The sequence below is a fragment of the Littorina saxatilis genome, unplaced genomic scaffold (assembly GCF_037325665.1).
Source record: "Littorina saxatilis isolate snail1 unplaced genomic scaffold, US_GU_Lsax_2.0 scaffold_621, whole genome shotgun sequence".
In the NCBI taxonomy this organism is placed as follows: domain Eukaryota; kingdom Metazoa; phylum Mollusca; class Gastropoda; order Littorinimorpha; family Littorinidae; genus Littorina; species Littorina saxatilis.
In genome coordinates this window covers 3,240-75,328 of record NW_027128368.1, presented here as the reverse complement: position 1 = coordinate 75,328, position 72,089 = coordinate 3,240, and the positions used below count along the sequence as shown (strand labels likewise).

Below are 72,089 nucleotides of genomic sequence, written 5' to 3'. Positions count from 1 at the left end.
GAGCACTTTACTGTTTATAGCATTGTGCTAAAAACGTCACCAACACCACCCCAAAAATGACTTCTTTTTTTTTTTTTTCGTTTGAAATTCTGTGAAGCGAGTTAAAAAGAAGTTCCTTTTGAGCACTTTACTGTTTATAGCATTGTGCTAAAAACGTCACCAACACCACCCCAAAAATGACTTCTTTGTTTTGAAATTCTGTGAAGCGAGTCGGGCCGAATAAAAAGAAGTTCTTCTCCTTTTTGGTCAGAATCATGTATATATACATGTCTAACAATATCGTGGTGGCACAACACCTTTTCTTAGCAGCATGCTAAAAAGTCACCAACACCACCAAAGGACTTTTTTGTTTTGAAATTATTTGAAGTGACTTCTTCTTTTTAAAACTTTTGTTTGAGATGACTGATGGTTGTATTGGGTGAGAAGTTACCCCCTCCAAGTATATACATTAATATCCTGACGCAAGACATCGACACAAAAAATGACGGGAAAAGGGTCCTCTTGGTTTTCTTTTTCAACTTCTTTAATTTTGTTTCAAACGTTGTGGGTTTTTCCCCCTTTCATTCTCGTTTTTCGTTTCGAGTCTAAATCAAAAGTTGTTGTAAATTTCTTGAGTGTAGAGTTGCTCTGACACAAGACATCGACACAAATAATGACGGGTAAAGGGTCCTCTTGGTTTTCTTTTTCAACTTCTTTAATTTTGTTTCAAACGTTGTGGGTTTTTCCCCCTTTCATTCTCGTTTTTAGTTTGGACTCTAAAACAAAAGTTGTTGTAAATTTCTTGAGTGTAGAGTTGCTCTGACACAAGACATCGACACAAATAATGACGGGTAAAGGGTCCTCTTGGTTTTCTTTTTCAACTTCTTTAATTTTGTTTCAAACGTTGTGGGTTTTCCCCCCTTTCATTCTCGTTTTTAGTTTGGACTCTAAAACAAAAGTTGTTGTAAATTTCTTGAGTGTAGAGTTGCTCTGACACAAGACATCGACACAAATAATGACGGGTAAAGGGTCCTCTTGGTTTTCTTTTTCAACTTCTTTAATTTTGTTTCAAACGTTGTGGGTTTTCCCCCCTTTCATTCTCGTTTTTAGTTTGGACTCTAAAACAAAAGTTGTTGTAAATTTCTTGAGTGTAGAGTTACTCTGACACAAGACATCAACACAAATAATGACGGGAAAAGGGTCCTCTTGGTTTTCTTTTTCACTTCTTTAATTTTGTTTCAAACGTTGTGGGTTTTTCCCCCTTTCATTCTCGTTTTTAGTTTGGACTCTAAAACAAAAGTTGTTGTAAATTTCTTGAGTGTAGAGTTGCTCTGACACAAGACATCGACACAAATAATGACGGGTAAAGGGTCCTCTTGGTTTTCTTTTTCAACTTCTTTAATTTTGTTTCAAACGTTGTGGGTTTTTCCCCCTTTCATTCTCGTTTTTAGTTTGGACTCTAAAACAAAAGTTGTTGTAAATTTCTTGAGTGTAGAGTTGCTCTGACACAAGACATCGACACAAATAATGACGGGTAAAGGGTCCTCTTGGTTTTCTTTTTCAACTTCTTTAATTTTGTTTCAAACGTTGTGGGTTTTTCCCCCTTTCATTCTCGTTTTTAGTTTGGACTCTAAAACAAAAGTTGTTGTAAATTTCTTGAGTGTAGAGTTGCTCTGACACAAGACATCGACACAAATAATGACGGGTAAAGGGTCCTCTTGGTTTTCTTTTTCAACTTCTTTAATTTTGTTTCAAACGTTGTGGGTTTTTCCCCCTTTCATTCTCGTTTTTAGTTTGGACTCTAAAACAAAAGTTGTTGTAAATTTCTTGAGTGTAGAGTTGCTCTGACACAAGACATCGACACAAATAATGACGGGTAAAGGGTCCTCTTGGTTTTCTTTTTCAACTTCTTTAATTTTGTTTCAAACGTTGTGGGTTTTTCCCCCTTTCATTCTCGTTTTTAGTTTGGACTCTAAAACAAAAGTTGTTGTAAATTTCTTGAGTGTAGAGTTGCTCTGACACAAGACATCGACACAAATAATGACGGGTAAAGGGTCCTCTTGGTTTTCTTTTTCAACTTCTTTAATTTTGTTTCAAACGTTGTGGGTTTTTCCCCCTTTCATTCTCGTTTTTAGTTTGGACTCTAAAACAAAAGTTGTTGTAAATTTCTTGAGTGTAGAGTTGCTCTGACACAAGACATCGACACAAATAATGACGGGAAAAGGGTCCTCTTGGTTTTCCCTTTTCATTTCTTTAATTTCAAATTTGTTTCAAACGTTGTGGGTTTTTCCCCACTTTCATTCTTGTTTGCGAGTTTTTGGTTTGGAGTCTAAAACAAACACTCATATTTTCTTGAGTGTAGAGTTGCTCTGACTTGGTTTTCTTTAATTTTGTTTCAAACGTTGTGGGTTTTTCCCCACTTTCATTCTTGTTTGCGAGTTTTTGGTTTGGAGTCTAAAACAAACACTCAGATTTTCTTGAGTGTAGAGTTGCTCTTCTTCATCTTTTTTCTTCTTCTCCAGTTTCAAACTTTTGTTTGAGATGACTGATGGTTGTATTGGGTGAGAAGTTACCCCCTCCAAGTATATACATTAATATCCTGTCGCAAGACATCAACACAAAAAATGACGGGAAAAGGGTCCTCTTGGTTTCCTTTTTCAACTTCTTTAATTTTGTTTCAAACGTTGTGGGTTTTTCCCCCTTTTATTCTCGTTTTTAGTTTGGACTCTAAAACAAAAGTTGTTGTAAATTTCTTGAGTGTAGAGTTGCTCTGACACAAGACATCGACACAAATAATGACGGGTAAAGGGTCCTCTTGGTTTTCTTTTTCAACTTCTTTAATTTTGTTTCAAACGTTGTGGGTTTTTCCCCCTTTCATTCTCGTTTTTAGTTTGGACTCTAAAACAAAAGTTGTTGTAAATTTCTTGAGTGTAGAGTTGCTCTGACACAAGACATCGACACAAATAATGACGGGTAAAGGGTCCTCTTGGTTTTCTTTTTCAACTTCTTTAATTTTGTTTCAAACGTTGTGGGTTTTTCCCCCTTTCATTCTCGTTTTTAGTTTGGACTCTAAAACAAAAGTTGTTGTAAATTTCTTGAGTGTAGAGTTGCTCTGACACAAGACATCGACACAAATAATGACGGGTAAAGGGTCCTCTTGGTTTTCCTTTTCACTTCTTTAATTTAGTTTCAAATGTTGTGGGTTTTTCCCACTTTCATTCTTGTTTTTCGTTTGGACTCTAAAACAAAAGTTGTTGTAAATTTCTTGAGTGTAGAGTTGCTCTGACACAAGACATCGACACAAATAATGACGGGTAAAGGGTCCTCTTGGTTTTCTTTTTCAACTTCTTTAATTTTGTTTCAAACGTTGTGGGTTTTTCCCCCTTTCATTCTCGTTTTTAGTTTGGACTCTAAAACAAAAGTTGTTGTAAATTTCTTGAGTGTAGAGTTGCTCTGACACAAGACATCGACACAAATAATGACGGGTAAAGGGTCCTCTTGGTTTTCTTTTTCAACTTCTTTAATTTTGTTTCAAACGTTGTGGGTTTTTCCCCCCTTTCATTCTCGTTTTTCGTTTGGAGTCTAAAACAAAAGTTGTTGTAAATTTCTTGAGTGTAGAGTTGCTCTGACACAAGACATCGACACAAATAATGACGGGTAAAGGGTCCTCTTGGTTTTCTTTTTCAACTTCTTTAATTTTGTTTCAAACGTTGTGGGTTTTTCCCCCTTTCATTCTCGTTTTTAGTTTGGACTCTAAAACAAAAGTTGTTGTAAATTTCTTGAGTGTAGAGTTGCTCTGACACAAGACATCGACACAAATAATGACGGGTAAAGGGTCCTCTTGGTTTTCTTTTTCAACTTCTTTAATTTTGTTTCAAACGTTGTGGGTTTTCCCCCCTTTCATTCTCGTTTTTAGTTTGGACTCTAAAACAAAAGTTGTTGTAAATTTCTTGAGTGTAGAGTTGCTCTGACACAAGACATCGACACAAATAATGACGGGAAAAGGGTCCTCTTGGTTTTCCCTTTTCATTTCTTTAATTTCAAACGTTGTGGGTTTTTCCCCACTTTCATTCTTGTTTGCGAGTTTTTGGTTTGGAGTCTAAAACAAACACTCAGATTTTCTTGAGTGTAGAGTTGCTCTGACTTGGTTTTCTTTAATTTTGTTTCAAACGTTGTGGGTTTTTCCCCACTTTCATTCTTGTTTGCGAGTTTTTGGTTTGGAGTCTAAAACAAACACTCAGATTTTCTTGAGTGTAGAGTTGCTCTTCTTCATCTTTTTTCTTCTTCTCCAGTTTCAAACTTTTGTTTGAGATGACTGATGGTTGTATTGGGTGAGAAGTTACCCCCTCCAAGTATATACATTAATATCCTGTCGCAAGACATCAACACAAAAAATGACGGGAAAAGGGTCCTCTTGGTTTTCCTTTTCAACTTCTTGAATTTTGTTCCAAACGTTGTGGGTTTTTCCCCCTTTCATTCTCGTTTTTCGTTTCGAGTCTAAAACAAAAGTTGTTGTACATTTCTTGAGTGTAGAGTTGCTCTGACACAAGACATCGACACAAAAAATGACGGGAAAAGGGTCCTCTTGGTTTCTCCTTTTTCAACTTCTTTAATTTTGTTTCAAACGTTGTGGGTTTTCCCCACTTCCATTCTCGTTTTTCGTTTCGAGTCTAAAACAAAGTTACACATCATAATTTCTTGAGTGTAGAGTTGCTTTTCCACTTCTTTAATTTTGTTTCAAACGTTGTGGGTTTTTCCCCCCTTTCATTCTCGTTTTTGGTTTGGAGTCTAAAACAAACACTCATATTTTCTTGGGTGTAGAGTTGCTCTTCTTCATCTTTTTCTTCTTCTTCTCCATTTTCAAACTTTTGTTTGAGATGACTGATGGTTGTATTGGGGTGAGAAGTTACCCCCTCCAAGTATATACATTAATATCCTGTCGCAAGACATCAACACAAAAAATGACGGGAAAAGGGTCCTCTTGGTTTTCCTTTTCAACTTCTTGAATTTTGTTCCAAACGTTGTGGGTTTTTCCCCCTTTTATTCTCGTTTTTCGTTTCGAGTCTAAAACAAAGTTGTTGTAAATTTCTTGAGTGTAGAGTTGCTCTGACACAAGACATCAACACAAAAAATGACGGGAAAAGGGTCCTCTTGGTTTCTCCTTTTTCACTTCTTTAATTTTGTTTCAAACGTTGTGGGTTTTTCCCCCCTTTCATTCTCGTTTTTCGTTTGGAGTCTAAAACAAAGTTGCACATCATAATTTCTTGAGTGTAGAGTTGCTTTTCACTTCTTTAATTTTGTTTCAAACGTTGTGGGTTTTTCCCCCCTTTCATTCTCGTTTTTTCGTTTCGAGTCTAAAACAAACACTCATATTTTCTTGAGTGTAGAGTTGCTCTTCTTCATCTTTTTCGTCTTCTCCATTTTCAAACTTTTGTTTGAGATGACTGATGGTTGTATTGGGGTGAGAAGTTACCCCCTCCAAGTCTATACATTAATATCCTGTCGCAAGACATCAACACAAAAAAATGACGGGAAAAGGGTCCTCTTGGTTTCTCCTTTTTCAACTTCTTGAATTTTGTTCCAAACGTTGTGGGTTTTTCCCCCTTTTATTCTCGTTTTTCGTTTCGAGTCTAAAACAAAAGTTGTTGTACATTTCTTGAGTGTAGAGTTGCTCTGACACAAGACATCGACACAAAAAATGACGGGAAAAGGGTCCTCTTGGTTTCTCCTTTTTCACTTCTTTAATTTTGTTTCAAACGTTGTGGGTTTTTCCCCCCTTTCATTCTTGTTTGCGAGTTTTTGGTTTGGAGTCTAAAACTAAAAGTTGTTGCACATCATAATTTCTTGAGTGTAGAGTTGCTTTTCACTTCTTTAATTTTGTTTCAAACGTTGTGGGTTTTTCCCCCTTTCATTCTCGTTTTTCGTTTCGAGTCTAAAACAAACACTCATATTTTCTTGAGTGTAGAGTTGCTCTTCTTCATCTTTTTTCTTCTTCTCCATTTTCAAACTTTTGTTTGAGATGACTGATGGTTGTATTGGGTGAGAAGTTACCCCCTCCAAGTATATACATTAATATCCTGTCGCAAGACATCAACACAAAAAATGACGGGAAAAGGGTCCTCTTGGTTTTCTTTTTCAACTTCTTGAATTTTGTTTCAAACGTTGTGGGTTTTTCCCCCTTCCATTCTCGTTTTTCGTTTCGAGTCTAAAACAAAAGTTGTTGTAAATTTCTTGAGTGTAGAGTTGCTCTTCGTCTTCTTCTTCTTCTTCTTTTTCAAACATTTGTTTGAGATGACTGATGGTTGTATTGGGTGAGAAGTTACCCCCTCCAAGTATACGTTTATATCCTGTCGCAAGACATCGCCACAAATAAAAGTGACGGGGAAAAAGGGATCCTCTTGATTTCTCCTTTTTCATTTCTTTAATTTCAAATGTGTTTCAAATGTTGTGGGTTTTTCCCTTTCATTCTTGTTTGAAGTTTTTCTTTCATATCTTGTTTGTGAGTTTTTGATTTCGAGAAACGCACGCACGGACTTTTTCTGGTAGTGTTGACACCGCCAAATGGTATTGCAAGGCTGCCGCGAAGCCCGTCAGGCAGGGAATGTATACCGATTCGGATGCCCGATTTCGGATCAAAGTTAAGTTATATGCGCATAAAGAATCTTCTAAAAAATGACGCATGAAAATACTTGGGTCAATTTGTCTAAACATCCACGAAAACTCTGAGTTGACGCGATAGTTTTGAAGAACTGCAAATAGGGCGTTTATTCTCTTTCCGTACAGCGGCGAAAGTATGTGCTTGCTTAATGCTTTTTCAAACTGTATGAATTCTATTCGAAGTTTCTTGATGCAGCATAGGTTACACAGTTCACACTCATCCGGCCCCAAAAGAGAAAGTGCCGAATAATGCGGATCCGGTTCTTTTAAACTGTTGAGAACAAAACTTGATGTTCGAATGATCGAGTCGGAGTCACACACACACTTTGAGCAGCCTCTTACTTAAAATTTAAACTGATTGTAAACCGGTCAGAAGCGCATTGTGGAGCGCAACAATTTGATTCTTTGTTCTTTGTATGATGTGTGTCTCGCATTGTGCAGAATGATTTTCTGTTTGAGATGACTGATAAGTGACCGATCGCGTCGCATTGTTTCCACCAAAGAATAAAACGGATTCATTTCCTCTTCTGATGAGCGAGCGGACTGCCAGGGAAAAAATTGAAAGTCTATTCCAACAAACCTTGCACCACGTTTACGATAATGAATCTGAAATGAACGTGAGTAACGCAGAAGAGCGTGCTGACTATATTTCAACGTTTGACGTGTTTGATCATATTAACGATAAGCTGGAAACTGTGGGCACGTATATATAAGTCTCCTGGCCATCACGGAGAAACTTAAAGGTACCCTCGTGGAAAAGACTAAACAGTGGTTAATTGTCAATCAGGAACACCTTAGCTCGGAAACGATCGATAGAATTAATAGAGCAATTGACAGTGCGATAGGGAATAATAGTCTCGCGAACAATCGGGTCAGTAAAGAGTATTGTCAAGTCATGATCGAGAAGCTTAAATCGCGTGCATTTCTGAACGAAGGAAGCAGGCATATCTACTCGTAGATTTTCCCGAGGGATAAAGGGTCCCTCCAAATTACTTACCATCACCTGACACCGGAACGTCTTTTGGGAAAAACGGGCAGTGTAAACAGATTCGTACCAGACACCGTCGATCGTTTTGCCAAGTGACACAGCATATACTCAAAAGTTAGTTTTACATTAAAATGAAACGTAGCATTTCTTTTGTCCAACAAGAAATCATGAACTGGCGACTCTCTTTTGGTCATATAACCGGCTACTTTAAACGAACAACAGTGTATCCACATCTCAAGATGCGCCGGTGATTTTGTAATGTAATCTATCCTATAAAAGCTGGATGGTAAAAGGCAGTAACAGATGTTGCTAGCCTCCTCCTCGTCATAGGATGAGTGGATGTACTTTCCAAAACATTCGTTCTTGGAGTCGCAAGGGTATGTGTATACCAAGTGAAGTCAAGGTGTTTGTATCCGCTTAAAAAAGCAGCCGACAGAATAGTTTCACATACTTTCTTTCTTTTTTTTACAAATAGACGCGTGCAGTTCTTTCCATGTGTAGTTTGAATCTAATCCAAGAGCAGAATGCGAAAATAGTCGACTGATATCGTAGGATGAAACGTTGAACGTGTTGCTGAACCCATGGTGAACGAGCTGGGTTTTGATATTTCTCAACTGCCCTTTATCTTCGAGCGGCGGCGTCGCATGTTGGTGCTCTTCTGCCTCCTCCCCTTTTTTTCTGTGGTGTGTGTTTCGCTCTCTCTCGTCGTCGTACATATAGAATGGTGACGATTCTCCACGAATGATTTCGTCTGTAGAGATCGGCGTGTAGACGTGTTTATTAGTGTTTACTGTAACGTCTTGTTCTGCTTGCTGTAATATTCTTTTTCGAAGACCGTAAGGATTTGCGACCACAAACATACCCTTTTGGTCTGTATGCGGTAGAAAGTAACAGGGCGAACCGAGAGCGCATTCTGAGAGTTTTCTAACTATCGACCCAATTTCCGTCTCCATGGTGGTAGCTCAAGAGTATAAAAGCCGCCTGAACTTGTGTATCCTCTTTATATATATATTTCTCTCCCTCGGTGACGATAGGTGAGCTGCTCGCCGCTCCCCTTCTACCGAGTGAAACTATCGTTACTTCAACTCAGGTGACGATGATGATGGCTGCCGAGAATAATATTTCTGTTTTGACGTCTTGTCACGAGGACGGGCCAGACAAAGACCGACTTGGAGTTGTCGGCAAGCCCATTAGGACTGTGACATCACGGCGTCTACCGGACATATGTATCTTTTTGGGCGACGAGACTATGGTCGGTGGAAGGCTATTTGAAATGTGGCAAGCACTGGCAGAAAATGTGCATGTGATATTAAAATCCAAAATCAAAAGTTTGTGCGGCAGTCTTTTTAGGAAGAAGACGGATCCCGAAGTGGAGCTTGTGGTTGTCAGTTTTTCTACAAAGGGGTGTTCGAACAGAGTGATTCTCGAAGAGCAGTGGCAACGTCTCATTGACCAAGTGAAGAAGACTTACCCATCCGCTACCATACTGATGACCAGCGTCCTACTACAAGCGAGACACGGACGTAAATGGGAAGTTTGCCTGTAGTCTAACGCGAATTTGAGAAAAGCAGTTTGGAAAGTAAACAACAACTCAAGAGATCATAAGACTACTACAGAATACATCAGCTTGAGGGGTGTGGCGCGTCGTTCGAAAGCCGGCTACAGGTACAGAAATTCACACCGTGCTCCGAATCGGGGTTGTGTGCATCGAATCGTGAATCAGTGAAGTGCGTGCCAGATTTACAAGACCGCGTATTTAAAGCCAGTGTGCCAGCGGTCCGTGTCAGTCTCGCTTGTAGTAGGACCTTATTCAGTTGAACGCCACCCTTCGTCGCCAAACGCCTCGTTCTTCCGTCATCTGTACAGTATGACTTCAACGAAGCCTATGCATCGATATTATGATGTGATTGAAAGGTTGGGTGTCGAACCTTTTTTGATGTGGAAAAACCCACCGTCTGACAACTTGTGTCGTTCGTGGTGGATTGAAAAGGTGGAACCAAACAAACAGATCGCGATCGACCTATTAACACCCCTGGCTTCAAAACTAATGGTGTCACTATTCAACTTAAAATGCTCGACTTTCCCGCAACACCTGACGGAAGCTTTCAGACACCACAGAGGCGAATCCGCGAATAAGGACTGCCCATCATCTACAGCGGTTATCATTTATGACGCTATGAGAAACACATTTTGTCAAACTCACGACTGTGCCACATCAAATTCACAGGAACTCTGCGATCTAAAAAGGATCATTTCCTTGATCAAATCGAGCTTGTATATGTTAGCACAATGTTGTGGGGAACATGAGTCACCAGACCTTGCCAGCGCAATTCATGACTTTTGTCCGCACAAAGGCAATTGCGCGCGAAGTTGTAAAGCATGCGTATGGTATTTCTCTTTTGTGGATGCGTACAATATTTTAACCGGCCAGTATACTACTCCACCGGTTCCCGTCATCCTGATGAGAATACTTCAAAACCAGAGCGCCCAACAAACAGTAGAATATTGTAAGTATATGCTTGACATGGTCAAAAAACCCAACTTACAAGACGCTGAGAGAAAGAAAGTAGATTATCTGAACAGTCAACTGACATCTTTGTTGTTTTTCGACAGAGAGAGGGAGGCGAGATTTATTTCTTTCCGGGATCTAAAATACTTATCTTCTCACAGTCAAGTTGGAGAACAACTTCGAGGTCACGAACGGATGGTATTACCTCGGATTGATGATCGCATCGTTTTGGAAGTTCTTTCGACTTGGATCTTACACTTTCAGAGGACTCCCCGTATCGACACCAAATCAGTTCCTAAGGAAGGAGAAGAAGATTTGCTCTGTGCTTTTCTCGTTCTCACGGAAGAAGTGTTAGGGTACAATCTGGTAGACATTCACGATGAGCTCGTTCAATGGATTTTGGATACGAGCAATTTGGGTTTGAAAATGACAGAGCAGCTTTTTGCCTATGACGAGGATTTTTTGCTTGGCCAGATTCGAAATAAAAGGCTGGCAAACAAGGGGACAGCTGATTCCCCGATACTACAACTGAAACACAGAATTGTGAATTTCTTGTTGTACGAGCAATACAAAAAAGATCCTCTACACTGTGTATTGGGAGATCAACTCGACCAAAACACAATTGACAATAATGTTAAATGCACCTTCATCGTGAAAAGCATACTCCAAAACGCACCGAAGAAGAACGTCATGCCCGCCGCTTCTTCCGAAATGAAATCTCTGGAAGCGGCGTCGCGAAGATTTGATTCGTTCGATTCTTCTACGGTGTGGAAAAGAGATTATCCAACATTAACCCCAGAGAAAATGGCGGAAGCTGGTTTGTCTCTTCTATCTGTGGACTTTACCAATAAAAAAAAACACAGAGTCAAATGCCAGTATTGTAACATTGTGTTGACCCAGTGGCGACATCACGATGACCCCTTCTTTGAGCACTGGCGCGAGTCTAAATTCTGTTCATTCATCCGCAGTAACCGCGACAGTTTGTGGCAAGACTATGGCTATGATGAGGTTGATACCCAAGAAGTAAAGGCATAATTTTGTTGTTGTTGGTTTTTTTGTCTCACCAGCATGGGCACCCAGCTATAGTAGCTCTGATTGAAGTATATATATCTATCCTGTTCGTATGCATTTTTGCTTGCGTGGACACACACCTCGAGGGAAGACATGGAACCCGCGTTGTCGTTTAAAATCTAGGGCTCGCTATCACGGACTACAACAGATCCCGTGCAACGATTGGTTCAAAAGTATGTAGTATCAGCCCGAGGTCTGCAACTAGTGAGATAAACTTCGCGGCCGTTACTTTTTACAGGTGGTTTAGGTGGTGAGGAAGAATTCGTTCGGCAGACGAGAAAATCCTACCTCATCATCCAACGCAATCTCTGTGGCTACTACTTCGGGCAAAAAGTCACGGTTGAGTTAAACCTGACCGAGAAGGAAAAAGATTCCATACCAATCGTGGAGTGGAACGATTGATCGATTTTCAACCTCTGTTGTATCCGAACAATCGGGAAGCGGAAGAGTATGGTGAGATTTTCATGGATGAGTTGTTCGTATTGCTTCAGAGTTTTCAAATATTTACTGAAGTAGATCTGATTGAAATACTTGAAAAACGTGTCAATAATTCTGTTGTTGTTGATGATGATGACACGTCATGTCCTCCGCGTAAAACCGACAACGAATTGATAGCGAGAACTGAGGAAAAGAGGACGCATGAATGAGTTAATTGCGTAGGACGGCACGAACGACTATAGGGCTCGCTATCACGGACTACAGCAGATCCCGTGTAACGATTGGTTCAAAAGTATGTAGTATCAGCCCCCGAGGTCTGCACTAGTGAGATAAGCTTCGCGGCCGTTAGAGGTGGTTTGGGTGGGTGAGGAAGAATTCACCCGGCGGGAGAAATCTACCTCATCATCACAACGGCAATCTCTGTGGCTACTTCGGGCAAAGTCACGGTTGAGTTAAACCTGACCGAGAAGGTTGAAAAAGATTCCATACCATTAGCTTTACAAACCTGACAGGGAACTGCATCCCGGCGATTAACCGTGGGGTCGCGGCAGACCGTAGCAAGCGGGAGTACTATTAGCAGCAGAGGAGTATTAGAGCGGAGTCTGTAGTATTAGAGCGAAGTCTGTAGTATTAGAGCGAAGTCTGCACCAGTGAGATAAACTCGGCCGTTGCTTTTTAGAGGTGGTTTGGGTGGATGGGGAATAATTCCTCCGGCGGAAGAAATCTACCTCATCATCACAACGGCAATCTCTGTGGCTACTTCGGGCAAAGTCACGGTTGAGTTAAACCTGACCGAGAAGGTTGAAAAAGATTCCATACCATTAGCTTTACAAACCTGACAGGGAACTGCATCCCGGCGATTAACCGTGGGGTCGCGGCAGACCGTAGCAAGCGGGAGTACTATTAGCAGCAGAGGAGTATTAGAGCGGAGTCTGTAGTATTAGAGCGAAGTCTGTAGTATCAGTCCGAGGTCTGCACCAGTGAGATAAACTCGGCCGTTGCTTTTTAGAGGTGGTTTGGGTGGATGGGGAATAATTCCTCCGGCGGAAGAAATCTACCTCATCATCACAACGGCAATCTCTGTGGCTACTTCGGGCAAAGTCACGGTTGAGTTAAACCTGACCGAGAAGGTTGAAAAAGATTCCATACCATTAGCTTTACAAATCTGACAGGGAGCTGTATCCCTAGCGATTAACCGTGGGGTCGCGGCAGACCGTAGCAAGCGGGAGTACTATTAGCAGCAGAGGAGTATTAGAGCGGAGTCTGTAGTATTAGAGCGAAGTCTGTAGTATTAGAGCGAAGTCTGCACCAGTGAGATAAACTCGGCCGTTGCTTTTTAGAGGTGGTTTGGGTGGATGGGGAATAATTCCTCCGGCGGAAGAAATCTACCTCATCATCACAACGGCAATCTCTGTGGCTACTTCGGGCAAAGTCACGGTTGAGTTAAACCTGATCGAGAAGGTTGAAAAAGATTCCATACCAATCGTGGAGTGGAACGATTGATCGATTTTCAACCTCTGTTGTATCCAAGCAATCGAGAAGCGGAAGAGTATGGTGAGATTTTCATGGATGAGTTGTTCGTATTGCTTCAGGGTTTTCAAATATTTACTGTAGTAGATCTGATTGAAATACTTGAGAAAAAAAACGTGTCAATAATTCTATTGTTGTTGATGATGATGACACGTCATGTCCTCCGCGTAAAAGACAACGAATTGATAGCGAGAACGGAGGAAAAGATGAAGCATGAATGAGTTAATTGCGTAGGACGGCACGAACGACTATAGGGCTCGCTATCACGGACTACAGCAGATCCCGTGTAACGATTGGTCCAAAAAGTATGTAGTATCAGCCCCCGAGGTCTGCACTAGTGAGATAAACTTCGCGGCCGTTAGAGGTGGTTTGGGTGGATGAGGAAGAATTCACCCGGCGGAAGAAATCTACCTCATCATTCAACGGCAACTTCTGTGGCTATTTCGGGCAAAGTTATGTGTGTGTGTGTGTGTGTGTGTGTGACGGTATGGATGTGTATCTAGTGTCCTTTTTGTCAGCGTGGAACTTTGTCAGGTTGCTCTTGCTTCACTTAGACTCTCATTCATGCTACAACAACAACAGCAACAACAAAGAAGAAGCGTGCGTGTGTCAGCTTGAAGTAAAAAGCGTCAACTTGTTTTGCTCTAAACAGTCTGATTCCCGTATAGAGTGTGATCTCTCAGGAGGAAAACCTGTTATCAGGTCCAAAAGGTATGTAGTATCAGCCCCCGAGGTCTGCACTAGTGAGATAAACTTCGCGGCCGTTAGAGGTGGTTTGGGTGGATGAGGAAGAATTCACCCGGCGGGAGAAATCTACCTCATCATTCAACGGCAACTTCTGTGGCTATTTCGGGCAAAGTTATGTGTGTGTGTGTGTGTGTGTGTGTGACGGTATGGATGTGTATCTAGTGTCCTTTTTGTCAGCGTGGAACTTTGTCAGGTTGCTCTTGCTTCACTTAGACTCTCATTCATGCTACAACAACAACAGCAACAACAAAGAAGAAGCGTGCGTGTGTCAGCTTGAAGTAAAAAGCGTCAACTTGTTTTGCTCTAAACAGTCTGATTCCCGTATAGAGTGTGATCTCTCAGGAGGAAAACCTGTTATCAGGTCCAAAAGGTATGTAGTATCAGCCCCCGAGGTCTGCACCAGTGAGATAAGCTTCGCGGCCGTTGCTTTTTAGAGGTGGTTTGGGTGGATGGGGAAGAATTCCTCCGGCGGAAGAAATCTACCTCATCATCACAACGGCAATCTCTGTGGCTACTTCGGGCAAAGTCACGGTTGAGTTAAACCTGACCGAGAAGGTTGAAAAAGATTCCATACCATTAGCTTTACAAACCTGACAGGGAACTGCATCCCAGCGATTAACCGTGGGGTCGCGGCAGACCGTAGCAAGCGGGAGTACTATTAGCAGCAGAGGAGTACTAGAGCGGAGTCTGTAGTATTTGAGCGGAGTCTGTAGTATCAGTCCAAGGTCTGTAGAATCAGCCCGGGGTCTGTTGTAGTCACGTGATATCGAGCCCCCTATATTAGCCAAGGTAAGACCTTCATTTTGTCACTTAGACGATAGCCTCTTCATAAATAGAACTGCTACAATTATTATGGATCGTGTGCAATCAAAAAACATGGAGCTGGCGCGTTTTGCTGGGGTATCTCCTGGAGTGGCTACGTCCGGGCCCAGAAAACGGTTTGATATACGGCCGGGAGGCAAAAGGAAAACCTTCGTGTGCGTACCACCCGAACTGGCACTCGTGGCCGTGCGGGAAGTGATGGATCTATCCCCAAAGATAACCAAGGCATCTCTAACGCCAGATGTCCCAGGGGGCGTCAATATATTTGTTGGAGAACGGTACCAGGTGTATGAAGACGACCTAAAGGGCGCTTTTGGATGGGTTTTGAAATCTGTAGAGGTAAAATCGGCCGTTACTTTTCGAGGTGGTTTGGGTGATGAGGAAGAATTCGCCCGGCGGGAGAAATCTACCTCATTGCCTGACTTAGTATTGGTTATTGTTTAATTAAAACTATATATCAAAATTGTGTATGTGTGTGTGAAGGGAAGGATGTGTATCTAGTGTCCTTTTTGTCAGCGTGGAACTTTGTCAGGTTGCTCTTGCCTCACTTAGACTCTCATTCATGCTACAACAACAACAACAACAACAACAACAACAACAACAACAACGACAACAACAACAACAAAGAAGAAGCGGGCGTGTGTCAGCTTGAAGCAAAAAAGCGTCAACTTGTTTGCTCTAAACAGTCTGATTCCCGTAGAGTGTGATCTCTCAGAAAACCTGTTATCAGAAAAACGGGACTTCTCCAAAAACGGGTTTGTACTTTTTTAATCACTCGGTAGTCACTCGGAAAATGTTCGCACTACCGAAGTGTTGTGACTTCTGTCAGGTTCTGGTTTACAGATGACGAAGGAAAATGAATTGCTTACAATGTCAATTATGGAAGATTTTCAACAGTGCGATTCGCAGAGTATTTATAGAAAGACACAACACGAGTTTATCAAAAACTGTCACAGCCACCAGAGTGTTGAAAGACACCAGCCATATTGTGTATCCCGCAATTGTTTCTACCGCTAGTATACAAAACGCGATGGAACTGCGCAATGTCATACAATATGAGAGCGGGACGATGTTTCATCGTTTACCACCCTTAAAGCAAAACGAAACCGAAGAAGAGAGATGTCAAGCTTTAGCCAGTAAAGCGATAGGATTCCTAGAGGGATTTCTCGCCAATAATACGGCAAGCCACATTCGAAGCGTCCCTGCTTTTACAAACGATCAATCACCCACGCATGCTCCCATGGGGTCGCCTTCACGCGGCGGGAGTGTTTCCACAGAGCTACCCCACCCCTTTACTTCTCTTCTTTTGTCTTATTTCTGCCTTACCAGTCCTTTCACCTATATTTCCTTCCAAGAAAACTCTCCCTACTATTCCCTGCAGATTTCCAATTCTTTTCTTGTTGTCTTATTTCTATCTGACTGGATCCATCACCTTTATTTCATTTACCAAAAGTCTTCTTTTCCACATCCTTATTTCTCTGCCCCCCGCATGTCGTAAGAGGCGACTAACGGATTATGTTTCTCCTTTTACCCTTGTTTAGTGGTTCTTGTATAGAATATAGTCAATGTTTGTAAAGATTTTAGTCAAGCCGAGTATGTAAGAAATGTTTAGTCCTTTGTACTGGAAACTTACATTCTCCCAGTGAGGTCATATATTGTACTACGTTGCAAGCCCCTGGAGCAATTTTTTGATTAGTGCTTTTGTGAACAAGAAACACTTAACAAGTGGCTCTATCCCATCTCCCCCCCTTTCCCTCGTCGTGATATAACCTTCGTGGTTGAAAACGACGTTAAAACACCAAATAAAGAATCACCCACGCAGCAAAATTCTGCTAACTCAAACGAGGAGGAGAAAGCCTCGACCGCCCGGCTAAAAACGGCCAATTATAATCGACTTTACTTCAAGTCAAGGGTTGGTGGTGAAGATTATCCAGAAATGCTGCAGAAAAGACAGTTTTTCTCCAGCATTTTGTTTTTTCTGCAGAATAACTGAATAAAGTCATCATCCGCCAAGGATAGAATGGGGCTTGTGTGCGTCGAATCGTGAATGAAGTGCGTGCCAGATTTACAAGACCGTATATTTAAAGCCAGTGTGCGCTCCGGTACCTTCAGTCTTCGTCGTCACCGCCTCGTTCTTCCGTCATCTGTGCAGTATGACTTCAACAAACCCTATGAAGCGATATTATGAAGTGGTTGAAAGGTTGAGTGTCGAACCTTTCGATCACAAGTCCAGTGCTCTACCACCTGAGCTATCTATAGATGTGTATTTGTTGTGCATTTTAATGGCGTGTCAATAAATAAAAGAAAAAAACCAATAACAAGACTTGTATGTATTTGTGTGTAAGTGTGTTTGTATGCGTGTGTGTGTGTGTATGTGTGTGTTTGCGTGCGTGAGCACATGCGTAGCACATGACGTGTTTGTTATGTATGATCTTCGATGTACCATTTCTAAGATCAATATTTGATACACACACACACACACACACACAACACACACACACACGAACAAACACACACACATACACACACACGAACAAACACACACACATACACACACACACTCACTGTACACACGGCCCGGACACGTATACATAGTAACGTTAAGGGAAGTAATAACTAAACATTTCTACATAACCATTTATGATGAATTACTTCCCATTAATCGCATTTTGAGTCGTTCTAAGTTAGCTAGCTGACTGTACGGGGAATTGATAATTAACGGGTTTTTTTATAACACACACACACTCACACACTCACACACACACACACACACATGCAGAGAGAGGACCGTTGATACAGCATCACCGTTATTAGAGAACGTGTCTGTGGTTGCCCCCCCTTGACCAGTACTTATACATCTAAGACAATGTAACAGCCCGAGGAGGAGGTTACTTCCCTTGGATCACTCGGGGTAGAGAAAGAATGGAGAATCTGTTTGTGTTGCTGTTCATAATCACCGTTATGAGAACGTGTCTGTGGTTGCCCCCCCTTGACCACTACTTATACATCTAAGACAATGTAACAGCTTGACCACTACTTATACATCTAAGACAATGTAACAGCTTGACCACTACTTATACATCTAAGACAATGTAAGAGCTTGACCACTACTTATACATCTAAGACAATGTAACAGCTTGACCACTACTTATACATCTAAGACAATGTAACAGCTTCACCACTACTTATACATCTAAGACAATGTAACAGCTTGACCACTACTTATACATCTAAGACAATGTAACAGCTTGACCACTACTTATACATCTAAGACAATGTAACAGCCCGAGGAGGAGGAGGAGGAGGTTACTTCCCTTGGATCACTCGGGGTAGAGAAAGAATGGAGAATCTGTTTGTGTTGCTGTTCATAGTCCGCTAAGGACTCAAATTTTAAAAACGTATTTTTGGTAGAAGATTTTCTTCTAGACATAAAAAGTCACGCTATAAACCCCGTCATGTCTTAGTTCGAAAGGACCTTTCCCCGCTTAAAACATCATTGTAGTCTACATGGAGGAAGCCGTGTGGGGGTTTCCACATGGCCAAATTCGATCTCAGGCAGTGTAGGGATACTGAAAATATAACAGGAGCATAGAGCAAAGAGTTTTCTACTTGGGCTATAACAGAGTCTTTAAATAAAATTAATGTCTCATCTTTGTTACAGTCAAATCTGACGGGTCCTTAAAAAACAAATCAAGAGAGGGAAAAAACCAACAAAGCCAGAAAAAACAGCTATTGGACGGTAGACACACAAACTTCCGCAAAAACAACAACCCTGGTCACTAAGTGACTCCCGCTGTATTACCTCAATATCACGGATGTTTTGTGATGTGGACATTTTTTTTTTCATGTGAACACTTTTGATTGTGTGAAAGTTTGTTATCGTCATTTCTATGAAAAGAAGAAAGCAGGCCGCCGGTGAGAGTGCTCCCCCAACCAGAGAGAAGAAAGAGAAACGAATGTTGTTGTTGTTGTTGTTGTTGTTGTTGTTGTTGTTGTTGTTGTTTTTTAGAATTGTGTGTGTGTCCTAAAAAAATATGGGCATGAATTTCGGGTAAAAAAGTACATCTTTGAAATAAATATTTAAAAAAAGCTGTGTGTGTAAGTGTGTGTGTAAGTGTGTGTGTAAGTGTGTGTGTAAGTGTGTGTGTAAGTGTGTCTCTCTCTCTCTCTGGATGAGAGTAACTTTCTTTTTATTTTATTGTTTTAATGTGTTGATGTATTACAAGCATTATTATTGTGGTTGAATGTTTTGGGGATGCTTGGATTTACAAATGATATAGTCACACAACACTTTACAAGACGATAAGAAAACACAAGATAAAAGCAAACTCTCACTGCCACACACCCGCCTCACACATCACATCCGTACAATGATATAACTCAAATAGTAGTTGATATGACAAAGGTTTTTTTATTGTTTTAAACGAACATAAAACATAGTGCACAAAATAGACACATATTGCCGCGCCACCGTTGCGTGTGTCTGTGTGTGTTAATGTATGTATCGCACGGGGTGGTTTTTTATTTTTATTTTTTTTTTGGGGGGGGGGTGCTGATACGTTTCGCGTATTGTGGTGCGTATTGTTGATTGTCATGGCTGTTCCGCTGTGCGGTTGAGTTAGTGTGTGAATGTATGGTGCACGAGTTGGTAGGAGTGGTGATGTCGTTGTGGTGTGGTATGTTTAGTTGTCGCGTGGGTTGCTATAGGACTGAGTGTGCCAGTCTTGGCGATCCACCACGGTGGGCGTATACAACGAACACACGCGAACCGAAAGTACACACACATAACTGACAGTACCGACATCACACAGGTTTAGACTAGAGAGAAAATAACATTCCACAAAACCTTTAGAGGAGAAAGGAGCTTCATATACCACACACAATTCGGAAAACAATTTAAGAAGTTACTTTGAGAATAATCACAACAAAATATATTCACATTGTCGTCATACACCGTAGCTAATTTAGGCACAGGTTGGACTGACGTCTTATACTTCTTCAGGTAATCAGGGCAGACAGAGCGATCAATTTAATCATCCTTTATATATCTTTCTCCGTCTTTCCTTATTATAGGCCTATTCTTCCGTCCTGTGACTTTCGGTTTTCTAACCCGTCTTTTCTACTTGGCTATTCAACATCCGGTGATTATTTCCATTTTGTTCTAATTTTACCATAGACAACTGCGAACTTGCTAATAGTCAAACATGTGCTAACTTACGCTCATAATAAACCAGTTCGTTCCTCTTAACTCCTTATCTTAAACAAACTTTGACGGGTCTTCTAAGACAATCAATTGACCGTTAGACACACTTTGGTATTAATGTCTCGTTTCTGCTTACATTATCACTGACTTGAACCCTTGGAACCTAAATAGCTTTACCTACTGACCACTTGGCTGTTACATGATACAATCTCACTATACAACTCGTTACTGTCGTAGAGGTTCGAAAAGTTTCTCTTTTTTTGGTACTCTCTTTTTCTTTGTTATGTGTTCCAGACTCACTCTCGGCCTGGACTCTCTCTCTCTCTCTCTCTCTCTCTCTCATTCCGTCTCTCTCTCCCATTCCGTCTCTCTCTCTCATTCCGTCTCTTTACGCTATAGGTGAAAGGACTGGTAAGGCTGAAATAAGACAAAAGAAGTGAAGTAAAGGGGTGCTCTGTGGAAACACTCCCGCCGCGTGAAGGCGACCCCATGGGAGCACCTATTTTAAATTCTAAAGCTAGCTATATGCGAAAGCAAACCCCCTCTGTTGCCCGCACAAATACATCTCCGCCGTCGTCTTATAATCCCGCTAAATTAAAACCTAGACCTGATGGCTTAATTAAACTACCTATTTTAAATTCTAAACCTAAATGGCCTTTTTTCATACTCAGCTCCGTTGGCCTTGGGGCGGGAAAAATGACCTTAGTGGGCCGCGTCCACCTTCTAACGTTTTAAAACCTAGACCTGACGACTAAAACTTAATTAAACTACCTATTTTAAATTCTAAACCTAAATGGCCTTCTTTTTCATACTCAGCTCCGTTGGCCTTGGGGCGGGAAAAATGGCCTTAGTGGGCCGCGTCCACCTTCTAACGTTTTAAAACCTAGACCTGATGACTAAAACTTAATTAAACTTACCTAATTTACAGTCTAAACCTAAATGGCCTTTTTACCCGTTCTTTCTCAGAACATAATCAGCTCCGTTGGCCTTTGGGGCGGGAAAAATGGCCTCCTGGTGTTGGCCGCGTCCACCTTCTAAACGTTTTAAAACCCTAGACCTGATGACTTAATTATTAAACTAACTACTTATTTTAAATTCTGAAGTGGCCTTTTCCGTTCTCAGCTCCTGTTGTGGCCTTGGTTTTTGGTCCCACACAGAACAAACAGAGCCTTCGTTTTGTGGACCGCGCCTTCTTTAAAACCCTAGACCTGATGACTTAATTATTAAACTAACTACTTATTTTAAATTCTGAAGTGGCCTTTTCCGTTCTCAGCTCCTGTTGTGGCCTTGGTTTTTGGTCCCACACAGAACAAACAGAGCCTTCGTTTTGTGGACCGCGCCTTCTTTAAAACCCTAGACCTGATGACTTAATTATTAAACTAACTACTTATTTTAAATTCTGAAGTGGCCTTTTCCGTTCTCAGCTCCTGTTGTGGCCTTGGTTTTTGGTCCCACACAGAACAAACAGAGCCTTCGTTTTGTGGACCGCGCCTTCTTTAAAACCCTAGACCTGATGACTTAATTATTAAACTACTTATTTTAAATTCTGAAGTGGCCTTTTCCGTTCTCAGCTCCTGTTGTGGCCTTGGTTTTTGGTCCCACACAGAACAAACAGAGCCTTCGTTTTGTGGACCGCGCCTTCTTTAAAACCCTAGACCTGATGACTTAATTATTAAACTAACTACTTATTTTAAATTCTGAAGTGGCCTTTTCCGTTCTCAGCTCCTGTTGTGGCCTTGGTTTTTGGTCCCACACAGAACAAACAGAGCCTTCGTTTTGTGGACCGCGCCTTCTTTAAAACCCTAGACCTGATGACTTAATTATTAAACTAACTACTTATTTTAAATTCTGAAGTGGCCTTTTCCGTTCTCAGCTCCTGTTGTGGCCTTGGTTTTTGGTCCCACACAGAACAAACAGAGCCTTCGTTTTGTGGACCGCGCCTTCTTTAAAACCCTAGACCTGATGACTTAATTATTAAACTACTTATTTTAAATTCTGAAGTGGCCTTTTCCGTTCTCAGCTCCTGTTGTGGCCTTGGTTTTTGGTCCCACACAGAACAAACAGAGCCTTCGTTTTGTGGACCGCGCCTTCTTTAAAACCCTAGACCTGATGACTTAATTATTAAACTAACTACTTATTTTAAATTCTGAAGTGGCCTTTTCCGTTCTCAGCTCCTGTTGTGGCCTTGGTTTTTGGTCCCACACAGAACAAACAGAGCCTTCGTTTTGTGGACCGCGCCTTCTTTAAAACCCTAGACCTGATGACTTAATTATTAAACTAACTACTTATTTTAAATTCTGAAGTGGCCTTTTCCGTTCTCAGCTCCTGTTGTGGCCTTGGTTTTTGGTCCCACACAGAACAAACAGAGCCTTCGTTTTGTGGACCGCGCCTTCTTTAAAACCCTAGACCTGATGACTTAATTATTAAACTACTTATTTTAAATTCTGAAGTGGCCTTTTCCGTTCTCAGCTCCTGTTGTGGCCTTGGTTTTTGGTCCCACACAGAACAAACAGAGCCTTCGTTTTGTGGACCGCGCCTTCTTTAAAACCCTAGACCTGATGACTTAATTATTAAACTAACTACTTATTTTAAATTCTGAAGTGGCCTTTTCCGTTCTCAGCTCCTGTTGTGGCCTTGGTTTTTGGTCCCACACAGAACAAACAGAGCCTTCGTTTTGTGGACCGCGCCTTCTTTAAAACCCTAGACCTGATGACTTAATTATTAAACTACTTATTTTAAATTCTGAAGTGGCCTTTTCCGTTCTCAGCTCCTGTTGTGGCCTTGGTTTTTGGTCCCACACAGAACAAACAGAGCCTTCGTTTTGTGGACTGCGCCTTCTTTATAACCCTAGACCTGATGACTTAATTATTAAACTAACTACTTATTTTAAATTCTGAAGTGGCCTTTTCCGTTCTCAGCTCCTGTTGTGGCCTTGGTTTTTGGTCCCACACAGAACAAACAGAGCCTTCGTTTTGTGGACCGCGCCTTCTTTATAACCCTAGACCTGATGACTTAATTATTAAACTAACTACTTATTTTAAATTCTGAAGTGGCCTTTTCCGTTCTCAGCTCCTGTTGTGGCCTTGGTTTTTGGTCCCACACAGAACAAACAGAGCCTTCGTTTTGTGGACCGCGCCTTCTTTATAACCCTAGACCTGATGACTTAATTATTAAACTAACTACTTATTTTAAATTCTGAAGTGGCCTTTTCCGTTCTCAGCTCCTGTTGTGGCCTTGGTTTTTGGTCCCACACAGAACAAACAGAGCCTTCGTTTTGTGGACCGCGCCTTCTTTAAAACCCTAGACCTGATGACTTAATTATTAAACTACTTATTTTAAATTTTAAACCTAAATGGCCTTTTTTTTCATACTCAGCTCCGTTGGCCTTGGGGCGGGAAAAATGGCCTCATGGGCCGCGTCCACCTTCTAAACGTTTTAAAACCCTAGACCTGATGACTTAATTATTAAACTAACTACTTATTTTAAATTCTGAAGTGGCCTTTTCCGTTCTCAGCTCCTGTTGTGGCCTTGGTTTTTGGTCCCACACAGAACAAACAGAGCCTTCGTTTTGTGGACCGCGCCTTCTTTATAACCCTAGACCTGATGACTTAATTATTAAACTAACTACTTATTTTAAATTCTGAAGTGGCCTTTTCCGTTCTCAGCTCCTGTTGTGGCCTTGGTTTTTGGTCCCACACAGAACAAACAGAGCCTTCGTTTTGTGGACCGCGCCTTCTTTAAAACCCTAGACCTGATGATGTTGTTTTCCCCCTAACTAGTGAAAGACAAATTGTTTTTTTCTCTCTCTCTCTCTCTCTCTCTCTCTCTCTCTCTCTCTCTCTCTCTCTCTCTCTCTCTCTCTCTCTCTCTCTCTCTCTCTCTCTCTCTCTCTTACACACACACACACACATACAAAATAAAGGAGGGGTCAACCACACACATTTACCTTTTTTGTTAAAAATTTGAGACGATCTGGCTAGCTGGCTGGCTGGCTTTGTGGGGTCGGGGTTGCTTTCCTTGTTGTTATTTTTTTAAGTTGAAAGGTCCTTTCTGTGTGTAAAATATAAAACAAAATGTTGTAAACTCGCGAAAGATAAAGAGATATTATGAGGAAATGTCATAATAATACTACATGACACTACATGATATACTCCCTTATAAATTAATGTGGCTAAACTAATCCTAATACTTATGGTCCCAGCATAGAATTCTGAGTTTGTTGGTATTCAGCACCATGCTTTTGCATTATTTGGCAAGAAGAATCGTGGCAGACTGCCTCATCTACATTTCAACTGGTGACCCAAAATATATTCTTTACTTTCAATTACGCGTTTGGCTTAAAACTAACAACATACGCTATAACATCAACCCGACTAATTGCTAACACATTGCGTGGACTGCTGGCACGCCTAGCTTTCTTTGTCTCCGAGTGCAAAACCTACGTGGTCGGTTATCGCAGCCACAGTGGCCTCAGTTTGGTACATAACACTATTTCCTGACTTTCAGCACAGCCCTAAATAGCAAACATGTTTGCCACGAAAATGTCTTATACCATACTGCAGGGATAATTTACAAAAAAAATAATATTGACCCAAACAAAAAGGCTCGGCGATATCAGCTAGTCAACAAAGACACGAAACACTTTATCGACAATCATCTTCGACCGGTCTCTAGCATTCCAATTTACACAACTTCTCATGGTACCTACAGTACAAATATTGTTACTTATACCAACAATCATCAGTATAAAACATCATTAGAACAAAAAAGATACATAATTATATTCAAAAAGCGTTAAACACCTACCGGCTATAGACTCTCAGCCTGCGTTGTCAGACATCACAGAACACAACCTGCTCCTTCCCGAGTTCGAGCGCAAATCATGAAAGAACCGCACGCCAGCCTTGGCGGTACCCCTGCATAACTTGAGATCATCCACACAAACTAGTTCCTACAATAATGGCGCTAAGACTGCCATTCCCTAACTTGCTACAAATATAAAGTTTGTCCTTACCGAAGGGCTTCGTTATTCCGTTAAATTATAAACTTGGTAATATTTCTTGTTGCAATTATTTTCTTCGTAGTTTTGGGAATAAAATTACTACGCCGTTAGCACGCCCCATGAATACACTGTGTGCGTCCGAATCGCGGCCGGCGCCTTGCTCGAGTCCAACAAGGGCCAAGAGCTAGGCGTGGGGAATGTGAGCGTAGGTTAGGTCACACCTAATCCTTTGAGAGCAGGTCACACTTTGATCGCTTCTTGTGTTCATGATTAAATCAAATCAGTTTACTGTTTTCTATGGGATTGACAACAAAAGGGATTGAATCAAACAAAAGTTCAACATCCTTCGTGAAGATTTTTTTTACTGATTGAAAGAAGTGTAAATGACGAAAGAAAGTGATGGACTAAGTACGGCTGGTTTAGGGCATTGCAAGAGTCGAGATGGATATATCATGTGTTACTCTGTGCAAGTGAGAGAAAGACACACAAGTATTAGTCGGTGTAGATTACAATGAAATTTCAAGCCGATGAAGACACACTTTCTACCTAAGACATGACGGGGGTTTACAGCGTGACTTTTTATGTCCAGAAGAAAATCTTCTACCAAAACAACGTTTTTCAAAATGTGAGTGCTTATCGTGACTATCATCTCTTAGATGATAACCCCACGTCCGATAAAGACCCCCCTGCGTGTTGAAGGGGGGGGGGAATTCATTTGTTTTTTGTGTGTTTAGATTGCAGTATACCCACCATATTAACCCAACACGTCTTTCTCCATGTAGACTTCAATGAAGTGCTAAGTGAGAAAAGGCTCTTTCGAGCTAACACATGACGGGGTTCACAGTGTGACTTTTTATGTCTAGAAGAAACCAAGTTTTTCAAAATGTAAGTCCTCATCGGACTGGGGGTGTTATTTCTAACTGTGTTTATAACAACAAACAATACAAATATTAACAAACAATAACAACAAACACAAGCAATTGTGAACACTTTTTATTTGACTGTCCATTGTACACGAATGTTAGAGCAACCACTATTGATACTCTACCAGATAATAATAATATTACTGTTTTGTGTGCTGTGTACGGTAATAGTGACAAGTCCTTGGATGAAAACGCAGCACTGTTTCATCAGATTCAGAAATTTATATTAGACAGCAAACGTTTTTGTTAATACCGTATGTTTAGTCCTTTTGCTATTAGAGCAACGAATTGATCTATTGTGGATGCAATCTCTCTCTCTCTCTCTCTCTCTCTCTCTCTCTCTCTCTCTCTCTCTCTCTCTCTCTCTCTCTCTCTCTCTCTCTCTCTGATTGTCCTCTGTGTCTCTATGTGTGTGTCTCTATGTGTATGTGTGTGTGTGTGTGTGTGTGTGTGTGTGTGTGTGTGTGTGTGTGTGTGTGTGTGTGTGTGTGTGTGCGTTGTGTGTGTGAGATTTCCGTACCACTGTTGCTATAGTTAACGTTGTTGTTCTTGTTTTTATTTGTTTAAATATCATGCATTTATAATATTGTCCGCCACATTACTCGTTTGTTTCTAAGAGCACATTTATAAGTTTATCTCGTTGTTCTCCCCGAATTACAACTTTCAATTACGGCTTTGTATCTATGCAACTGAATAAAAACTGTTTAAACCAAGCAGTAGGATATCCCAGGACCGGGAAGGGATACGTCGTCAAGCCTCTTTTTCTCTGTAGTAGGTTGCTTGTGCAAATTATTCGAGTTTCTGTCTTTGAATTAAAACCCCATTTTAAAAAATTCGTCGTTTCATATTTGTTGCGTTTGTTCACTTTTTAAAACGGGAACTCACCAAAACCACACACTACTTCACACACATTTTATTTTATTTTTTTACTCAGAAAGAGAATGAGAGGTCAGAGAGAGAGCGTGCCGTACTACGCAGCGACTTTATTAATTAGAAGCCGCTTGTTGTCCGCTGACGGCTGGGGTATCGCGAAATAAAATCGAGCTCCCCGTTCGCAGATCGCCTCAGGAGATTAAATAGGTGGTAAGCACAGCTGGTGTTGTTGAAAGTAAATAACCAAGCTATGCGCGACCGTGTACATAGAAATAATGAATAGAGAGAGAGAGAGAGAGAGAGATTAAAATCAACGCTATTCAGCTCGTCGTTGCCGCGCCAGTTGATACCACCAGCCCCGTCCCAACAAATTCTCGCCACTCTCTATTTTCTCTCATTTTCCTTTCCTTTCCAAGCCACAACTTAAAACGGGGACATGTTCTCTCGCTCTGAGAATCGCTCTCACCACAGAAACAATACCACCAGCCATGTCCCAACAAATTCTCTCCACTCTTTATTTTCTCCCATTTTCCTTTCCGAACAAGCCACAGTTCTCTCGCTCTGAGAATCGCTCTCACCACAGAAACAATACCACCAGCCCCGTCCCAACAAATTCTCGCCACTCTTTATTTTCTCCCCTTTTCCTTTCCGAACAAGCCACAGCTTAAAACGGGGACATGTTCTCTCGCTCTGAGAATCGCTCTCACCACAGAAACAATATCACCAGCCCCGTCCCAACAAATTCTCGCCACTCTTTATTTTCTCTCATTTTCCTTTCCTTTCCAAGCCTAACAACTTAAAAACGGGGACATGTTCTCTCGCTCTCAAAATCGCTCTCACCACAGAAATAATACCACCAGCCCCGTCCCAACAAATTCTCGCCACTCTTTATTTTCTCCCATTTTCCTTTCCGAACAAGCCACAGTTCTCTCGCTCTGAGAATCGCTCTCACCACAGAAACAATACCACCAGCCCCGTCCCAACAAATTCTCGCCACTCTTTATTTTCTCCCCTTTTCCTTTCCGAACAAGCCACAACTTAAAACGGGGACATGTTCTCTCGCTCTAAGAATCGCTCTCACCACAGAAACAATACCACCAGCCCCGTCCCAACAAATTCTCGCCACTCTTTATTTTCTCCCCTTTTCCTTTCCGAACAAGCCACAACTTAAAACGGGGACAAGTTCTCTCGCTCTGAGAATCGCTCTCACCACAGAAATAATATCACCAGCCCCGTCCCAACAAATTCTCGCCACTCTTTATTTTCTCCCATTTTCCTTTCCGAACAAGCCACAGTTCTCTCGCTCTGAGAATCGCTCTCACCACAGAAACAATATCACCAGCCCCGTCCCAACAAATTCTCGCCACTCTTTATTTTCTCTCATTTTCCTTTCCAAGCCTAACAACTTAAAAACGGGGACAAGTTCTCTCGCTCTGAGAATCGCTCTCACCACAGAAACAATACCACCAGCCCCGTCCCAACAAATTCTCGCCACTCTTTATTTTCTCCCCTTTTCCTTTCCGAACAAGCCACAACTTAAAACGGGGACATGTTCTCTCGCTCTAAGAATCGATCTTGCTCTCTTTTTTATTTTTCTTTCCAACCACAGACACACATTCTGGTTTATCAACGCTGCTGGTGGTGCTGAGTGCAACAATTAGATGCTTGGGGCGGAGAGAGAGAGAACAAAAAATTCGTATTAAACGCAACCACTCAAAAAAGAGTGTTCTGAAACTATCTCGTCATAGCTCCTACGACTCAACTTTTGTTGTTTAGTTTTGGATCTCACAAATTTTGGCTCGGAATTGTTACTATTCATTGTGCAATTTTAGTGATAATGTATTACTCAGAGAATGAGAGATTGCCCGTTTTTTTTAGTTTTTTTTTTAGTCATGGTAACACCGCTTTCAAAAGGTATCAACACTACTGGTGCGTGCCACAAGGAAAACAGAATAATAATAATATTTCCAGTTCCTTTTCCACACCAACGGAAACGTATGTTCTCTTTCTTTTCTCTCATCAACAACAAATCACGCTCACATTTCTCCAGGAGTGTTTGGTGTCTATGTAAACTGTGTTCACTAGACTATATGCGATGAGATCAAGAGCGTTGCAACTGGGAATATTATTTTATCTATGAAAAACAACAAATGCAGTGTGTTTCCCCCACAGACTCAAAAAATGGCAGAGTTAGTATCAGCATATAAGGCCGCCGCCAAATCCTCTATTATTAAGTGTCCAGCCAGCTTGGAAAACCGCAGCTGTCGAATTTGACCGGCTGCTGGGAGATTAATGACTGGCCCGCACCTGGGCCACTCAGCCCAGCTGGCAGAAATAGCATAGAAGCACTGTACAGCGCTTTGCTGAGGCCTTTTCGTTGTAATCTTAAAAGTGTACACTGTGACTGAGTTTTATAACGATGAGCGAGTCAACATGCACGGCCACTGTCTTTGCTTGTTGCAGAGAAACTGAGCACAAGATGTAATAACCAGTTTCTCAACGACAATTTAACTGTACATTTTTGATTTGTTGATGATTCCATTATTCTTGTTATTTTACTTTGAGACGATGATAAACTTGACACACCACCGAAGCGCTCATTTATAAAAGATCATCACAAGACTGCAAGCGACAGACGAGATGTACTGAGAACTTTTGTTTGTTTATATTTCGTTTAAACTTAGTCAGTGGTCTCCAAATTATTATGCTTTCTCTGTAAGTTTAATTTTGTGGGAAGCATTCTCCATTTCTCGTGTTTTGAATTTGGCGCAGTGAGAGTTTGTTTACATCCGCGCCGGCTTGCGGCATTCAACTACGGCTTGACCTTCCCTTTGTAATTGGGACATTTCTAAAACGTTATGACGCACGTATTTTCCATCGGCCGCGCCCTGTACTGATTTTCTGAAAGTAAAGTTCTTACTTTAAACTTTTAATGGGCCAACAATGTTAAATATTTTTGTAATCTCTAGCCGGCCGACACTAGCCTGGGTTCACTTCTGGAAAAGTTCAAGTTGATCACGGAAGTAACATATTTTCGACTGTTTAATTTTAATTTTGTCTCCCAACACGCTCCTCTTAAATATGAGCGTATAATTAATTCAATGTTAAACTTTAATATTACTCTAAACCGAGTTCTCGTTCCAACGGAGTTTGTTGCCATAATGGAGAAATAAACAAGCAATCATGCATCGTCTGCTAAACTGCGGCCCAGCCCGTCGCAGGCAGGCTTTGATAATAGAAATAAAATGTTCCCCAACTAACAGCGGCTTCGTGAGTTGCTAGGCCGTTGAGGGTAATCATTCTTGGCTTCTCTGTCAGCGCCTGGTGATACTGCTGCAGGGGCTTCGCCGTTCGCGGCTTTACGACACCCTGACGATCTTATTTGGCAAAGAGTGTATCCCTACTTCGGATTCCGTATAAGCTCGTATAAGCTCGATCTTTGGTATCCAGCTCGCTGACCGGGTGTAATAACAGCGTGTTCGCAGGTCCACTCAGGAGATTAGATCCGCGGTAGCGCAGGTGCCAGCTGGTGTTGTTAAAAGTAATGAGCCAAGGTATGCGCTGCCGTGTATTCTGATTTTATCAACGCTACTGCTGCGTGCCTGCCGTACAACAGAGAGAAAAAAATGATATTCCCCCTTCGTTCTATATTTCAGTCGATCAGAAACTGGATAGTTCTTTTAAAAGAAAGAATCGTCCCCCGATCTTTGTCTCCCTTGTGTGAATCACAGATTGTCTAAATCGTAGTAATGGTCAACTTCTCTTGTTTAGTGCACATTGCTCAGAGAAAGAGAATGAAATAGAGAGAGACAGAGAGAGAGAGACAGAGAGAGAGACAGAGAGAGAGAGAGACAGAGAGACAGAGAGCTCCTACGACTAAACTTTTATTGTTTAGTTTTGTACATCACATCTTACAACTTTTGGCTCGGAATTGTTACCACCATTCATTGTGCAATTTTAGTGGCAATGCATTCATCAGAGAATGAGAGATTGCCCGTTCTTCATTTTAGTGATAGTAACACTTTCAAAAGGTATCCACACTACTGGTGCGTGTATCACAAGGGAAACAGAATAATAATAATATTTCCAGTTCCTTTTCCACACCAACGGAAACGTATCTTCCGATCTTTTTTTCTCTCATCAACAATCACATGTTTAGGGGAGAGAGAGAGAAAAAAAAAACAAACACATTCGTAGCAAACGCAACACTTGTGTGTGTGTGCGAATGAATCACAGATTGTCTAAAATCGTAAACAGGGACTTCAACTTTTGTTTGTTTGTCATATCAAACAACTTTTAGCTCAAAAACTTTTTCCCCCGTGTGCTGCATTCTCTTTCATTTTGTTTTAAACTGTGAATTGTGTCAAAATCGTGAAGGTCTCCTCAAACTGCCTTGCACAGATTGTTGTCGAAATCGGAAAGGATTTTAACTTTCTTTTTCCGTGTGTGCTCTTTGTAAAATTGTCTTGTAAATGTTCTCTCTACATAAACTTTTTGTTGTGTCGTTTTATATCTCACAATTTGTAGCGTTGCTCTTTGTATCTGTGAAACCTTAGGGTGAAACTCGCTTCGTTTTTTGATTGTCCTCAAACTGTTTCTGTGTGTGCTCTTTGTAAAATTGTCTTGTAAATATTTTCTCTACATAAATGTTTTGTTGTGTCGTTTTATATCTCCCAATTTGTAGCTTCGTATCTGTTAAGGGGTTCAACTCGCTTCGTTTTTTGATTAAGTCCCTAAGTTTTTGTTGTGGTTTAATTTTTGTTTTGTTTTTGTTCTTTTTCATTTTGTTTTTGTTGTTGTCTTCTTATATTGGGACTTATTTTTCCACTGCGGTCGTTGGGAGATGTTGTCAGTCCAACTGCCCACCAGACAACCCCACCCTCTCCCGTGGTTATCTGCTTTATATAGATGTTGATGTAAGATCGATGAGTCCTGTGATTGGTTGATTTGTGTTTTTGGTTATGATTGGTCGGTCGGTTTTCTCTCGGGCGTTTTGATTGGTTGGAACCGGAGCACTGTTCATTATTCCTACTACGACGAGAAAAAAAGTCCGCAGTAGCACTAAATTTTAATTGGCCGAATAATATTGCTGATATTCCTCCGCGTAGAGAGCTATATCCTTTTCCTCTAAAAAAAAAGAAGTTCTCTTTTTGATCACATTACTTTCTTTTTAGCATCGCACTCAAAAGTCACTAGCAACACTAACACAAAGACTTTTTGTTGTTACAATTCTTTCGAAGCGAGTTTGTGGGGGGCCCCAACTATAAAACAAAAATAGTTCTCCTTTTTGTGTGGCCAGAATCCTATATTTTATAAGTACTATTTTAGCAAAGTGCTCAAAAGTCACTAACACAAACACCTCCACTACTAACACAAAGACTCGTTGTTGTTGAAATTCTTTCGAAGCGAGTTTTGGGGCCAAATAAACAGAAGTTCTCATTGCCAGAATCATATATTATGTAGTCTATAACAGCACTTTAGCATCGTACTCAAAAGTCACTTACACCACCACTACCACCACAAAGACTTTTTGTTGTTGAAATTCTTTCGAAGCGAGTTTAGGGCCAAATAAACAGAAGTTCTCTTTTGTCAGAATCATATATCTATAAGCCTGCACATCACTTTTTTGTGTGGATCATCGTACTTAAATGTCCTGACACAATATCAACGCAGAAAGGACGGTGAAAGGTTTCCCCCTTCTTTCTTTCTTTCTTTCTTTCTTTTCTCAATCATGAATCTTCTTTTTTTCTTTGGTAATTCCGTTTCAAATTGTGTGAAGTTTTTTTGTTTCCTTCCTTGTCATTCTTGGGTGTGGATGGGTGTTTGGTTTCGAGTCTAGAAATAAAGTTGTACATTATAATTTATGGGAGTGAGAGTAGTACTACGTTGTTCTTCGTCTTCTTCTTTAAAACTTTTTGTTTGAGATGACTGATATGTGGGTAATTTGTTGTGAGCGGCGAAAAGTTACTCCCCTGCAGTATACATTATTAATGCCCAGACACAACTTCGACACAGAAAGGACGGTGAAAGGTTTCCCCCTTCTTTCTTTCTTTCTTTCTTTCTTTTCTCAATCATGAATCTTCTTTTTTTCTTTGGTAATTCCGTTTCAAATTGTGTGAAGTTTTTTTGTTTCCTTCCCTGTCATTTTTGGGTGTGGATGGGTGTTTGGTTTCGAGTCTAGAAATAAAGTTGTACATTATAATTTATGGGAGTGAGAGTAGTACTACGTTGTTCTTCGTCTTCTTCTTTAAAACTTTTTGTTTGAGATGACTGATGATATGTGGGTAATTTGTTGTGAGCGGCGAAAAGTTACTCCCCAGTATACATTATTAATGCCCAGACACAACTTCGACACAGAAAGGACGGTGAAAGGTTCCCCCCCTTCTTTCTTTCTTTCTTTCTTTCTTTCTTTCTTCTCTCAATCATGAATCTTCTTTTTTTTCTTTGTTAATTCCGTTTCAAATTGTGTGAAGTTTTTTTTTTGTTTCCTTCCTTGTCATTACCGACCCAAAACCACTACTGAGACACTTTGAACTCCGTTTTGGATTTTTGTTAGTGTGTAGGGCCATTCACATTCACTGATTTTCTCTGGATCAGTTTTCACTCCATTTTTTTTTTGTTGGTGTTGTTTCGAAAACGCCGCAAACAACACAAACCCCGAGAGAGAGAGAGGGACAAATGAGAGAGAAAAAAAGGAATCGTGGTAGAAATAGTTATTAGTAGTATAATACGCCGACCCCGCCCACTTCCGTGTGTGGTAAGTTAGTAGGTCTTCCAGCAAGAACAAACAAATCACACAGAACAACAAATCGAAATTGATTGTGAAGGGAAAGAAGAAACCATCCCACCACCACCACCACCGCCTCTTCTTCTGATCATCATTTTGCTACACTCGACACTATTAACAACGACGACAAGTTTGACGATATCCTCAGCTTTATTGCTGATGAAAATGAGTCTGAAGATGATTTCTACTATCAGGATATAGTCTTACGACTGATCCGACAGACGCCCCTATCGACGGTTTTGTTTGATCAGTGAAGGGAGAGAGAGAGATGGCTAGCCAACCCTCCCGTTTTTCATTGGTCGCTGTGTTTTAAACTGTGTGTGACTTTTAGTCTTGTTATTTTGCCATAGAGAAAATCTGCAAAAAAAAAGGGGGCGCGCCCCTCCTGATTCTCTGAAAAAAAAGAAAAAGAATTCGGATGTAATGTTATCAAATGTATACTGATGGTATCATTGGTATGGAATCCTTTTTCCTTCTCGGTCAGGTTTTAACTCAACCACGACTGACTTTTTGCCTGAAGCATAGTAGCCACAGAGATTGCGTTGTAGGATGATGAGGTAGATTTCTCCCGGCGGGCGAATTCTTCCTCACCCACCCAAACCGCCACCTCTTATAACGGCCGCGAAGTTTATCTCACTAAGTTGCAGACGACCTCGTTGGGCTGATGTGTGACTTTTAGTCTTGTTATTTTGCCATAGAGAAAATCTGCAAAAAAAAGGGGGCGCGCCCCTCCTGATTCTCTGAAAAAAAAAAAAAAAGAATTCGGATGTAATGTTATCAAATGTATACTGATGGTATCATTGGTATGGAATCTTTTTTTTTCCTTCTCGGTCAGGTTTTAACTCAACCACGACTGACTTTTTGCCTGAAGCATAGTAGCCACAGAGATTGCGTTGTAGGATGATGAGGTAGATTTCTCCCGGCGGGCGAATTCTTCCTCACCCACCCAAACCGCCACCTCTTATAACGGCCGCGAAGTTTATCTCACTAGTTGCAGACCTCGTTGGGCTGATACTACATACCGTTTTGGACCTGATAACAGGTTTTCTGAGAGATCACACTCTATACGAGAATCAGACTGTTTAGAGCAAAACAAGTTGACGGCTTTTTTTTTTTTTTTTTTGCTTCAATCTTTTATAAAAATATCACCCGGCCGGCGGTGGTGGTGGTAAAAGGTAGACAGCAATTGAACGGCCGTGAAGTCTGTGTGATGGCATTCCAGTCATTGGTGGTATTTGTGTTCTAGGTGCTTTATACAAATACAAACATAAATCACGTACAGTTTTTTTTTCATGTGTTGAAGCTAAAAGAAGGCTGAGTCGAAAAGTACTTGGTTGCCTGTAATATTTCAGTGGGATGAATTTTCTCTGGGAGTATCGCGGCGTAATAACAACAGCGTGTCACGCTGCTCACAGGCCGCCGCTCAGGAGATTACGATCCGCAGTAGTACAGCTGGCGTTACTATTATATTATACGCGGCCGTGTGCAGAGAGAAAATGAATATTCTCAGTTCCCCTTCGTTCCGTTATTTTACCTGAACAGAAACTGTCACACAGCCACCATTTCAAATCCAGGCAGAATGTTGAAATGAAATTGGAAGGAGAGAGAGAGAGAAAGAGAGCCGGCTGGTCTCTCTTGACAAACCGGCAGGGAAATAATGTTCTACCCCCCGTTGTCCGCTCTTCTTGTCAATTTCACTACTGCCTTTGTTTGCCATGAGCATGAGCGGTGGACTGACACGGGATGCTATAGTACGAGTATAATATACCATACCCGTCTAGCTGAAAAATTGGCGTTCAGTTTCATTCTGTGAGTTCGACAGCTACTTGACTAAATGTTGTATTTTCGTCTTACCCCGCGACTTGTTTTCTTTTTGTTTTCAAGCCGCAACTAAACGGGACATGTTCTCTCTCTCCCCAAACACAGAAACAAGTTAATATATGCTTTATTGACCCCCGGATCTCCACAGCGTTAATCAGGCGCGGTGTTCTTCACGGCGGCAATTCAGTGAGTGATTCGTCGAAAGCTGTAGTCCCCTGCTAGTACTTAGTGATCTTCTATCAAAAATCTTACATGCACCACATAACATGATGGGTGTAAGTTAGTCCTTGTTGTTTGAACTCAGAACTCAGAACTTAGAACTCATTTAATTGTCATAAAAACACAGTAAAGGGTTTATCAGACACGAAGTGGATATTTGTAAAGACAAGAAGAAATATCGTCCACGGAGCAGTGATTACAACATTGTTATGTATCTGTAGTTATGTCATTATTCCGTATAATCATGCAGTTGTATACAAATTCAGCAAGTTGTTGCTGTATCGGTACGTCTTGCATCGCGGCCATCAGCTGACTCGGATTTCGAGCATTAACACGTGCATGTTCCATAAGCTGCAAGCGTAGATGATCATGAAATCTTGTACAACTATTCAGGAAATGGAGCTCGTCTTCAATCACGCCACACACGGTGCACTTTCTATCCTCTCTGGGTGTGTTTGTGTATCTCCCCCTTTCGATTTTTAAATCGTGAGCGCTAATACGCAATCTACACACAGCTTTTCTGTGTTTGGGGTTGGTTACACATGTCAAGTATGCTTCACAGTCGTAATCGCCGTCAGTAATTGTGTTGTAGTATTGCAGTTTTGAGCCCTCAGTCAGTCTTCTTTCCTTGCCAAAATCGTACGTATTCGTATTCTAGTCAGTCCTCGTCATAGAGTTTTCATCAGCGCGGCATTCTTTTGGACTGCTGACGACTGAAGTATCCAGTTATGGTCCAGTCCGAGGTTACCTATGATTGCCGCCGCTCGAATGAAATGTATCCATTGCGGTGAGCTGTCTTGTAGTCTGTCAGTCGATAATGTCAGCGTAAGCCTGTCGTAAATATGAATTTTCTTCTGACTCAACGATGTGGCCGGTCCAGAAGTTTATTGTTTGTTCAATTAGTTTTATACCCACAGGGAGTTGCCCGAGCTCTGCTAGCGTTGGCAAGTTCATTGCTTTACTGTGGACAGCCAAGAAGGCGTTTACTGAATTTTGAATGCACTTGTTCATGGGGTAGATTATTCGATAGACACTTATCGAATATGCGGTCGGGTAGCGGATTGTTCGTTTTGGATGTTGATTGCTGATGGGAACCAGACCTCGGCTCCATAAGTGGACACAGGGGCGACTAAGGTATAAAATAGTTGCATCATAGTTTGTGTTGTGTGGTGCATGTGGCTGTGCTGGAAGACATCATGTAGAATGCATGCATTATTATAACGGGGCCGCTTAGTGTAAATCACGCTCACATTTCTCTCGGAGTGTTTGGTGTCTATGTAAACTGTGTCGGTTCACTAGACTATATTATGCGATGAGATCAAGAGCGTTGCAACTGGGAATATTATTTTATCTATGAAAAACAACAAAGGCAGTGTGTTTCCCCCCGCCGTCCCCGCAGACTGAAAAGGAGCAGAGTATAGTATCAGCCTGCCCACTGACGTGGTGGGGGTATCGCGTAATAACAGCGTGTGCTCGCCGCTCGCAGGCTACTCAGGAGAAGTTAAGATCCGCGGTAGTACAGCTGGTGTTACTATTATACGCGGCCGTGTGCAGAGAGAAAATGAATATTCTTCCCCTTCGTTCGTTATTTTACCTGAACAGAAACTGTATAGTTGCGTGGGTTTTTTTTTTTAAAGAAAGAATCGTCCCCGATCTTTTCTCCTGTGTGTGAATTTAAGAATCGTTCCTGCTTTTTCCCTTACCTTTCTTTTCATATCAACTAAACATGCTTGGGATGCGAGAGAGAGAGAGAAAACATTCGTCTAAATCGTAGTAGGGGTCAACTTCTCTCGTTTAGTGCACATTGCTCAGAGAAAGAGAATGAGAAAGAGAGAATGAGAGAGAGAAAAGAAATCAACGCTATACACGAATAATTCAATCGCAGCTTGCTCAAGCGGCTTGGGGAAGAAACATTCACCACCACTATACAAAGGCCCAAAGCCAAACAAGCGGGAGATTTGCCTGTATAGCAGCAACGCGGGGCGTGACTCATTACAATTATCGCAAACAAGCAGTGGGTAGCCTTACCAGCCGTAGTAGAATAGTAAAAGCTTGGCCGCTACTGGGGCTGAAAACTAAAAACTCGCAGTTGTGAAATTCCGGAGTTGCAGCTCTTCCTCCCATGACTCGTTGTCATAATTATTCTAGTTTTTCATGTGTGTGTGGTTTTGTTTTCTTTTGTGTGGGTTGATTTTTGGAAGAAGAAAAAAGAAGAGGGAAGGGAAAGATTTTGACTTCAACACCGCGACCATGCACAAACCGGCAGAGAAATAATCTTCTACCCCCGTTGTCCGCTCTTCTTGTCAATTTCACTACTGCCTTTGCCATGAGCATGAGTGGTGGACTGACGATGCTACGAGTATACCGTCTTGCTGAAAAATTGCATTGCGGTCAGTTTCATTCTGTGAGTTCGTCCCCGCAGACTGAAAAAAAAAGAGCAGAGTATAGTATATCAGCCCGCTGACGTGGGGGTATCGCGTAATAACAGCGTGTGCTCGCCGCTCGCAGGCCACTCAGGAGATTAAGATCCGCGGTGGTACAGCTGGCGTTACTATTATACGTACGCGGCCGTGTGCAGAGAGAAAATGAATATTCTTCCCCTTCGTTCGTTATTTTACCTGAACAGAAACTGTATAGTTGTGTGGGGTTTTTTTTAAAGAAAGAATCGTCCCCGATCTTTTCACCTGTGTGCGAATTTAAGAATCGTTCCTGCTTTTTCCCTTACCTTTCTTTTCATATCAACTAAACATGCTTGGGATGCGAGAGAAAGAGAAAGAGAGAGAAGAAAAATCAACGCTATGGAACACGAATAATTCAATCGCAGCTTGCTGGCTTGGGGGAGAAACATTCACCGCGTCAGTTGACACCACCGGCCCCGGTCCAACAAACTATTGTGCTCGAGAAAGAAGAGAAATCAAGGCTATGGAACACCGACCAATTCAGTCGCAGCTTGCTTATTAAAGCGGCTTGGGGGATCGAGAAACATTCGCCGCGTCAGTTGACACCACCGGCCCCCGTTCTAACAAACTATTGTCCTTCCCAGCACAGAAACAGTGAACGGGAAACATCAACGCTGGGGTTTTCTGAAGAAATTGAAAGGTAGCCTCGTCACTGAGGGGACAACCGGCGTATTCAAACCCATAGGCCTATCCTCATCACTTTGTTTCTCGATTGAGAATAATCATTTATAGATGACTATTTTTCATTTTGCGAAGTTACATCCCCGCGTATACATTAATGTTCTGACGGCGCAACAAGAACATCATCGACACAAAAATGAACAGGGAAGGAAGAAAGAATCCCGGCCTTCCTCTTGTGATTTCTTCTTACTCTTTTTGTTTCAAATGTTGTGGGGGTTTTCCCGTTCCGATTCTTGGTTTTCGTTTTTGGTTTCGAGCATTGTTCATCTTTATTTTAAAATTCTTTGAAGCGAGTTTGGCCACCAACATACACACACACACACACATACACACACACACACACACACACACACACACACACACACACACACACACACACACACACACACACACAAAAGAGAAGTCAGAATCATATACACGAGAAATCGACACAAAAAATAAACGGGGAAGAAAGAATTCCGGCCTTCCTCTTGTAATTTATTTCTGTCTCTCTCTCTTCTTTCTCTTTTTTTGTTTCAAATGTTGTGTGGGGTTTTCCCCGTTCCAATTCTTGGGTTTTTTTCGTTTTTGATTTCGAGTCTAAAATAAAGTTGTTGTAAATTTCTTGAGTGTGAATTGCTCTTCTTCGTCTTTTTAAAACTTTTGTTTGAGATGATGACTGATATGGGTGGTGTTGGGCGGCGAAGTTACCTTCCCTGGTATACATTATTGTCCTGACACAAGAATTCTACTGGTTTTCAACAACAACGACGACGACGACGAGGAGGAGGTGGTTTATTTGTGTTCCACATATCTCACCCGGTTGAGGGGGAGAAGAAAGAAAAGAAAGGGTGGTGGTCCAACAACACAAGTGACCACCACCACTATACAAAGCCAAACAATCGGGAGATTTGCCTGTATAGCAGCAACGCGGGGCGTGACTCATCATTAGGCTATTATCGCAAACAAGCAGTGGGTAGCCTTACCAGCCGAAGTAGAATAGTAAAAGCTTGGCCGCTACTGGGGCTGAAAACTAAAAACTCGCAGTTGTGAAATTCCGGAGTTGCAGCTCTTCCTCCCATGACTCGTTGTCATAATTCTAGTTTTTCATGTGTGTGTGGTTTTGTTTTGTTTTGTGTGGGTTGATTTTTGGAAGAAGAAAAAGAAGAGGGAAGGGAAAGATTTTGACTTCAACACCGCGACCATGCAGATTTCTCAACAACAACACACACAAAAAAAGGAAGGGGAGTTTTCACCACAGATCCTCCCCCGCCTCGGCAGAACACATTGACAAAAAAATTGAAATGAATTTTGGAGACCGCAGCCCTGAGAGAGAGAAAGAGAAAGAGAGAGAGAAGGCGAAGGCGAATTTTTATTGCATCAAACACAATGTGTATGTGCAAGGGGGAGAAATAGTTAGCATGTGAACAAAGTGGACTTGACCGTCCGGAAGCAAGGCAACTTAAAATCAACACCTAGCGGCACAAGAAGTAAAAACAGAGAAGAAAACAAATACAGTAAGATGAAGACAAGGGTTTTGGGTTGTACGATCATACCGGTCTATTTCACAATTGATTTTCTCTTTGTCTAAACGCGTAGAACACATAATTTGACTATGCAATCAGTCGTAATTTGTTGTCAGTCTGTAAAATACACAACGATGAGTTGGAGAACTGGTCAAGGTCAAAACAAGCACCAATGTACTTTTGACGGATTGCATTGTAAGCTGGGAAGTGGTTTTCATTTTCTTCAGTTGATTTACAAAATGTACAATTTCTGGATTCAGCGCACTCGGGATTATAGCGCAGTTTATTTACCTTCAATGGTGCAATGCCCAGTCTGAACTTTGTGTACATTTTGCGTATGTACTGGTTTTCAATGACACCCAGATACTTTTCTTTTTCAAGTTCTCCTTTAAACATCCTGTATACATCAAATCTCACACTTGTATCAAGCCGTTTACAGTGCCAGTTTTGCTCAAAGCAGTCTTGCAGACGTTGCTGTAATGTTCTAATATACGCACATTCCCTACCTACAGACCCGTTCAACCACACATCTCCAAATCCATTCATGCAAAGGAGGCATTTAACTTGTGAGACCCAATTCTGTTTTCCCCTTTCAACTGCGTTTTTTAACATGATGTATGACATCTTTGCATATCTCGAATCCGGCATAGTGTTTAAGTCTCAACCAGTACTTTACGCTTCGGATATTTGCTAGGATTGACAAAGTGCACCTTCCAAGTTCCCCATACACCATCTGGTTTGGACTGTTTGACGCGGAGATCCCGAGTAGTCTTTTACAGGCATACATGTGAACCTTTTCAATCTGTGAACAGTCAAAACATCCCCATAGTTCTGAGCCATAGAGCAAGATGGGAGCAACATTTGCGCATCAGAGAGAGAGAGAAAGAGAAAGAGAAAGAGAAAGAGAGAGATAGAGAGAGAGAGAAAGAGAAAGAGAAAGAGAGAGAGAAAGAGAAAGAGAAAGAGAAAGAGAAAGAGAAAGAGAGAGAGAGAGAGAGAGAGAGAGAAAGAAAGAAAGAGAGAGAGAGAAAGAGAGAAAGACTATAGATACACACACTCATACAACGGGAAGTAACCGTTGTTAAACAGAGAAATATTTTCCGACAACGGTTGTCGAACTTGGCATCTTTCTGACAGAGACACAGAATCACGATGATAAAAAAAAAAAATCCAAATATCATTCAACAACTCATGAAAAATTATAAATATTTTATTTCATATCAAAACCACGTGGACGATAACAGGCACCGCCCATCTGTTACATACATGTATATTTTACTCACATGGCCTGAAGTTTTCTACTTGGGCTATAACATATCTTACAAAGAATATTCTTTTATTTCAGTGAGACAGTAAATATACCGCGTAGTAAAATATCCTCCTCGACAGTACAACGAGGGGCGTTGTTGTTGTTGGTGGTGGTGGTGGTAGTGGTGTCTAAACGAAGACATTATCACCCGTTCGAATCGGTTCTTGAGACTTAGTTTGTCTCTTCATTTGTCGAGCCTGCCTGCGGAAGTTTTCTTTGACAAACCTTCTGTTGCGTTTTTGCTCCTCCAGACGTTTACATAAGGATAACATCCGCAAATGCGCATTTGTCGTGATGTACGAAGCAGTCGCACTTTTGGCATTATTCTGAGCACGTGCAGCACTGTCCTTCCCCCCTTCCTCCTCCTCCCCCTCGTCCTCCATGTCGCTGCTCCCGTTGGCGGGAGGGGGCATCTTTGTTGCCCTGTGTATGATTCCGAGCCTTCTCGATAGATCATCTTTAAGTGACCCGTCTTCATTCGTTATACGCACTGAGGGTCTTATCATGGGTTTGCCAAACATTGCCTCAAAAGGGCTCATGCCAATGCTGGTATGTATTGCGGAATTTGTGGCCATTGTAATCATATCTAAAAGTTGAGTCCAGTCGTCCTCGTTACATTCTCTCATGTAATTACGTAAAACGGTCTTTACTTGCTTGTTCGCACCTTCGACCCAGCCTTGCGACTGAGGATGGCGGGGACGGCCCCTTCGCTGTTCAATATGGGGGTATATAGACAGTAACTCGTTTACTGCTTTGTTGACGCACTCTCGACCGTTATCCGTATGTAAGATTGCTGGTGCGCCGAAGTTACAAAAGATGCCAGACAAATGATGAACAATTTCGGATTCGTTTTTCGATTTTAAAGCTCTAAGTTGACAGAATTTTGTCAGGTGATCTTGATACGTCATTAACCATTTGTAATTTTGCGGATTTGGCCATTCTTTCATATCTATCAAATCAACTTGAACTCTGTTGTTCAGCATATCCTTTTCGATAATTGGATTGACTACGGGTTTTGTCTGCGTTTTTGGTTTGGTCTCCTGACAATTTCTGCATAGAGACAGATAAAGGTTAACGGCATCTCTGGTGATATTGGCATGTTTTTTGTTTAGTTCGGGAAAAAGACAGTCTCTACCGGGATGACCTAAGATGATGTGCGTTTCGTGGATCTTAGTAAATATTTCATCCGTTGAAAGAAAGTATTGAAATACGTTACTTTTTCCTTCCAGTTTTGTAATAAGGTGATACTTGCCCGCAGCATCGGGGAACACATCGTATTTGTCCATCCATTTATAGTGCTTCGGCTCTTTTTCGATTCTACCGGCTTTGATATCCAGAAGCGCTTGGATTTTTTCATTTATTTCTCCTGCTGACATGGATATTCGGTTGCTCCTCTTGGATTCATCCATTTTTCTAAATAATTTGTTGAATCGCCGGGACATGCCCTTGATGTCATCTTCGTCACCGCTATTCTGATTATTCGTCTCATCTTCGAAATACACATCTGTGTCAGAGGAGTCTTCTCTTTCTTCTTGTTCTACTTCTTCTTCCCTTTCTTCTTCTCGCTTAACAACAAACAACGGTAAATCGATATCGTTTTCATCATCATCATCATCCGTTATAATTACGACGTCTGAATCATCATCATCTATTGGTTGAAAATTCTGATCAACGTCATAATCTCGAGTTTTTTTACCGTCTGATAAGTTGTCGTCATCTGCAGTGTCCATGAATCTAACATCGCCGCCGTGGGTCCTTTTACCCTGTCCCGCCATAATAACTCTTTCTTATAATATCGTGTGTTTACTGCACCTCCTCAATGGTCATATCGGGAAAAACATCAGATTTATACGAAGATCGAAAATGATCAACGGTCCACTTTGGTACTGTGTCTTCTCGAGTCCCGCGCAATTCGATCTGTTTGGTATTATTAGACTGATGATCAAAGTCAAATACTATTAGACGAGACTTCATATCGTTTTTGTCGACAACATTACCCTTAAAGTCTGCGCCAGTTCTGTGATAGGGTATAACGTAAACTTCGCTACTGTCGTGATTGTCAAATTTAACCCCTATACGTAGTAGAGCTGAATCGTTACTCGGAATAGAAATAGTACAGGCATCAGTGAAAAGTAATGTCGAGGACGCCGACCGGCGAACGAGTTTATAACAGAACAAGAAAGATAGAGGAGTTTTCACAATTTTCCAGACAGATCGGTCAACAATTTTGCTGAGTGGTAAACATTTACAAGAAATGACAAAAACTACGATGTGTGGCAGAGTAGTAAGAACGCCGTTCAAAAAATGCAATCGCTCCTTCCAAATAGTTTCTAACACGTCGCGGTGGAACGAGATAACGGCCCATTTTTTTTTATTAAGCGAGGTCTGAGACATTTTTGTTTTGATATGCACATTTTCTTTTTTCTTTTGAGTCTGTTATACGCTCGGATTTCATCTAATGACAAACGCTTCGTAAATGTACACACGTTAATATATCTAGGATCGTAAGTGAAGAAACGCTTAAATGCGTACAGACGAAAAAAAGATTCCTCCAAATGTACGTGTTTAAAACTAGAAAAGATAAAAGATACCTTACAGTCATATTCCTTTTCATCGAGACACTCGGGCCGGATACCGTTCGTACGGTGAGGCCATAGCTGGAAATATTTTTGTAGGTTCGCGATAGCCGGTGTCATCAGTGTAAAGAGAGCCGCCTGTGTTGTAAAAATTGTAGGAATCCAATAATAGAAACGGTGATTGGTCATTGGGATTTTATGTTTTTGCTTTATAGACACTAGCGGTACCCCGACGTTCCCTAAACACACATTTTCTGATGTATGCTCTCGTTGCGAAATAAAAATATCCAGGGCGATTTCTTCCACAATCTGAACGATACAATCTTCAACTTCTGATTTTGACAAGAGGCCACGAAATAACCCAGGTTCGGAACCAGGGAACGGGAACAGCCCCGGGAGGCGGTTCTGTGTTGAAACGGTTCTGATCAGATGGGTATGTTTCAGCACTTTTCTGAAGATTAAATTGCACAAGCTTCGATCTAGAGTGGCCATACAGTTTCTTAATCTGAGTAGGGGCTCGTCTTCGGGAATATACAAAATCAGTTTGTCACCGGGAGGTTTTTCTTCCATCGCGTTATATTCCGCAATTACAACTTTCAAATCTTCCAACTTTTTCAATCTGCTTTTAATGTTATTTAACTGATCTGTTGCTTTTACACCTTCGAATCGTTCACGTATTGAAGACAACATCAATATTTTCTTATGCGCGTGGATTAAACTTAATAAATGAGTCGGAAAAAATGGTTTCCGTGTAATTATGTCGACCCAATCTCGGTGTGTCTGTAAAAGAACCATCCATATACTTTCCTGTCTTCTCCTAAGAGTCTCCACAATCCTTTGTCCCGTTCCCGGAATGCATTGTTTTACACATAGGGCACTACGGACGCCTCCATACTCATAAACCACGGATACCATGTTTGTGGAGAGACGCTTTATATTTAACTGAACGTGATTACCCACGTGCGAGACAGCTTTATACCTGATTCTAATACTTGTCTTTTCAGTGCGATTGCTTTTTTGTTGTATTTTTAAGTTCTGGTTAAATGCTCCGTTACGCTTACCAGAAGATTGCCATAGCAATCTTTCAATTTATCCAAAATTAGGAGGGTTGGGGGTAAACGATTTAAACCGTACATAGTCAGCCACTGCTTTACAGGATTGTCTTTTCCGATTAAAATGATTACGAACGGAGAGTCGACTTTTTTTTATTCTACCAAGGATAAAACAAATTGAGTCCAAAGAGGTACTTCGTCAACGCAGACACAAGTGAATCCCGCACGGATGATGGTCCTTTCCACTACACCCACAAAAGTCAAGAACGCAAAAGAAAAGGCGCAAACCTCACAACTCCAGTACTACTTTTCCACTATTGTTAGCAAACATTGAGTTTCCTGATGAATCAAAGGAGGAGGAAGAAGATCGTGACTTTTGGGCTTTGTTCGGTCGAGAACAACAAAACATAGGAGAGGTACATCAGACATACACGGAGGCGATGGAGACGGAAATATCTTGCGCTGAACAGTTTAGGGAGAGAATACAACATGAACATCACGTGCCATTTTTCTTGGATCGATTTCAAAATGAAGGAGGCTTTGTAAACGAATATCTTTTTAACGGTTTGTACGGTCTGAAAATGAACGATTACGTACACATTCTCTGTCAGTTTACGAAAGTAATCGTTTGCGAGCGAACGATGGAAGAATTCAACACGCAATACGTTGGTGCGGGGGATGACGAAATGAAGTTAACGAAGGACGTGGAAACGCAGCGGCGGTTATTTTATTTTCGGAAAGTGTACTCGCAGTCTAAAACGAATCGATGACACTGTTCAAAAGTTGTCGGCAGAGCTTTTGCGTGCGCTTGCTCCCGTGACGTGTAGTTACGTCGTTTGGGAACACTTGTTCTTGCTACACATTGCACTCAGGAGTCGACGCTTTACTATGGACACCAGTAAATGGCCCGACAATGACGACATTGAACCTCCTACAGAATTCGATTTAATTCAGCAGTATAATATACTAGCTGATCGTACTTTGGATGATAAGGCTTTATCCATAATTGAAGATGAAGCATTCGGTGTTCTGTTGTCACCATATTTTGAATATATTAAGAGGAAGCGAATTTTTAAGGCGCTACATTCTCCCGACGACCTTTCCTACCGATTTCGACAGTTTCTATTACTGGTCATTAAATTAACAGTAGAAAAGTACGCATTTTTTGAAAATGTTCACATCGTAAAAGCCGATCAAATATTTGCGTATGATGGAAAGTGTCTTCTCGTTCATCCCGGAAATTACATTATCGTGACCTGCGACATTGCCTATCCGTTTTTATGTGTGGAGTACTTTGACGGCAACATCATATTTATAAGAAAATGCCGTTCCTCGTTGGAGTGTTTTGTGTATTGTAGACGGAGGTTGTCCTCAAAACGGTAAAGGTAAAAGGGCGGGCAGTGAGACTCAACTTTTTTTCGTTTCCATTCCTTTTTCTTTTAATATGAATCACAGATTGTCTAAATAATTGTAAGGGCCCAACTGTCCTTCGTTATTTTACTTGAGCTCAAAAGCCTTTTGTCATTTTCTTCATCCGACAACTTTTAGCTGAAAACGTTTTGTCATATTTTCATCTCACAACAACTTTTACGTTTCCATTCCTTTTACTGCGAATCACAGATTGTCTTATTAGCTCAAAACCTTTTTGTCATTGTTTCATCCGACAACTTTTAGCTGGAAACCTTTTGTCATATTTTCATCCCACAACTTTTAGCTGAAAACGTTTTGTCATATTTTCATCTCACAACAACTTTTACGTTTCCATTCTATTTACTGCGAATCACAGATCACAGATTGTCAAAATAATTGTAATGGCTCAAGTTCCTTCGTTATTTTATTTGAGCTCCAAATCTTTTTGTCATATTTCATCCGACGACAACTTTTACGTTTCCATTCCCTTTACAGCGAATCACAGATCACAGATTGTCAAAATAATTGTAAGGGTTCAATGTCATTTTCTTCATCCGACAACTTTTAGCTGAAAACGTTTTGTCATATTTTCATCTCACAACTTTTACGTTTCCATTCCTTTTACTGCGAATCACAGATCACAGATTGTCAAAATAATTGTAAGGGCTCAACTTCCTTCGTTATTTTATTTGAGCTCCAAATCTTTGTGTCAACTTATACGTTTCCATTCCCTTTACAGCGAATCACAGATCACAGATTGTCAAAATAATTGCAAGGGCTCAATGTCATTTTCTTCATCTGACAACTTTTAGCTGAAAACGTTTTGTCATATTTTCATCTCACAACTTTTACGTTTCCATTCCTTTTACTGCAAATCACAGATCACAGATTGTGAAAATAATTGTAAGGGCTCAATGTCATTTTCTTCATCCGACAACTTTTAGCTGAAAACGTTTTGTCATATTTTCATCTCAGAACTTTTACGTTTCCATTCCTTTTACTGCAAATCACAGATCACAGATTGTCCAAATAATTGTAAGGGCTCAACTTCCTTCGATATTTTAGTTGAACTCAAACCCTTCTTGTCTTTTCTTGATCCGACAACTTTTAGCTGAAAACGTTTTGTCATATTTTCATCTCACAACTTTTACGTTTTCATTCCTTTTACTGCGAATCACAGATTGTCTAGATCGAGGCTCCATTTCCTCCGTTTGCAACACAAAGTCCCATGTTTTATCGTTGTTTCATACTTGTTTTTGCCTTTTGTTCGTTGTTTTGTCTTTTTCCACTCTTTGTTGTTGTTGTATTAGTCTTGTTATATTGGGACTTGGTTTTTTTAACTCCGGAGATGTTGTCGGTCTGACGTCTACCAGTCAACCCCACCCGCTCCCGAAGGTATCTGCTTTTTATAGATGTTGTTGAGGTTGGCAGGATGAATGAGGGCCTGTGATTGGTTGGTTTTTTTACGGCCTGTGATTGGCTCTGGCCTTTTTTGTGTTCTTGGTTTTGATTGGTCGGCTTTCTCTCGGGCGTTTTCATTGGCTGGTTGAACAGACACACAAAAAAGAGAGAGAAGAAGTCCCTTTTGAGCACTTTACTGTTTATAGCATTGTGCTAAAAACGTCACCAACAACACCCAAAAATGACTTTTTCGTTTGAAATTCTGTGAAGCGAGTTAAAAAGAAGTTCCTTTTGAGCACTTTACTGTTTATAGCATTGTGCTATAAAACGTCACCAACACCACCCAAAAATGACTTTTTTGTTTTGAAATTCTGTGAAGCGAGTTAAAAAGAAGTTCCTTTTGAGCACTTTACTGTTTATAGCATTGTGCTATAAAACGTCACCAACACCACCCAAAAATGACTTCTTTTTTTTTTTCGTTTGAAATTCTGCGAAGCGAGTTTGACTAAATAAAAAGAAGTTCTTCTCCTTTTTGGTCAGAATCATGTATATATACATGTCTAACAATATCGTGGTGGCACAACACCTTTTCTTAGCAGCATGCTAAAAAGTCACCAACACCACCAAAGGACTTTTTTGTTTTGAAATTATTTGAAGTGACTTCTTCTTTTTAAAACTTTTGTTTGAGATGACTGATGGTTGTATTGGGTGAGAAGTTACCCCCTCCAAGTATATACATTAATATCCTGACGCAAGACATCGACACAAAAAATGACGGGAAAAGGGTCCTCTTGGTTTTCTTTTTCAACTTCTTTAATTTTGTTTCAAACGTTGTGGGTTTTTCCCCCTTTCATTCTCGTTTTTCGTTTCGAGTCTAAATCAAAAGTTGTTGTAAATTTCTTGAGTGTAGAGTTGCTCTGACACAAGACATCGACACAAAAAATGACGGGAAAAGGGTCCTCTTGGTTTTCTTTTTCAACTTCTTTAATTTTGTTTCAAACGTTGTGGGTTTTTCCCCCTTTCATTCTCGTTTTTAGTTTGGACTCTAAAACAAAAGTTGTTGTAAATTTCTTGAGTGTAGAGTTGCTCTGACACAAGACATCGACACAAATAATGACGGGTAAAGGGTCCTCTTGGTTTTCTTTTTCAACTTCTTTAATTTTGTTTCAAACGTTGTGGGTTTTTCCCCCTTTCATTCTCGTTTTTAGTTTGGACTCTAAAACAAAAGTTGTTGTAAATTTCTTGAGTGTAGAGTTGCTCTGACACAAGACATCGACACAAATAATGACGGGTAAAGGGTCCTCTTGGTTTTCTTTTTCAACTTCTTTAATTTTGTTTCAAACGTTGTGGGTTTTTCCCCCTTTCATTCTCGTTTTTAGTTTGGACTCTAAAACAAAAGTTGTTGTAAATTTCTTGAGTGTAGAGTTGCTCTGACACAAGACATCGACACAAATAATGACGGGTAAAGGGTCCTCTTGGTTTTCTTTTTCAACTTCTTTAATTTTGTTTCAAACGTTGTGGGTTTTTCCCCCTTTCATTCTCGTTTTTAGTTTGGACTCTAAAACAAAAGTTGTTGTAAATTTCTTGAGTGTAGAGTTGCTCTGACACAAGACATCGACACAAATAATGACGGGTAAAGGGTCCTCTTGGTTTTCTTTTTCAACTTCTTTAATTTTGTTTCAAACGTTGTGGGTTTTTCCCCCTTTCATTCTCGTTTTTAGTTTGGACTCTAAAACAAAAGTTGTTGTAAATTTCTTGAGTGTAGAGTTGCTCTGACACAAGACATCGACACAAATAATGACGGGTAAAGGGTCCTCTTGGTTTTCTTTTTCAACTTCTTTAATTTTGTTTCAAACGTTGTGGGTTTTTCCCCCTTTCATTCTCGTTTTTAGTTTGGACTCTAAAACAAAAGTTGTTGTAAATTTCTTGAGTGTAGAGTTGCTCTGACACAAGACATCGACACAAATAATGACGGGTAAAGGGTCCTCTTGGTTTTCTTTTTCAACTTCTTTAATTTTGTTTCAAACGTTGTGGGTTTTTCCCCCTTTCATTCTCGTTTTTAGTTTGGACTCTAAAACAAAAGTTGTTGTAAATTTCTTGAGTGTAGAGTTGCTCTGACACAAGACATCGACACAAATAATGACGGGTAAAGGGTCCTCTTGGTTTTCTTTTTCAACTTCTTTAATTTTGTTTCAAACGTTGTGGGTTTTTCCCCCTTTCATTCTCGTTTTTAGTTTGGACTCTAAAACAAAAGTTGTTGTAAATTTCTTGAGTGTAGAGTTGCTCTGACACAAGACATCGACACAAATAATGACGGGTAAAGGGTCCTCTTGGTTTTCTTTTTCAACTTCTTTAATTTTGTTTCAAACGTTGTGGGTTTTTCCCCCTTTCATTCTCGTTTTTAGTTTGGACTCTAAAACAAAAGTTGTTGTAAATTTCTTGAGTGTAGAGTTGCTCTGACACAAGACATCGACACAAATAATGACGGGTAAAGGGTCCTCTTGGTTTTCTTTTTCAACTTCTTTAATTTTGTTTCAAACGTTGTGGGTTTTTCCCCCTTTCATTCTCGTTTTTAGTTTGGACTCTAAAACAAAAGTTGTTGTAAATTTCTTGAGTGTAGAGTTGCTCTGACACAAGACATCGACACAAATAATGACGGGAAAAGGGTCCTCTTGGTTTTCCCTTTTCATTTCTTTAATTTCAAACGTTGTGGGTTTTTCCCCACTTTCATTCTTGTTTGCGAGTTTTTGGTTTGGAGTCTAAAACAAACACTCAGATTTTCTTGAGTGTAGAGTTGCTCTGACTTGGTTTTCTTTAATTTTGTTTCAAACGTTGTGGGTTTTTCCCCACTTTCATTCTTGTTTGCGAGTTTTTGGTTTGGAGTCTAAAACAAACACTCAGATTTTCTTGAGTGTAGAGTTGCTCTTCTTCATCTTTTTTCTTCTTCTCCAGTTTCAAACTTTTGTTTGAGATGACTGATGGTTGTATTGGGTGAGAAGTTACCCCCTCCAAGTATATACATTAATATCCTGTCGCAAGACATCAACACAAAAAATGACGGGAAAAGGGTCCTCTTGGTTTCTCCTTTTTCAACTTCTTTAATTTTGTTTCAAACGTTGTGGGTTTTTCCCCCTTTTATTCTCGTTTTTAGTTTGGACTCTAAAACAAAAGTTGTTGTAAATTTCTTGAGTGTAGAGTTGCTCTGACACAAGACATCGACACAAATAATGACGGGTAAAGGGTCCTCTTGGTTTTCTTTTTCAACTTCTTTAATTTTGTTTCAAACGTTGTGGGTTTTTCCCCCTTTCATTCTCGTTTTTAGTTTGGACTCTAAAACAAAAGTTGTTGTAAATTTCTTGAGTGTAGAGTTGCTCTGACACAAGACATCGACACAAATAATGACGGGTAAAGGGTCCTCTTGGTTTTCTTTTTCAACTTCTTTAATTTTGTTTCAAACGTTGTGGGTTTTTCCCCCTTTCATTCTCGTTTTTAGTTTGGACTCTAAAACAAAAGTTGTTGTAAATTTCTTGAGTGTAGAGTTGCTCTGACACAAGACATCGACACAAATAATGACGGGTAAAGGGTCCTCTTGGTTTTCTTTTTCACTTCTTTAATTTAGTTTCAAACGTTGTGGGTTTTTCCCCCTTTCATTCTCGTTTTTAGTTTGGACTCTAAAACAAAAGTTGTTGTAAATTTCTTGAGTGTAGAGTTGCTCTGACACAAGACATCGACACAAATAATGACGGGTAAAGGGTCCTCTTGGTTTTCTTTTTCAACTTCTTTAATTTTGTTTCAAACGTTGTGGGTTTTTCCCCCTTTCATTCTCGTTTTTAGTTTGGACTCTAAAACAAAAGTTGTTGTAAATTTCTTGAGTGTAGAGTTGCTCTGACACAAGACATCGACACAAATAATGACGGGTAAAGGGTCCTCTTGGTTTTCTTTTTCAACTTCTTTAATTTTGTTTCAAACGTTGTGGGTTTTTCCCCCTTTCATTCTCGTTTTTAGTTTGGACTCTAAAACAAAAGTTGTTGTAAATTTCTTGAGTGTAGAGTTGCTCTGACACAAGACATCGACACAAATAATGACGGGTAAAGGGTCCTCTTGGTTTTCTTTTTCAACTTCTTTAATTTTGTTTCAAACGTTGTGGGTTTTTCCCCCTTTCATTCTCGTTTTTAGTTTGGACTCTAAAACAAAAGTTGTTGTAAATTTCTTGAGTGTAGAGTTGCTCTGACACAAGACATCGACACAAATAATGACGGGTAAAGGGTCCTCTTGGTTTTCTTTTTCAACTTCTTTAATTTTGTTTCAAACGTTGTGGGTTTTCCCCCCTTTCATTCTCGTTTTTAGTTTGGACTCTAAAACAAAAGTTGTTGTAAATTTCTTGAGTGTAGAGTTGCTCTGACACAAGACATCGACACAAATAATGACGGGAAAAGGGTCCTCTTGGTTTTCCCTTTTCATTTCTTTAATTTCAAACGTTGTGGGTTTTTCCCCACTTTCATTCTTGTTTGCGAGTTTTTGGTTTGGAGTCTAAAACAAACACTCAGATTTTCTTGAGTGTAGAGTTGCTCTGACTTGGTTTTCTTTAATTTTGTTTCAAACGTTGTGGGTTTTTCCCCACTTTCATTCTTGTTTGCGAGTTTTTGGTTTGGAGTCTAAAACAAACACTCAGATTTTCTTGAGTGTAGAGTTGCTCTTCTTCATCTTTTTTCTTCTTCTCCAGTTTCAAACTTTTGTTTGAGATGACTGATGGTTGTATTGGGTGAGAAGTTACCCCCTCCAAGTATATACATTAATATCCTGTCGCAAGACATCAACACAAAAAATGACGGGAAAAGGGTCCTCTTGGTTTTCCTTTTCAACTTCTTGAATTTTGTTCCAAACGTTGTGGGTTTTTCCCCCTTTCATTCTCGTTTTTCGTTTCGAGTCTAAAACAAAAGTTGTTGTACATTTCTTGAGTGTAGAGTTGCTCTGACACAAGACATCGACACAAAAAATGACGGGAAAAGGGTCCTCTTGGTTTCTCCTTTTTCACTTCTTTAATTTTGTTTCAAACGTTGTGGGTTTTTCCCCCCTTTCATTCTCGTTTTTCGTTTGGAGTCTAAAACAAAGTTGCACATCATAATTTCTTGAGTGTAGAGTTGCTTTTCCACTTCTTTAATTTTGTTTCAAACGTTGTGGGTTTTTCCCCCCTTTCATTCTCGTTTTTGGTTTGGAGTCTAAAACAAACACTCATATTTTCTTGGGTGTAGAGTTGCTCTTCTTCATCTTTTTCTTCTTCTCCATTTTCAAACTTTTGTTTGAGATGACTGATGGTTGTATTGGGTGAGAAGTTACCCCCTCCAAGTATATACATTAATATCCTGTCGCAAGACATCAACACAAAAAATGACGGGAAAAGGGTCCTCTTGGTTTTCCTTTTCAACTTCTTGAATTTTGTTCCAAACGTTGTGGGTTTTTCCCCCTTTCATTCTCGTTTTTCGTTTCGAGTCTAAATCAAAAGTTGTTGTAAATTTCTTGAGTGTAGAGTTGCTCTGACACAAGACATCGACACAAAAAATGACGGGAAAAGGGTCCTCTTGGTTTCTCCTTTTTCACTTCTTTAATTTTGTTTCAAACGTTGTGGGTTTTTCCCCCCTTTCATTCTCGTTTTTCGTTTGGAGTCTAAAACAAAGTTGCACATCATAATTTCTTGAGTGTAGAGTTGCTTTTCACTTCTTTAATTTTGTTTCAAACGTTGTGGGTTTTTCCCCCCTTTCATTCTCGTTTTTTCGTTTCGAGTCTAAAACAAACACTCATATTTTCTTGAGTGTAGAGTTGCTCTTCTTCATCTTTTTTCTTCTTCTCCATTTTCAAACTTTTGTTTGAGATGACTGATGGTTGTATTGGGTGAGAAGTTACCCCCTCCAAGTATATACATTAATATCCTGTCGCAAGACATCAACACCAAAGAAATGACGGTGAAAAGGAATCCTCTTGGTTTTCTTTTTCACTTCTTTAATTTAGTTTCAAACGTTGTGGGTTTTTCCCACTTTCCTTCTTGTTTTTCGTTTGTGGTTTTCGAGTCTAGAAATAAAGTTGTTGTAAATTTCTTGAGTGTAGAGTTGCTCTTCGTCTTCTTCTTCTTCTTCTTTTTCAAACATTTGTTTGAGATGACTGATGGTTGTATTGGGTGAGAAGTTACCCCCTCCAAGTATACGTTTATATCCTGTCGCAAGACATCGCCACAAATAAAAGTGACGGGGAAAAAGGGATCCTCTTGATTTCTCCTTTTTCATTTCTTTAATTTCAAATGTGTTTCAAATGTTGTGGGTTTTTCCCTTTCATTCTTGTTTGAAGTTTTTCTTTCATATCTTGTTTGTGAGTTTTTGATTTCGAGAAACGCACGCACGGACTTTTTCTGGTAGTGTTGACACCGCCAAATGGTATTGCAAGGCTGCCGCTGCGAAGCCCGTCAGGCAGGGAATGTATACCGATTCGGATGCCCGATTTCGGATCAAAGTTAAGTTATATGCGCATAAAGAATCTTCTAAAAAATGACGCATGAAAATACTTGGGTCAATTTGTCTAAACATCCACGAAAACTCTGAGTTGACGCGATAGTTTTGAAGAACTGCAAATAGGGCGTTTATTCTCTTTCCGTACAGCGGCGAAAGTATGTGCTTGCTTAATGCTTTTTCAAACTGTATGAATTCTATTCGAAGTTTCTTGATGCAGCATAGGTTACACAGTTCACACTCATCCGGCCCCAAAAGAGAAAGTGCCGAATAATGCGGATCCGGTTCTTTTAAACTGTTGAGAACAAAACTTGATGTTCGAATGATCGAGTCGGAGTCACACACACACTTTGAGCAGCCTCTTACTTAAAATTTAAACTGATTGTAAACCGGTCAGAAGCGCATTGTGGAGCGCAACAATTTGATTCTTTGTTCTTTGTATGATGTGTGTCTCGCATTGTGCAGAATGATTTTCTGTTTGAGATGACTGATAAGTGACCGATCGCGTCGCATTGTTTCCACCAAAGAATAAAACGGATTCATTTCCTCTTCTGATGAGCGAGCGGACTGCCAGGGAAAAAATTGAAAGTCTATTCCAACAAACCTTGCACCACGTTTACGATAATGAATCTGAAATGAACGTGAGTAACGCAGAAGAGCGTGCTGACTATATTTCAACGTTTGACGTGTTTGATCATATTAACGATAAGCTGGAAACTGTGGGCACGTATATATAAGTCTCCTGGCCATCACGGAGAAACTTAAAGGTACCCTCGTGGAAAAGACTAAACAGTGGTTAATTATCAATCAGGAACACCTTAGCTCGGAAACGATCGATAGAATTAATAGAACAATTGACAGTGCGATAGGGAATAATAGTCTCGCGAACAATCGGGTCAGTAAAGAGTATTGTCAAGTCATGATCGAGAAGCTTAAATCGCGTGCATTTCTGAACGAAGGAAGCAGGCATATCTACTCGTAGATTTTCCCGAGGGATAAAGGGTCCCTCCAAATTACTTACCATCACCTGACACCGGAACGTCTTTTGGGAAAAACGGGCAGTGTAAACAGATTCGTACCAGACACCGTCGATCGTTTTGCCAAGTGACACAGCATATACTCAAAAGTTAGTTTTACATTAAAATGAAACGTAGCATTTCTTTTGTCCAACAAGAAATCATGAACTGGCGACTCTCTTTTGGTCATATAACCGGCTACTTTAAACGAACAACAGTGTATCCACATCTCAAGATGCGCCGGTGATTTTGTAATGTAATCTATCCTATAAAAGCTGGATGGTAAAAGGCAGTAACAGATGTTGCTAGCCTCCTCCTCGTCATAGGATGAGTGGATGTACTTTCCAAAACATTCGTTCTTGGAGTCGCAAGGGTATGTGTATACCAAGTGAAGTCAAGGTGTTTGTATCCGCTTAAAAAAGCAGCCGACAGAATAGTTTCACATACTTTCTTTCTTTTTTTTACAAATAGACGCGTGCAGTTCTTTCCATGTGTAGTTTGAATCTAATCCAAGAGCAGAATGCGAAAATAGTCGACTGATATCGTAGGATGAAACGTTGAACGTGTTGCTGAACCCATGGTGAACGAGCTGGGTTTTGATATTTCTCAACTGCCCTTTATCTTCGAGCGGCGGCGTCGCATGTTGGTGCTCTTCTGCCTCCTCCCCTTTTTTTCTGTGGTGTGTGTTTCGCTCTCTCTCGTCGTCGTACATATAGAATGGTGACGATTCTCCACGAATGATTTCGTCTGTAGAGATCGGCGTGTAGACGTGTTTATTAGTGTTTACTGTAACGTCTTGTTCTGCTTGCTGTAATATTCTTTTTCGAAGACCGTAAGGATTTGCGACCACAAACATACCCTTTTGGTCTGTATGCGGTAGAAAGTAACAGGGCGAACCGAGAGCGCATTCTGAGAGTTTTCTAACTATCGACCCAATTTCCGTCTCCATGGTGGTAGCTCAAGAGTATAAAAGCCGCCTGAACTTGTGTATCCTCTTTATATATATATTTCTCTCCCTCGGTGACGATAGGTGAGCTGCTCGCCGCTCCCCTTCTACCGAGTGAAACTATCGTTACTTCAACTCAGGTGACGATGATGATGGCTGCCGAGAATAATATTTCTGTTTTGACGTCTTGTCACGAGGACGGGCCAGACAAAGACCGACTTGGAGTTGTCGGCAAGCCCATTAGGACTGTGACATCACGGCGTCTACCGGACATATGTATCTTTTTGGGCGACGAGACTATGGTCGGTGGAAGGCTATTTGAAATGTGGCAAGCACTGGCAGAAAATGTGCATGTGATATTAAAATCCAAAATCAAAAGTTTGTGCGGCAGTCTTTTTAGGAAGAAGACGGATCCCGAAGTGGAGCTTGTGGTTGTCAGTTTTTCTACAAAGGGGTGTTCGAACAGAGTGATTCTCGAAGAGCAGTGGCAACGTCTCATTGACCAAGTGAAGAAGACTTACCCATCCGCTACCATACTGATGACCAGCGTCCTACTACAAGCGAGACACGGACGTAAATGGGAAGTTTGCCTGTAGTCTAACGCGAATTTGAGAAAAGCAGTTTGGAAAGTAAACAACAACTCAAGAGATCATAAGACTACTACAGAATACATCAGCTTGAGGGGTGTGGCGCGTCGTTCGAAAGCCGGCTACAGGTACAGAAATTCACACCGTGCTCCGAATCGGGGTTGTGTGCATCGAATCGTGAATCAGTGAAGTGCGTGCCAGATTTACAAGACCGCGTATTTAAAGCCAGTGTGCCAGCGGTCCGTGTCAGTCTCGCTTGTAGTAGGACCTTATTCAGTTGAACGCCACCCTTCGTCGCCAAACGCCTCGTTCTTCCGTCATCTGTACAGTATGACTTCAACGAAGCCTATGCATCGATATTATGATGTGATTGAAAGGTTGGGTGTCGAACCTTTTTTGATGTGGAAAAACCCACCGTCTGACAACTTGTGTCGTTCGTGGTGGATTGAAAAGGTGGAACCAAACAAACAGATCGCGATCGACCTATTAACACCCCTGGCTTCAAAACTAATGGTGTCACTATTCAACTTAAAATGCTCGACTTTCCCGCAACACCTGACGGAAGCTTTCAGACACCACAGAGGCGAATCCGCGAATAAGGACTGCCCATCATCTACAGCGGTTATCATTTATGACGCTATGAGAAACACATTTTGTCAAACTCACGACTGTGCCACATCAAATTCACAGGAACTCTGCGATCTAAAAAGGATCATTTCCTTGATCAAATCGAGCTTGTATATGTTAGCACAATGTTGTGGGGAACATGAGTCACCAGACCTTGCCAGCGCAATTCATGACTTTTGTCCGCACAAAGGCGAGTGTGCGCGAAGTTGTAAAGCATGCGTATGGTATTTCTCTTTTGTGGATGCGTACAATATTTTAACCGGCCAGTATACTACTCCACCGGTTCCCGTCATCCTGATGAGAATACTTCAAAACCAGAGCGCCCAACAAACAGTAGAATATTGTAAGTATATGCTTGACATGGTCAAAAAACCCAACTTACAAGACGCTGAGAGAAAGAAAGTAGATTATCTGAACAGTCAACTGACATCTTTGTTGTTTTTCGACAGAGAGAGGGAGGCGAGATTTATTTCTTTCCGGGATCTAAAATACTTATCTTCTCACAGTCAAGTTGGAGAACAACTTCGAGGTCACGAACGGATGGTATTACCTCGGATTGATGATCGCATCGTTTTGGAAGTTCTTTCGACTTGGATCTTACACTTTCAGAGGACTCCCCGTATCGACACCAAATCAGTTCCTAAGGAAGGAGAAGAAGATTTGCTCTGTGCTTTTCTCGTTCTCACGGAAGAAGTGTTAGGGTACAATCTGGTAGACATTCACGATGAGCTCGTTCAATGGATTTTGGATACGAGCAATTTGGGTTTGAAAATGACAGAGCAGCTTTTTGCCTATGACGAGGATTTTTTGCTTGGCCAGATTCGAAATAAAAGGCTGGCAAACAAGGGGACAGCTGATTCCCCGATACTACAACTGAAACACAGAATTGTGAATTTCTTGTTGTACGAGCAATACAAAAAAGATCCTCTACACTGTGTATTGGGAGATCAACTCGACCAAAACACAATTGACAATAATGTTAAATGCGCCTTCATCGTGAAAAGCATACTCCAAAACGCACCGAAGAAGAACGTCATGCCCGCCGCTTCTTCCGAAATGAAATCTCTGGAAGCGGCGTCGCGAAGATTTGATTCGTTCGATTCTTCTACGGTGTGGAAAAGAGATTATCCAACATTAACCCCAGAGAAAATGGCGGAAGCTGGTTTGTCTCTTCTATCTGTGGACTTTACCAATAAAAAAAAACACAGAGTCAAATGCCAGTATTGTAACATTGTGTTGACCCAGTGGCGACATCACGATGACCCCTTCTTTGAGCACTGGCGCGAGTCTAAATTCTGTTCATTCATCCGCAGTAACCGCGACAGTTTGTGGCAAGACTATGGCTATGATGAGGTTGATACCCAAGAAGTAAAGGCATAATTTTGTTGTTGTTGGTTTTTTTGTCTCACCAGCATGGGCACCCAGCTATAGTAGCTCTGATTGAAGTATATATATCTATCCTGTTCGTATGCATTTTTGCTTGCGTGGACACACACCTCGAGGGAAGACATGGAACCCGCGTTGTCGTTTAAAATCTAGGGCTCGCTATCACGGACTACAACAGATCCCGTGCAACGATTGGTTCAAAAGTATGTAGTATCAGCCCGAGGTCTGCAACTAGTGAGATAAACTTCGCGGCCGTTACTTTTTACAGGTGGTTTAGGTGGTGAGGAAGAATTCGTTCGGCAGACGAGAAAATCCTACCTCATCATCCAACGCAATCTCTGTGGCTACTACTTCGGGCAAAAAGTCACGGTTGAGTTAAACCTGACCGAGAAGGAAAAAGATTCCATACCAATCGTGGAGTGGAACGATTGATCGATTTTCAACCTCTGTTGTATCCGAACAATCGGGAAGCGGAAGAGTATGGTGAGATTTTCATGGATGAGTTGTTCGTATTGCTTCAGAGTTTTCAAATATTTACTGAAGTAGATCTGATTGAAATACTTGAAAAACGTGTCAATAATTCTGTTGTTGTTGATGATGATGACACGTCATGTCCTCCGCGTAAAAGACAACGAATTGATAGCGAGAACTGAGGAAAAGAGAAAGCATGAATGAGTTAATTGCGTAGGACGGCACGAACGACTATAGGGCTCGCTATCACGGACTACAGCAGATCCTGTGTAACGATTGGTCCAAAAGGTATGTAGTATCAGCCCGAGGTCTGCAACTAGTGAGATAAGCTTCGCGGCCGTTGCTTTTTAGAGGTGGTTTGGGTGGATGGGGAAGAATTCCTCCGGCGGAAGAAATCTACCTCATCATCACAACGGCAATCTCTGTGGCTACTTCGGGCAAAGTCACGGTTGAGTTAAACCTGACCGAGAAGGTTGAAAAAGATTCCATACCATTAGCTTTACAAACCTGACAGGGAACTGCATCCCGGCGATTAACCGTGGGGTCGCGGCAGACCGTAGCAAGCGGGAGTACTATTAGCAGCAGAGGAGTATTAGAGCGGAGTCTGTAGTATTAGAGCGAAGTCTGTAGTATTAGAGCGAAGTCTGCACCAGTGAGATAAACTCGGCCGTTGCTTTTTAGAGGTGGTTTGGGTGGATGGGGAATAATTCCTCCGGCGGAAGAAATCTACCTCATCATCACAACGGCAATCTCTGTGGCTACTTCGGGCAAAGTCACGGTTGAGTTAAACCTGACCGAGAAGGTTGAAAAAGATTCCATACCATTAGCTTTACAAACCTGACAGGGAACTGCATCCCGGCGATTAACCGTGGGGTCGCGGCAGACCGTAGCAAGCGGGAGTACTATTAGCAGCAGAGGAGTATTAGAGCGGAGTCTGTAGTATTAGAGCGAAGTCTGTAGTATCAGTCCGAGGTCTGCACCAGTGAGATAAACTCGGCCGTTGCTTTTTAGAGGTGGTTTGGGTGGATGGGGAATAATTCCTCCGGCGGAAGAAATCTACCTCATCATCACAACGGCAATCTCTGTGGCTACTTCGGGCAAAGTCACGGTTGAGTTAAACCTGACCGAGAAGGTTGAAAAAGATTCCATACCATTAGCTTTACAAATCTGACAGGGAGCTGTATCCCTAGCGATTAACCGTGGGGTCGCGGCAGACCGTAGCAAGCGGGAGTACTATTAGCAGCAGAGGAGTATTAGAGCGGAGTCTGTAGTATTAGAGCGAAGTCTGTAGTATTAGAGCGAAGTCTGCACCAGTGAGATAAACTCGGCCGTTGCTTTTTAGAGGTGGTTTGGGTGGATGGGGAAGAATTCCTCCGGCGGAAGAAATCTACCTCATCATCACAACGGCAATCTCTGTGGCTACTTCGGGCAAAGTCACGGTTGAGTTAAACCTGATCGAGAAGGTTGAAAAAGATTCCATACCAATCGTGGAGTGGAACGATTGATCGATTTTCAACCTCTGTTGTATCCAAGCAATCGAGAAGCGGAAGAGTATGGTGAGATTTTCATGGATGAGTTGTTCGTATTGCTTCAGGGTTTTCAAATATTTACTGTAGTAGATCTGATTGAAATACTTGAAAAAAAAACGTGTCAATAATTCTGCTGCTGTTGATGATGATGATGACACGTCATGTCCTCCGCGTAAACGAAAACGAATTGATAGCGAGAACTGAGGAAAAGAGGACGCATGAATGAGTTAATTGCGTAGGACGGCACGAACGACTATAGGGCTCGCTATCACGGACTACAGCAGATCCCGTGCAACGATTGGTCCAAAAAGTATGTAGTATCAGCCCCCGAGGTCTGCACTAGTGAGATAAGCTTCGCGGCCGTTAGAGGTGGTTTGGGTGGGTGAGGAAGAATTCACCCGGCGGGAGAAATCTACCTCATCATTCAACGGCAACCTCTGTGGCTATTTCGGGCAAAGTTATGTGTGTGTGTGTGTGTGTGTGTGTGACGGTATGGATGTGTATCTAGTGTCCTTTTTGTCAGCGTGGAACTTTGTCAGGTTGCTCTTGCTTCACTTAGACTCTCATTCATGCTACAACAACAACAGCAACAACAAAGAAGAAGCGTGCGTGTGTCAGCTTGAAGTAAAAAGCGTCAACTTGTTTTGCTCTAAACAGTCTGATTCCCGTATAGAGTGTGATCTCTCAGGAGGAAAACCTGTTATCAGGTCCAAAAGGTATGTAGTATCAGCCCCCGAGGTCTGCACTAGTGAGATAAACTTCGCGGCCGTTAGAGGTGGTTTGGGTGGATGAGGAAGAATTCACCCGGCGGGAGAAATCTACCTCATCATTCAACGGCAACTTCTGTGGCTATTTCGGGCAAAGTTATGTGTGTGTGTGTGTGTGTGTGTGTGACGGTATGGATGTGTATCTAGTGTCCTTTTTGTCAGCGTGGAACTTTGTCAGGTTGCTCTTGCTTCACTTAGACTCTCATTCATGCTACAACAACAACAGCAACAACAAAGAAGAAGCGTGCGTGTGTCAGCTTGAAGTAAAAAGCGTCAACTTGTTTTGCTCTAAACAGTCTGATTCCCGTATAGAGTGTGATCTCTCAGGAGGAAAACCTGTTATCAGGTCCAAAAGGTATGTAGTATCAGCCCCCGAGGTCTGCACTAGTGAGATAAACTTCGCGGCCGTTGCTTTTTAGAGGTGGTTTGGGTGGATGGGGAATAATTCCTCCGGCGGAAGAAATCTACCTCATCATCACAACGGCAATCTCTGTGGCTACTTCGGGCAAAGTCACGGTTGAGTTAAACCTGACCGAGAAGGTTGAAAAAGATTCCATACCATTAGCTTTACAAACCTGACAGGGAACTGCATCCCAGCGATTAACCGTGGGGTCGCGGCAGACCGTAGCAAGCGGGAGTACTATTAGCAGCAGAGGAGTACTAGAGCGGAGTCTGTAGTATTTGAGCGGAGTCTGTAGTATCAGTCCAAGGTCTGTAGAATCAGCCCGGGGTCTGTTGTAGTCACGTGATATCGAGCCCCCTATATTAGCCAAGGTAAGACCTTCATTTTGTCACTTAGACGATAGCCTCTTCATAAATAGAACTGCTACAATTATTATGGATCGTGTGCAATCAAAAAACATGGAGCTGGCGCGTTTTGCTGGGGTATCTCCTGGAGTGGCTACGTCCGGGCCCAGAAAACGGTTTGATATACGGCCGGGAGGCAAAAGGAAAACCTTCGTGTGCGTACCACCCGAACTGGCACTCGTGGCCGTGCGGGAAGTGATGGATCTATCCCCAAAGATAACCAAGGCATCTCTAACGCCAGATGTCCCAGGGGGCGTCAATATATTTGTTGGAGAACGGTACCAGGTGTATGAAGACGACCTAAAGGGCGCTTTTGGATGGGTTTTGAAATCTGTAGAGGTAAAATCGGCCGTTACTTTTCGAGGTGGTTTGGGTGATGAGGAAGAATTCGCCCGGCGGGAGAAATCTACCTCATTGCCTGACTTAGTATTGGTTATTGTTTAATTAAAACTATATATCAAAATTGTGTATGTGTGTGTGAAGGGAAGGATGTGTATCTAGTGTCCTTTTTGTCAGCGTGGAACTTTGTCAGGTTGCTCTTGCCTCACTTAGACTCTCATTCATGCTACAACAACAACAACAACAACAACAACAACAACAACAACAACGACAACAACAACAACAAAGAAGAAGCGGGCGTGTGTCAGCTTGAAGCAAAAAAGCGTCAACTTGTTTGCTCTAAACAGTCTGATTCCCGTAGAGTGTGATCTCTCAGAAAACCTGTTATCAGAAAAACGGGACTTCTCCAAAAACGGGTTTGTACTTTTTTAATCACTCGGTAGTCACTCGGAAAATGTTCGCACTACCGAAGTGTTGTGACTTCTGTCAGGTTCTGGTTTACAGATGACGAAGGAAAATGAATTGCTTACAATGTCAATTATGGAAGATTTTCAACAGTGCGATTCGCAGAGTATTTATAGAAAGACACAACACGAGTTTATCAAAAACTGTCACAGCCACCAGAGTGTTGAAAGACACCAGCCATATTGTGTATCCCGCAATTGTTTCTACCGCTAGTATACAAAACGCGATGGAACTGCGCAATGTCATACAATATGAGAGCGGGACGATGTTTCATCGTTTACCACCCTTAAAGCAAAACGAAACCGAAGAAGAGAGATGTCAAGCTTTAGCCAGTAAAGCGATAGGATTCCTAGAGGGATTTCTCGCCAATAATACGGCAAGCCACATTCGAAGCGTCCCTGCTTTTACAAACGATCAATCACCCACGCATGCTCCCATGGGGTCGCCTTCACGCGGCGGGAGTGTTTCCACAGAGCTACCCCACCCCTTTACTTCTCTTCTTTTGTCTTATTTCTGCCTTACCAGTCCTTTCACCTATATTTCCTTCCAAGAAAACTCTCCCTACTATTCCCTGCAGATTTCCAATTCTTTTCTTGTTGTCTTATTTCTATCTGACTGGATCCATCACCTTTATTTCATTTACCAAAAGTCTTCTTTTCCACATCCTTATTTCTCTGCCCCCCGCATGTCGTAAGAGGCGACTAACGGATTATGTTTCTCCTTTTACCCTTGTTTAGTGGTTCTTGTATAGAATATAGTCAATGTTTGTAAAGATTTTAGTCAAGCCGAGTATGTAAGAAATGTTTAGTCCTTTGTACTGGAAACTTACATTCTCCCAGTGAGGTCATATATTGTACTACGTTGCAAGCCCCTGGAGCAATTTTTTGATTAGTGCTTTTGTGAACAAGAAACACTTAACAAGTGGCTCTATCCCATCTCCCCCCCTTTCCCTCGTCGTGATATAACCTTCGTGGTTGAAAACGACGTTAAAACACCAAATAAAGAATCACCCACGCAGCAAAATTCTGCTAACTCAAACGAGGAGGAGAAAGCCTCGACCGCCCGGCTAAAAACGGCCAATTATAATCGACTTTACTTCAAGTCAAGGGTTGGTGGTGAAGATTATCCAGAAATGCTGCAGAAAAGACAGTTTTTCTCCAGCATTTTGTTTTTTCTGCAGAATAACTGAATAAAGTCATCATCCGCCAAGGATAGAATGGGGCTTGTGTGCGTCGAATCGTGAATGAAGTGCGTGCCAGATTTACAAGACCGTATATTTAAAGCCAGTGTGCGCTCCGGTACCTTCAGTCTTCGTCGTCACCGCCTCGTTCTTCCGTCATCTGTGCAGTATGACTTCAACAAACCCTATGAAGCGATATTATGAAGTGGTTGAAAGGTTGAGTGTCGAACCTTTCGATCACAAGTCCAGTGCTCTACCACCTGAGCTATCTATAGATGTGTATTTGTTGTGCATTTTAATGGCGTGTCAATAAATAAAAGAAAAAAACCAATAACAAGACTTGTATGTATTTGTGTGTAAGTGTGTTTGTATGCGTGTGTGTGTGTGTATGTGTGTGTTTGCGTGCGTGAGCACATGCGTAGCACATGACGTGTTTGTTATGTATGATCTTCGATGTACCATTTCTAAGATCAATATTTGATACACACACACACACACACACACAACACACACACACACGAACAAACACACACACATACACACACACGAACAAACACACACACATACACACACACACTCACTGTACACACGGCCCGGACACGTATACATAGTAACGTTAAGGGAAGTAATAACTAAACATTTCTACATAACCATTTATGATGAATTACTTCCCATTAATCGCATTTTGAGTCGTTCTAAGTTAGCTAGCTGACTGTACGGGGAATTGATAATTAACGGGTTTTTTTATAACACACACACACTCACACACTCACACACACATACACACACATGCAGAGAGAGGACTGTTGATACAGCATCACCGTTATGAGAACGTGTCTGTGGTTGCCCCCCCTTGACCAGTACTTATACATCTAAGACAATGTAACAGCCCGAGGAGGAGGTTACTTCCCTTGGATCACTCGGGGTAGAGAAAGAATGGAGAATCTGTTTGTGTTGCTGTTCATAATCACCGTTATGAGAACGTGTCTGTGGTTGCCCCCCCTTGACCACTACTTATACATCTAAGACAATGTAAGAGCTTGACCACTACTTATACATCTAAGACAATGTAACAGCTTGACCACTACTTATACATCTAAGACAATGTAACAGCTTGACCACTACTTATACATCTAAGACAATGTAACAGCTTGACCACTACTTATACATCTAAGACAATGTAACAGTTTGACCACTACTTATACATCTAAGACAATGTAACAGTTTGACCACTACTTATACATCTAAGACAATGTAACAGCTTGACCACTACTTATACATCGAAGACAATGTAACAGCCCGAGGAGGAGGAGGTTACTTCCCTTGGATCATTCGGGGTAGAGAAAGAATGGAGAATCTGTTTGTGTTGCTGTTCATAGTCCGCTAAGGACTCAAATTTTAAAAACGTATTTTTGGTAGAAGATTTTCTTCTAGACATAAAAAGTCACGCTATAAACCCCGTCATGTCTTAGTTCGAAAGGACCTTTCCCCGCTTAAAACATCATTGTAGTCTACATGGAGGAAGCCGTGTGGGGGTTTCCACATGGCCAAATTCGATCTCAGGCAGTGTAGGGATACTGAAAATATAACAGGAGCATAGAGCAAAGAGTTTTCTACTTGGGCTATAACAGAGTCTTTAAATAAAATTAATGTCTCATCTTTGTTACAGTCAAATCTGACGGGTCCTTAAAAAAACAAATCAAGAGAGGGAAAAAACCAACAAAGTCAGAAAAAACAGCTATTGGACGGTAGACACACAAACTTCCGCAAAAACAACAACCCTGGTCACTAAGTGACTCCCGCTGTATTACCTCAATATCATGGATGTTTTGTGATGTGAACCTTTTTTTTATGCGAACACTTTTGATTGTGTGAAAGTTTGTTATCCTCATTTCTAAGAAAAGAAGAAAGCAGGCCGCCGGTGAGAGTGCTCCCCCAACCAGAGAGAAGAAAGAGAAATGAATATAGTTGTTGTTGTTGTTGTTGTTGTTGTTGTTGTTGTTGTTGTTGTTTTTTTAGAATTGTAAGGTTTGAGTTGTGTGTGTCGTAAAAAAATATGGGCGTGAATTTCGGGTAAAAAAGTACATCTTCGAAATAAATATTTAAAAAAGCTGTGTGTGTAAGTGTGTGTGTAAGTGTGTGTGTAAGTGTGTGTGTAAGTGTGTGTGTGTGTGTCTCTCTCTCTCTCTGGATGAGAGTAACTTTCTTTTTATTTTATTGTTTTAATGTGTTGATGTATTACAAGCATTATTATTGTGGTTGAATGTTTTGGGGATGCTTGGATTTATAAATGATATAGTCACACGACATTTTACAAGACGATAAGAAAACACAAGATAAAAGCAAACTCTCAGTGCCACACACTCGCCTCACACATCACATCCGTACAGTGATATAACTCAAATAGTAATTGATATGACAAAGGTTTTTTTATTGTTTTAAACGAACATAAAACATAGTGCACAAAATAGACACATATTGCCGCGCCACCGTTGCGTGTGTCTGTGTGTGTTAATGTATGTATCGCACGGGGTGGATTTTTATTTTTTTATTTTTTTGGGGGGTGCTGATACGTTTCGCGTATTGTGGTGCGTATTGTTGATTGTCATGGCTGTTCCGCTGTGCGGTTGAGTTAGTGTGTGAATGTATGGTGCACGAGTTGGTAGGAGTGGTGATGTCGTTGTGGTGTGGTATGTTTAGTTGTCGCGTGGGTTGCTATAGGACTGAGTGTGCCAGTCTTGGCGATCCACCACGGTGGGCGTATACAACGAACACACGCGAACCGAAAGTACACACACATAACTGACAGTACCGACATCACACAGGTTTAGACTAGAGAGAAAATAACATTCCACAAAACCTTTAGAGGAGAAAGGAGCTTCATATACCACACACAATTCGGAAAACAATTTAAGAAGTTACTTTGAGAATAATCACAACAAAATATATTCACATTGTCGTCATACACCGTAGCTAATTTAGGCACAGGTTGGACTGACGTCTTATACTTCTTCAGGTAATCAGGGCAGACAGAGCGATCAATTTAATCATCCTTTATATATCTTTCTCCGTCTTTCCTTATTATAGGCCTATTCTTCCGTCCTGTGACTTTCGGTTTTCTAACCCGTCTTTTCTACTTGGCTATTCAACATCCGGTGATTATTTCCATTTTGTTCTAATTTTACCATAGACAACTGCGAACTTGCTAATAGTCAAACATGTGCCAACTTACGCTCATAATAAACCAGTTCGTTCCTCTTAACTCCTTATCTTAAACAAACTTTGACGGGTCTTCTAAGACAATCATTGACCGTTAGATACACTTTGGTATTAATGTCTCGTTTCTGCTTACATTATCACTGACTTGAACCCTTGGAACCTAAATAGCTTTACCTACTGACCACTTGGCTGTTACATGATGCAATCTCACTATACAACTCGTTACTGTCGTAGAGGTTCGAAAAGTTTCTCTTTTTTTGGTACTCTCTTTTTCTTTGTTATGTGTTCCAGACTCACTCTCGGCCTGGACTCTCTCTCTCTCTCTCTCTCTCTCATTCCGTCTCTCTCTCCCATTCCGTCTCTCTCTCTCATTCCGTCTCTTTACGCTATAGGTGAAAGGACTGGTAAGGCTGAAATAAGACAAAAGAAGTGAAGTAAAGGGGTGCTCTGTGGAAACACTCCCGCCGCGTGAAGGCGACCCCATGGGAGCACCTATTTTAAATTCTAAAGCTAGCTATATGCGAAAGCAAACCCCCTCTGTTGCCCGCACAAATACATCTCCGCCGTCGTCTTATAATCCCGCTAAATTAAAACCTAGACCTGATGGCTTAATTAAACTACCTATTTTAAATTCTAAACCTAAATGGCCTTTTTTCATACTCAGCTCCGTTGGCCTTGGGGCGGGAAAAATGACCTTAGTGGGCCGCGTCCACCTTCTAACGTTTTAAAACCTAGACCTGATGACTAAAACTTAATTAAACTACCTATTTTAAATTCTAAACCTAAATGGCCTTCTTTTTCATACTCAGCTCCGTTGGCCTTGGGGCGGGAAAAATGGCCTTAGTGGGCCGCGTCCACCTTCTAACGTTTTAAAACCTAGACCTGATGACTAAAACTTAATTAAACTTACCTAATTTACAGTCTAAACCTAAATGGCCTTTTTACCCGTTCTTTCTCAGAACATAATCAGCTCCGTTGGCCTTTGGGGCGGGAAAAATGGCCTCCTGGTGTTGGCCGCGTCCACCTTCTAAACGTTTTAAAACCCTAGACCTGATGACTTAATTATTAAACTAACTACTTATTTTAAATTCTGAAGTGGCCTTTTCCGTTCTCAGCTCCTGTTGTGGCCTTGGTTTTTGGTCCCACACAGAACAAACAGAGCCTTCGTTTTGTGGACCGCGCCTTCTTTAAAACCCTAGACCTGATGACTTAATTATTAAACTAACTACTTATTTTAAATTCTGAAGTGGCCTTTTCCGTTCTCAGCTCCTGTTGTGGCCTTGGTTTTTGGTCCCACACAGAACAAACAGAGCCTTCGTTTTGTGGACCGCGCCTTCTTTAAAACCCTAGACCTGATGACTTAATTATTAAACTAACTACTTATTTTAAATTCTGAAGTGGCCTTTTCCGTTCTCAGCTCCTGTTGTGGCCTTGGTTTTTGGTCCCACACAGAACAAACAGAGCCTTCGTTTTGTGGACCGCGCCTTCTTTAAAACCCTAGACCTGATGACTTAATTATTAAACTACTTATTTTAAATTCTGAAGTGGCCTTTTCCGTTCTCAGCTCCTGTTGTGGCCTTGGTTTTTGGTCCCACACAGAACAAACAGAGCCTTCGTTTTGTGGACCGCGCCTTCTTTAAAACCCTAGACCTGATGACTTAATTATTAAACTAACTACTTATTTTAAATTCTGAAGTGGCCTTTTCCGTTCTCAGCTCCTGTTGTGGCCTTGGTTTTTGGTCCCACACAGAACAAACAGAGCCTTCGTTTTGTGGACCGCGCCTTCTTTAAAACCCTAGACCTGATGACTTAATTATTAAACTAACTACTTATTTTAAATTCTGAAGTGGCCTTTTCCGTTCTCAGCTCCTGTTGTGGCCTTGGTTTTTGGTCCCACACAGAACAAACAGAGCCTTCGTTTTGTGGACCGCGCCTTCTTTAAAACCCTAGACCTGATGACTTAATTATTAAACTACTTATTTTAAATTCTGAAGTGGCCTTTTCCGTTCTCAGCTCCTGTTGTGGCCTTGGTTTTTGGTCCCACACAGAACAAACAGAGCCTTCGTTTTGTGGACCGCGCCTTCTTTAAAACCCTAGACCTGATGACTTAATTATTAAACTAACTACTTATTTTAAATTCTGAAGTGGCCTTTTCCGTTCTCAGCTCCTGTTGTGGCCTTGGTTTTTGGTCCCACACAGAACAAACAGAGCCTTCGTTTTGTGGACCGCGCCTTCTTTAAAACCCTAGACCTGATGACTTAATTATTAAACTAACTACTTATTTTAAATTCTGAAGTGGCCTTTTCCGTTCTCAGCTCCTGTTGTGGCCTTGGTTTTTGGTCCCACACAGAACAAACAGAGCCTTCGTTTTGTGGACCGCGCCTTCTTTAAAACCCTAGACCTGATGACTTAATTATTAAACTACTTATTTTAAATTCTGAAGTGGCCTTTTCCGTTCTCAGCTCCTGTTGTGGCCTTGGTTTTTGGTCCCACACAGAACAAACAGAGCCTTCGTTTTGTGGACCGCGCCTTCTTTAAAACCCTAGACCTGATGACTTAATTATTAAACTAACTACTTATTTTAAATTCTGAAGTGGCCTTTTCCGTTCTCAGCTCCTGTTGTGGCCTTGGTTTTTGGTCCCACACAGAACAAACAGAGCCTTCGTTTTGTGGACCGCGCCTTCTTTAAAACCCTAGACCTGATGACTTAATTATTAAACTACTTATTTTAAATTCTGAAGTGGCCTTTTCCGTTCTCAGCTCCTGTTGTGGCCTTGGTTTTTGGTCCCACACAGAACAAACAGAGCCTTCAGTTTTGTGGACTCCGCCTTCTTTATAACCCTAGACCTGATGACTTAATTATTAAACTAACTACTTATTTTAAATTCTGAAGTGGCCTTTTCCGTTCTCAGCTCCTGTTGTGGCCTTGGTTTTTGGTCCCACACAGAACAAACAGAGCCTTCGTTTTGTGGACCGCGCCTTCTTTATAACCCTAGACCTGATGACTTAATTATTAAACTAACTACTTATTTTAAATTCTGAAGTGGCCTTTTCCGTTCTCAGCTCCTGTTGTGGCCTTGGTTTTTGGTCCCACACAGAACAAACAGAGCCTTCGTTTTGTGGACCGCGCCTTCTTTATAACCCTAGACCTGATGACTTAATTATTAAACTAACTACTTATTTTAAATTCTGAAGTGGCCTTTTCCGTTCTCAGCTCCTGTTGTGGCCTTGGTTTTTGGTCCCACACAGAACAAACAGAGCCTTCGTTTTGTGGACCGCGCCTTCTTTAAAACCCTAGACCTGATGACTTAATTATTAAACTAACTACTTATTTTAAATTCTGAAGTGGCCTTTTTTTCATACTCAGCTCCGTTGGCCTTGGGGCGGGAAAAATGGCCTCATGGGCCGCGTCCACCTTCTAAACGTTTTAAAACCCTAGACCTGATGACTTAATTATTAAACTAACTACTTATTTTAAATTCTGAAGTGGCCTTTTCCGTTCTCAGCTCCTGTTGTGGCCTTGGTTTTTGGTCCCACACAGAACAAACAGAGCCTTCGTTTTGTGGACCGCGCCTTCTTTATAACCCTAGACCTGATGACTTAATTATTAAACTAACTACTTATTTTAAATTCTGAAGTGGCCTTTTCCGTTCTCAGCTCCTGTTGTGGCCTTGGTTTTTGGTCCCACACAGAACAAACAGAGCCTTCGTTTTGTGGACCGCGCCTTCTTTAAAACCCTAGACCTGATGATGTTGTTTTCCCCCTAACTAGTGAAAGACAAATTGTTTCTTTCTCTCTCTCTCTCTCTCTCTCTCTCTCTCTCTCTCTCTCTCTCTCCTCTCTCTCTCTCTCTCTCACACACACACACACATACAAAATAAAGGAGGGGTCAACCACACACATTTACCTTTTTTGTTAAAAATTTGAGACGATCTGGCTAGCTGGCTGGCTGGCTTTGTGGGGTCGGGGTTGCTTTCCTTGTTGTTATTTTTTTAAGTTGAAAGGTCCTTTCTGTGTGTAAAATATAAAACAAAATGTTGTAAACTCGCGAAAGATAAAGAGATATTATGAGGAAATGTCATAATAATACTACATGACACTACATGATATACTCCCTTATAAATTAATGTGGCTAAACTAATCCTAATACTTATGGTCCCAGCATAGAATTCTGAGTTTGTTGGTATTCAGCACCATGCTTTTGCATTATTTGGCAAGAAGAATCGTGGCAGACTGCCTCATCTACATTTCAACTGGTGACCCAAAATATATTCTTTACTTTCAATTACGC

The 72,089-nt window shown here is 41.2% G+C and overlaps 1 long non-coding RNA gene across 1 annotated transcript; it reads right to left on the bottom strand.

Annotated features, from left to right (window-relative positions):
- Nucleotides 1-19,132: 19,132 nt before the first annotated feature.
- On the bottom strand, nucleotides 19,133-68,913 carry LOC138956729 (uncharacterized). The gene is made up of 2 exons (XR_011452772.1): nucleotides 68,512-68,913; nucleotides 19,133-20,975 (listed from the first exon to the last, which is right to left on the bottom strand). It is a non-coding gene; the product is annotated as an uncharacterized lncRNA (long non-coding RNA).
- Between the last annotated feature and the right edge of the window lie 3,176 nt (nucleotides 68,914-72,089).